This window comes from Electrophorus electricus, chromosome 18, assembly GCF_041902795.1.
Source record: "Electrophorus electricus isolate QZ-2024a chromosome 18, ASM4190279v1, whole genome shotgun sequence".
Taxonomy (NCBI): Eukaryota; Metazoa; Chordata; class Actinopteri; order Gymnotiformes; family Gymnotidae; genus Electrophorus; species Electrophorus electricus.
Genome location: NC_137514.1, coordinates 9,338,603 through 9,401,235, shown reverse-complemented (window position 1 = coordinate 9,401,235; position 62,633 = coordinate 9,338,603). Strand labels below are relative to the sequence as shown.

Below are 62,633 nucleotides of genomic sequence, written 5' to 3'. Positions count from 1 at the left end.
GGAACACTTCACACTATTACTGTACCATTACAGTCTTTTGCTACAAGAAAATTCTTTTTCCTCCTTCATGTCTGTTACTTGCTCCTACTTCTGAAATGATAAATGCCTTTTTTTTTCTCCTGCATTCCTGAGACTTGGACATAAAAGCTGGAACTGAATTGAATTTCATGGGTCAGTATCAAATGCTGACTCAATTCTCAAGGTTTCAGGATCCTCGCTTCTCTGTGCTCTGAAACACACTGTGACATCTCATCTAATTTCTGGGAATGTGTGGCCTCGCGTGGGATGGGTCAGGGTTTACAAAGCCACCTGAGATTGGGTGTATCTTTGTGTGTGTGTAATTTCCTCTTAAGACACGAGAAAATATCCTAGTAATAGCAATGGTATTCACCCTGATTTGGATGGGAGAGGATGATTTTTGGGGGCCACAGGTGCTTGGTGTTTGATCCTGGTGGAGCTAAAAGCATATCCACCTACATCCCCATCACCAGCTCCTCCCAGAGGTTGAATACTGTGCTAACTGATGCTCCATATGGTAACGTGCTCCACAGTCACAGATCTATCTCTGTAAAAACAACTGATTGCCAAATGCTCTACATTACTATTTGGGTTCCTGGTAAAGATGTACAGATGTGGTCATAAATAAGATGATGAATGTTTAGCCTCACACACCCACCCCCCCACACACAGACAAACACATCTGGCCAAACCCTTGACAATATCTCTGTGCAATCAAGCTTTACCATGGATACATGAACAATACACATGATACATTGAGCAAAAGAGCTGACATGCAAGATAATTTGATATTCATCAGGAGACAGATAGCTTTGCTCTATTCAACAGAAGAAATTCAAATTCAAGTCATTTTATGAAAATAACCAAAACTTAAAGGTTATGGTTCACGGTGAATGGCCCCTTCAGAATAAGAGTGCTTTTATTAGCTGCAGAGCTAACCACTATAAGCTTATAGAGTTTTTATCACTTATATGCAAATCATTCTGCCTGTATTGTGGGAAGACTGACTATTGCAATTACTCACTGAGGTGTCAGGACAGGATCATGCCACAGACAGCATTTTACAAGCAAATGTAGGGGAGAATATTGTTTAGAACTAGAAAAAGGAGATAGAGAAGCAGATGTCCAAATGCATCCATGCATCTGTATTTTTCAAATTCAGTGTCTGTACAGAGCAGCCTACATCATGTGCCTCACTCTTCACAGCTCGTGTTTTTGCAGGATCTGATCATGCATGCAGAAATGTGATGGGCAGATGTTCGAGTATGGCATATTGCACATTGGTGGGGGAGGGGGAGGTGTGGCTGGAGGAGATGTCAGTTAAAAAGATCCAGCCCTTAAAAACAGCCAATCAAAGTGTAAAAACAGTTGAGGCCTCCACCACCACGCTGAGTCTGAATTCACAGGAATTTGCGTCACAAAACAGCCTGTTTAGACAGAATTAACTCTCCCACACTCACTGTATGAAACAAGTTTCAATATAAAAACTAATTCATTCTTAGCTATTCCACATCTGATCGACCAAATATACATGTGCCATTACATGCTGAAAAAGATTTAGATTAGAATGAGATATTTGAAAATTTACTTAGAAATAGTTTTTTATCATGTAAATGGTAAATCAAACTTGATTTTGTCCATACTGCAGATAAGAGATGATCATTTACAGCATTTAGCTGACAAGCTTTTATTTAAAGCAACTTACAATTATAACTGAGCACAACTCAAACAATTGAGGGCCTTGCTCAGGGACCCAACAGTGGCAACCTGGCAATGGTGGGGCTTAAACCAGCAACCTTCCAATTACAAGTCAAGTACCTTAACCACTGAGCTACCACTGTCCTGATCATGTCTTTAGATGTCCGTACTGGCATTAGCGTTGTAAAATTTACTTTTGAGGCGGATTGCTAAAGGTAAAAATTCTTCGTCAAGGACATTTGTGGTTACATTGACCACCTGTTTTCATGAAAGGGCTTGTTATGGTGTCGTCTCATCCTGCATCTTATGAACATGCTATAATTATGATAACTTTTCCAGATGTCTTTTGGTAGTCCTCCCTATATATGCACAATGCACAGTATTTATAATTGTCTGATAGACTGCTGTAATGCTGCGAAAAGGTCGCGAGTTAAGGGATAAATCAGTGTGTATGTGTGTCATGGAAAATAAAAGGCACGTGTGAGTAGCACTTGTTAATTACATATGCTTAATGGAAGTCTCAGGGGTTTGTGCTGTACCAAACATAGGAGCCAAAGTATGTATCTGGCAAGTAGATTGACCTGGCAAACCACGTGCGCAAAGTACGAAAATTCGTTCATTGTTTCAGAAATAACAAACCAGGTAGGATGCTCTTGGATTCCCCCGCTTGAGCTGCCTCACCTGTCCATGCAACTTCACATCCTGTGGTATGCGAGAGCAGCGACATGGAAAACATTTGCAGATCTTTGCTTTTTTTACTGCATCTATGTGGACAGTTAATTAAAAAAGCAACTAAAACATACCATTTCAGAGATGAAATGTTTACATAGAAACAAACAAAAACACCTGCTAAGAATATGTTTAAGATTTAATGTGGCTACTGAGAGACCTTTGAACCTTTTTGTTGTAGGGAAATGAACTGGACCTGTGTGAATTAAATTATGTTAGCGACACTCTCTCCCTCTGTGTCTGAGGGGATTCTCTCTCTCTCTCTCTCTCTCTCTCTCTCTCTCTCTCTCTCTCTCTCTCTCTCTCTCTCTCTCTCTCTCTCTCTCTCTCTCTCTCTCTCTCTCTCTTTGCTTATAGCTGTGATTGCTCTTATAAAAGGCTGTGTGATTTGTGCATTTGGATAAACGGAGTTCTAGAGATGCTCTCAGCTGTGCATCAAAATTTCAACTATGGACTGTAACAAATATCACCTACAACTGAATCAACCAATATGAATCCTTCTTGAGTTTACACCTCTTTGTAGATACATATGGTCTTATTTAGGGAATATTTCAGTCCAGAGTGTAACATTTGCAAACCTCCTTTAGAAATAACATGAGATGAGCGCAAGTGCGTCAACAACTTAGGTTTGATAAGGACTCTCCGTAGATAATTATGATGTCATCTCAGATAAAACTTGAGGAAAGGGAGGAACAGTGACAGAGAGAAGGAGAGTAGATGACAAGGAGAAATGCAGGGCTGATATGAGCAATAGCAGAGGGGAACAGTGCCAGGCTCAGCAGGGTGTCATGGTTGGCCCCTCTCTGGCATGTCTGTTTCACCTAGCAACCTGTTGCATGCTTCATTGTTTTGGTTTTGTTTCCTTTTGTTTAGTCTCTGCCCCACATTGGTTCCACGTGTCCCTGTTTAGCCATCTATTTAAACCCAGTGTTTTACATTATGTTGCTGGTCATTTGTTCTAGCCTCCGTTTGTCCTAGACCTGTCGTGTTCACACAGCTGGTTCTAGTCTCTGTTTGTACATAGCCTCTGTGCTAAGCCTTTGTTCTAGTCTCTGTCATGTTCGTTGTTTCATGTTTATACCCTGTTCTCATTTGTGTTTTGGTTTTTTTAATGCCTTTGGTTTTAGTGTTTTGCTTTCTGTCTGTTATGTATTCTGGATCTGTACACATTGGTTCCCTGACCCTGGTCTGTCTTAACGACCCTGATATTGGATTTGCTCTCAAATTTCACTCTTCTCAGCATTTGCGTCTGCCTCACTAACACGCCGTTACACAGGGGCTTCAATGTGTCGGATGTGACAGGACATCGTCATCGCAGACGTGGCATGAAACAACCTATGCCCAGCCCAGTCTGGCATGACTATGTGGACAAGGATGAACAGGAAGGACAACACAAGCTTCATCCCTACACAAGCCCTATCTTCTCAATGGTTTTTATCTGCATGATGAACCTGCATTCCCCAGGGGCCTAACTCGGGCAGGTCCAAAACAACAAGACATTCACAGATGACAACATGAGGCTAAGGAAAAGATGAATACATTTGTCAAGGGTCCCGCTTGGCCTGCCGGTCACATGGTGGGAACCTGACCCCGAGACTGCAGCACTCCATCTCAATGGGACGCTGGTATGCTGCATTGGCAAGTGCCAACCACATTATAATCACACAAGAATTGGTGAATAGGGTGGTGGGACATCTAGGGTGCTGGCACAGTGGTGTACTGTACGGGTGGAGGGGGAAGGTGGGCAGAAGGGAGAGAGGGGTCTTTTTTTTGGATTGGGAAAATGCCAGTTCATTTACAATGGAATGTACAAAGTGAAAAGGGGGTGGGAGGGAAACTGCTGCATTGAGAGTTCACTACACTAAACTACTCCATTATACTAAACTACACCATTTCAGGCAATACTCCTGGCTAATACCTGGTGTCTTTGTAATTTTATACAGGGAATTTTCTAATTGCACTTATGAAATATTTGCACCACACTTTTCATGAATTTTTGTCAGTATAATAATCAACAATAAATATATATATATTTTTTTTAATGTTTATGCTGTTAACACCTAAATACCTACCAACTTAGATCATAATAGTGATGATAATGGCAGGCAACAGTGACTCTTCTCATCTCCATAACACCAGTATAATATAACTGTGAGTACCCAGCATACTGTAAGGAAAGATGAGATTAAATAGCTCTGCAGAGGTAAACATGAACCAGAAGGACTACAGGCGACCAACTCATAGTGACTTTATGGGGACATTTTATCATGCTTCCTTATTTAAATGTTTAAAGATGCCCCAAAATAAATGTTTGAAGTGTAATAGTAATTTGGACTATTACTCTACACATTAAACACTGGTCACTAGTAACTGGTAAAACTCAAAAATAGATTGCTTTAATTAGGGCCGCAATACTAACCATAATGGTAACTAGTTAACTAATGGTAAACTGGTAACTGCTAAAGTACTTTAAACGTACTTACTAAGGTAGGGAGGGGTAGAAGAGTCCAGAAAAGGTTTTATGTTTTTTATGGTTTGTCTGCTGGATCAAACTGCATGTCTAATTAAATTATCCTGTCCTCTATAACAAACCTGTTATAACAGAGGGAAGCCACTGATATGTAGCACTGAGAATCTAATGTAACCTTTATGTGAAGGTGTTTTTTCACTTCATAGCTTTTGAAATAAGTAGGTGTGAATTTAATTTCATTTTGGGATTAACCACTCCCCTATCTCCTGGGCTGGGACTAACCAATCCCCTATCTCCAGTGCTGGGGAATAATCACTCCCCTATCTATCTCCACAGCTGGGAAATAATCACTCCCATAGGTCCAGGGTTGGGGAGGATGGAGCGGAGCACAAGGAGCAAAGATGTATTATTTTATTCTATGTATTATTTTATATTCTTCAACAGTAAGTAGTGTGAAAGCATTCACCATGGCTCGAGTTCAGTTAGTTTTATGTCCCTGCAAAATAAGAGAAAATAAATAAAACATTTAAAACTAGCTTCTCATGAAGTCACTATTCAATTCAAACCTTCTATACCAGTATAAAGCCTGTTTTGGCATTCATATCCATCATAGGGATCATTGCTATAGTCAGGACAATTCCAACCACATGATGGTGGCGATGATAGGAAACAATGGGATTCCATTCCTCCTTAAACCCTTAATCCCTCATATTAACGTGCAAGAGTGCTAACAGCCTGTGGCTTGGCACACCTTATCAGCTTTGTTTTCTTACAGTCTAGTTATTCTAGGCCCAGAAAGGCACTGGCACAAACACCAAGCACCAGCTACTGGTAGATGAAGCAGTCATTCAAGACTGTAAAACCAGACAGACAAACCTGTGCACCTCCTGGATTAGCTTTCATCAAGAATTGGGCTGTGGAAGACGACCCTAGAGATGGCCAAATTCAAGCCAATGTTACGAGTCACTATCAAATGCAGAATTTACCAAGGAGATGCCCTGTCCCACTGCTGCTCTGCATAGGCCTAAAGCACTCTGACACTGTACACTAATTGAAAGGAGGGAGACACAGGACTAGTGAGCATCAGAGCCACTGTCCAAGATGAAACAACCTAGATACAGGCATACACCAGGAAAATGGCCCCAAGTGCTAAGCACCTCCTAAGTACCTCCGACAGCAGAAACCTGAGGAGGATGGGAATGGGGAGGACCAGGAACCATCATTGGAGGAGAAACCCCTGTATGGTATGTACCACCAGTGAAAAAGTGGGTGATACAGAGTAATCCTTCCAATGACTGGAAAAGGCTGGGTTGAAAGACAGCATGGAAGCAGAAATCATGACAGCACAGGAACAAGCTTTGAATAGAAGAGCAATAGAGGCTGGGATCTATCACACCAAGCAGGACCACAGATGTTGGCTGTGCAAAGATGCTCCTGAGACAATCCAGCACAAAACAGTGGGATGCAAGATGTTAGCAAGCAGAGCATTCCATAACCAAGTGGCTCGCATAATATACAGAAACATCTGTGCCGAGTACGGGCTGGAAGATCCAAGGTCAAAGTAGCTAAAATCCTGTGGGACTTCCAGATACAGACAGACAAAATGGTAATGTCTAAGCAACCAGACATAATAATGGTGGATAAACAGAGAGCCATAGTGGTAGATGTAGCAATCCCAAGCAATAGCAACTTCAGGAACAAGGAACACAAAAATGCTGAGTAATAACAAGGGCTGAGAGAAGAGTTTGAAAAGATGTGGAAGGTGAAGACAACAGTGGTTCCAATAGTAATCAGAGAACTAGGGCTTGTGACCTCTAAACTGTGAGAATGGCTCCAGAAGATCTCAGGAACAACATCTGAGACCTCAATCCAGAGGTGCAGTCCTGTGAACAGATATACTATACAAATAACTATGCAGGACCCTCAAGCTCCCAGGCCTCTTGTAGAGGACCTTATCTTGAAGGAAATAGCTTCAAAAGCAGCCAGATACCTCAGTGCACAAAACAGACTGGCTCAATTCACGTGACAAAGGTATGTAGATGTTGCTCTCTCTTTGGACAGAGGGGCAATATATTAGAGTGATAATCCATCCAAGCTTGATTTTTTTTTTGTTCTTTCTGTGGGCTGTACTGGGTGGAGATAAGGGGAAGAACTAAAATATGTCTCCATTTATTTTTGAGAGTTTGAAGGCTCATTTAACATTTTAAAAATGAATAGACCAAAATACTGCTTGTATTATTTTTTCTATTCATGGTATTTCTCATGAGATATTAATGTAGAACATACTTTTCAGATATATATACTATATGGATAGTCTGGGAACTTGTATAATTAGATGGAAAATTCAATTTATCATTCCCTCTCAAAAACTCTCTGACATTTTCTTAGACATACCTCTATGAAACTTTGTTAGTTTCCCTTGTCACTTAAGAGACTTAAATATTTGATTATGTCAGAATACAGTAACAAAATCAAGTTATATCTTCCTGACAAAAGTTTGATGTATATGTATAACTTTTTCAATCTTCACAAGTTCACACATTACTCCGCTGCTGTGCTCCTTTCATTGGGTTCCAGTAGCTACATGCATCAGATTTAAAACCTTGATCCTTGCCTACAAAGCCAAAAATGGACCAGCCCCTTCATACATGAGGTCAATGGTCAAAGCCTGATCCGTACCTCGAGAACTTAAAACTTCAAGTATGGCTCAGCTTGAATACCATGCTTCAAGTCTCATGGAAGACAAGCATTGAGACTATTTTCTGTCCTGGTTCCCAGATGGTGGAATGAACTTCCACTTTCTGTCTGGACAGCAGAGTCCCTTGCAGTCTTCAAATGCAGACTGAAGACTCATCTATTTGTGGAATATGTAAATGACAACTGACCATACTTCTATATTAACTAAGCTAGTACTTATTGTAGGGTATTGTTTTACACTGATGTTGTCTAACAAACTATAGTACTTACTGTTTGTAGTTTATTACACACAAACTATTGTTTCTAGTTTATTACACTTATCATTGTTAGACCTTATGTATTTTGGACTTCTAGGCATCTCAGTGATCCCAGTATTTCTACAGTATTCTAGATCATTGGTATATTGGACTCTAGCCTACTGTACTGGCTAGGATGCATTGTATAAGTATATGAAAAAGCACTTTTGTAAATCACTCTGGATAAGAGTGTCTGCTAAATGCCATAAATGTAATTGTAACACAAGTGTAAAACTACTATGCATCCAGTTTTTATGAAAATGTTCATCTTTTGCCTTTTTCTTTTGAAGCTAAGTATAAAACATACCAGAACAAGGTAGCTATTTAATTAGAAGTTTTGTTAAAAAAGAAATACATTGAAGACACATAGAAGAATGTTCCTCTAGTTCTGACAGTGGAAACAAGGCTACTCTCTCATTCCAGGACACCCCTGTCTCCAGATAAGATGTGGAGATCTGTAAGGTGTGATAGGAATGAATTATAAATCAACAGATTGCATAAGGAATGCTGCTACTGTCAGAGCTGACTCACACTTGGGAGCCAATCCATCAGTGCTAGCCCAGACTGATATCTTTCATTGGGCTGCTTTGTATGCTGTAGTCCATATGAAGAAGACACAACAGCACATAATCTTTATATCACAGTTAGACACTTTTTGATAACTTGGCTTTCATTGTCTGTGGAATAGCTTGTTTATACCATATAAGGTAACAGGAATACAAATACACTCAATCGTCCAGAAATATGTGGAAGATCATAGAATGCACAAATAAAATGAGGCAAAGGGATGATTCCAAAGAGTACAACTGTTTTTTTCCACAGGATCTTGGAATCTTGTTAGGACAGCATTGTGGACTCCATCAAATATTAAGAAATTTTTGTCTGGATGCCTCTGTCAGAATCTTCAATGTTTATAGCATCTTGGATCTTCCAGCACAAGCAAACCTCCAATTCCACACAAAAATGCCCCTCTGACCACAAAGATTAAGCTTTTGCAGTGGATGTGCCAATCAAATAAGACAAACTCCACTGAAAACCTGTAGAATGACCTAAAGAGGGGTATCCACATGTGAGGACCAAGGATTTTGTATGGAGAATTGAGGAACGAGGCATCACACCCAATTTATTCACTGTAACATTAACCTAATAAACAATGCCTTTTAATAATTCTTGAGAACACTAGAGAAGGATGAAAAGGTGAACCATTGTTTGGATTTCTACAGGAATATTTATTATGTAATCTGATATTCATTTACAGTAAGTTATAATGCTAAATAAACATAGAACACACACAATCTTTTCCATTGTCATATATTTATGGGTTAAATAATCAGTGTCAAATAAACATAGAACACAAAATCTTTTCCATTGCCATATATTTATGGGTTAAATGATCAGTGTCAAAGATTGAACATCTTTTTGGGGTCAGAGGACAGGAATTCTCTGGATTCAGATCCTGTCTTACTGACTGTGACCTTTCTGTAAATTATAATGTTTCTAACTCAAAAGAAAAGTATGATGTGTCACAAGACAATATAGAGCGTTTATTGTTTCGTATTGCACTTATGCTCATTTTAATATCCTTTTGACTCCTGTATGTAACAGTATCCTAGTTCAATGGTATCTTGGACTCTAACCTATTGTACTGGCTAGAATGCTGTAACGTGGAGCGATGGTGATGTGGGCACATATGCTTCGAAGAGCGAGATTTTGAAGACAAATCCAGAATCTGAGTCATAATCACAGTCCAGGGTCATAGAGCCAACACAGAGAGTCTGGGAAAACACTGTAAACAAAGGAACACACAGCAACAGAAAAGGCAAGCAGGCTATAATGAATAACACAACTTACATAAGCAAGGATATGAACAAATAACTAGGACAAGCGAACACAACAAAGGCTAGGTTAACAATATCCACAGGCAGAGAAACCACAACCATGGATTACAATAACCAGCAACAAGACTGAACAAACACATGGTTTAAATACATGTAGTAATGAGAGTTAACAAGACACAGGCGATACAAATAAAAGGCGGGGAAACTCAAATGAGGGCCGGAACAACAAGGATGCAAAGCAAAACAAAGACATGAGAAAGGGGAACCATGATCACTGGACACTAGGGAGGGACCAATCATGACAGATGCATCTCATGAGTAGATGACAAAGCACTTTTGTAAGTTGTTCTGGAAAAGAGTGTCTGCTAAATAGCATAAATATAAAGGTAAATAAATAAAGTATTAATACTGGCACCACCAAAGTGCACCAAGACAAATTTGTCTGCCAAGACAAATTATGTATACTAACTTGATATAACTGATGACCTTAAAGGAAATCAAAGGTTGAATGATGAGTAAGTTCCATATACATAATTCATATACAATAGAACTATTAAATGATGGAAAGGTCTCTAGAAATAAGCTGTCTAAATACTTTATAAATAAAAGTCCTCAGATGCTATAATTGCAGTTGTAAAAACTTCAGATGAGGCAGGAAAAACTAGTCCATGACTTTTTTTTATTATCACCTTTACGTTTGACTACTGTAATGATGTGCTATGTTAATGTTATAGTAGTTGCTTTAACAAGCTCTAGATACTCAGTTGTCCTGTTAGCCTGGCCTATCTGATAAGAACCCAAAAATTGATAAATTATGGTTGTTATATGTATAGTTGTACGTATAGTTTATTTCCCTGTTTGTCCTGCTTTATGTAAAATGTATTCATTTATAAATGTATGTTTTTTCCAAACAGCTATAACATGTTTTGTATGCAAATTTTGCTCATATATAGTGGATAAAACAGTGAACAAATATGCTATTGAAAGTTTAGAATTATTCTTGTGTGTATGAGCTACAAGTAAGACAAAATCACTGTAATGTTGCAACATTCTTTTTGTTATCACAGGTGCAAACTGCTACTTTAGAAGGTTAATTAGCTGCACTGGAATTACTATCTAACAAAGAACTGAACACAGCTGACAAATAAAAGAGTTAAGCAACCACCAGTTACACACATAGGATCCTCGTGGAGGGGGGTTTGCAGATCTGGGAAGTTTTTGACATACAGGGTTGTGGCAAGCCACGATGTTAATGCTGATGTCCCACTCTTCTCATACTATCCCTCAGGTCTGGCGGGGGGGAGGTCTCCCTTTTTAGTGGAGCTGTTATACCTAGGCCTGCTGCAGTCAATTTGCATTATGAATGCCATAGTTACACTGGCTTATTGTGTATTACAAAAATACCCATTAGTCTGATTTGTCTTTATGTTTAGTTGTACATGAGCTCATGTTCCGGCCTGCACCACCTACCTGCTACAGTGCTGCCTGGTATGACATCAGTGCAAAGCCTGCCCTGCTGTTCCTGTCATTTTTCCTCCAGTTGGTCCAGATCTGCACAATCACCTCATAACCATTCATATGTGCTGCTCCCCTGCTTACTACAAGTATCACCTACCTCCAGTCTTCCCCGATGCTTTGATCTCTCATATCCTCAACACTCCACTGCACAAAGTCCGAATCCATCACCAGCCTGATGTACTGTCAACCACCTCATCAACCCCAATCCCAAATTTTTATTGTCTTTATCTGTCTTGTACTCATACTGAGCTTGTTCCTGCCAAGCTCTCTAATCTCCAGCATCCTAAGTATGACTACAGACAGCAAACCCTACAGACCCATAAGGTTTCTCCTTCACACTGTCCATCCTTGCCAAATTCTTCCTTGCTGCTCTCTCCTCCTCAGATTGTTCATTAGGGGTCCAGACCTGTGAGTTTTAACTTTACTGCTACCTATAACCTGTAAACTTGCAAGATTTTTGCAAAGCTACTTTGTGATCATTTATTTTCTTAAAAACCCTATAAAAATAAACTTGTCTCACTAAGGTGTTGCTTAGCTGAACAATAGCTGATGCAGATATGTTCGCAGCCATATAGTTTACCACTGCAAAAATCCAATAAATACATTATGTGAGTCAAGCTGAGGACCATTATGGTTTACCACTCTCCAATACAAGCAAGCACTGAGGCTCTGCTTCTGCTATCTTCATCTACAGACACTTGCTTTCATTAGCTCTCTAACCAAAAATTGAGTCAAATATGCTAAGTGTGTGAACACTAACGTTCTCTTAAAAAACTCTAGACAGAAGACAATTCTATAAGTTGGTAGTGAGATAATAGAAACCACAACTGCGATAACAGTGGCACCAGACTTCTGGGAGCGAATCTGACTCTCTTTTCTTCATTGCACAGGATGTTAGAAGGTAACCCTATCTGTGTACAGAACAGTTTCACTTGTCCCCCAGCTACACCCCCACTCAACCAAAGTTTCCCGACCTTTTGTGTGAAGCTGTGGGACAGATGCCATTCTCCGACAGGTTTTCAGGTGAGGAGAATCCCAGTGCTCCTGCTCCATGTGCTCTTACACTTGTCCCATCAAGCCAGGATGAGGGAGGGGAGGGGAGGGGGCAGCGCAGAAAAGAGGACAAGAGCAGGAGAGGGAGGAGGAGGATGAAACACCACTCACAGTGAGGCACCGGGTCGGCTGTTTCCCCAGACTCACTGGCTTAAATCGACTGTCAGATGCTTGGGCGTACCGCACCCTCTTCCTCCACCCCTCCCTGGCCAAAGGTGCAGCATGTGAGTATGAACTTTATTTGTCAGGAGATGTATCCTAGGTTCTGTGATCTGAGAATGCACCGCAAATAAGTGAGGTGTTGAACATATGGTTCCACATCGTTGGGGCGGGGGTTTGGAGTGTGGGGAGTAGAAACAGTATCCACATGTTACTGTGGATAGTCTGAATGTGTGTTGGGTTCTGTGTGCATATGGCAATCTGAGCTGTGGTTGGGGAATGTCCAACAGGACAGATTTTGAGCATTGAAAAATGATTTAACCATTTCTTCTGAGTATGTTTTCTGCTCTAGCATCTTTATATGATTTAGGAGATGCCATTTTCATATATCAGTTCATTTTATACTTTTTAAAATCTCTATTAAGGACCAAAACAATTTTGAACATGCACCCTCTATTTACATATAAATACATAAAATAGTCATGACTTCAGTTAATAGATAACACTTTGCCCAGAATGTATGATCCTGTATATTTTGCATTTGAAGTTAATGCAATCAGCTTTTATTATATTTCCACTCTTGATAAATTAGCATGTTATAGGTTATATTTCCACGCTTAACAAATTAGCATGTTATAGGGAACCTAAAGGTTTCCCCAGGTTTTAAAGCACAGACTTTTTACTCTACATGATTGTTAACTGCAAGAATTGATGTGCTCCAGCATAACTGATGAGGTGCTGTGGTCAGGGGACACAGTATACAGTACACAGTTACACATTATACTCATCTGTTTATGGCTGCCTGACTTGTCAGAACTGCAGTTTTTTACAGTGCTAAGCACATGCTATGCTTTCAGCATAACCATTCTCCTTTTTTCGCTAATAATTTATGACAGGGTGTATGTTACCCTGCCTGGGATTCTATTAAGGTTGAGGTGTGAATACACCTGTGTACACACATGTATATGCCTACACAATTTATGGAGAAGGAACACATTCACTCAAAACACGTTCACTCCAAAAACCTTTCCCATTGACCTTGCACTCTACATTATATCAGTACATTGAACACTAAACTTAAATTCATCAAATGCCTATAGCACAGTTTCTTGTAATGTTAACAGTTAATATATGGGGACATGGAAATAATGTTAAAAATGAAAGGAGCTTGAAGATAAATGTATTTCACAGTAACCCTTGTAAACTCTTAACTATTAACTCTACTTTTTAGGAGTTCTGTAGATAAATTTGGTTGACAGTAGTTTACAATTACACTGCACTACAGCTTACACTGGCAGGAAGTGGAATATTTAAGTTAAATATATCTTTCACACCTTTCTTGGATACTACAAAAACTCAAGTCAGTAATATCATCTGCCCTTTAAGGTGCTTCTTCATGCCACATCTCCATCTCATGAAACTCACCATGTTTTAGGACTTATAGGTGAGATCAGAGTCACACCTATACCAGAATCAATATGAAGTAACAGACTGACCTTGCTCTCAGAGCTCAGCCAAGGTTGACAACAGTTTGTGCTGTTAAAGTAGATAGCAGCTCACCCATTTATCAGTACGGAACACTCAAGGGTAAAGCCTACCTTTCAGGCAGTGGACAGATGGGGAGCCTCAACATATTTTTAGCTTAAAAACAGCCATGGTGACAGCACCCACAGAATAAAAGCACAAACCTTTCAGGCTAGTGCAAGTCACCTGCCTATGCTGGAGGTTTTTGTGTTTGAAATTTACTGATCTAGAAGCTGATCTAATGTACTGGTCTAGAAGTATTGATCTAATGGAAAACTTCATTGACAGCTGAGTTTGAGAGTGAACATAGTCCAGGATTTAACCCACTGGGTGATTATTAAACTCTTTATGGGCTCAGACAGGAGTGCTAGACTAAGGAAAACAAAACCCAGGGTTTGGATTGACACCCTTTAGCTTCTGTCACTCTCTGATGCGATTACATAGCACCGTTGCCTAGCGCCGTTGCCGAGCGCTGTTGCCCCGGTTGGACACTGGGCCTTCTTCTCAGCACGATCTTGGCCTATGCATCAAGCGCTCTCCTTTGATCTATTCACAGCAGACCGGCCCTTCTCGTTCCAAAATGAAAGGCCCTCTTGTCCTCCTGCTATGGTTAGCCAGGCCTGGAAACCAATCTTCAGACCTTACTCGCTATGCCATGCCACTACCCCCATCAGTCAAGAGCAGGGTTTACAATGGAAAGTGGAAAGTAATTTGTTTAGTGAGACTTCTCCCTCTCTGGGGGGTGTCTTCAGGCCATTGAAGGCTTCTGGAGAGCTCTCCTGAGAGGGGGAGTCAGAGTGACGGGTCCAATTCAAGAACTGTTTGGCCAGGCTAACAGGACAGTGTGGCACCCATTCACTCGCTCCAATCAACTCCTTAGTGAGATTTCTTTGGTTTCACACACATTATTCTGGCTTACCATGTCAGGCCTTGATAGGCTTCACACATGCAGAGGAATTGGCCCTGCTGCCCATCAGTCCACAAGGGCACTGGCATTTATGTGCAGATACTCTAGAGTGGAAACAGGCCTTCGTTATCTAGAGATTTAAGGAATGTTTCTTAGGCTGACTTGGATGATCCCAACAGAAGTGGAGCCAAGTCTTTGGTGAAATTATCAAAATATCTCCCATAATTATTTTCATATAGATCATTTAATATATTAGACCTATTGGACTGTGTGCATATTATAATAGTTGTGGTAAGAGTATGAAATATACTGATTTCATTTCGCTTGGCAGGACAAGCTAAGCTTTTTTCCTATCATTCATATTTCACTCCGCCATTCGTATCTTATCTAGCCATAGACATCAGTTCCAAACAAACAAACCAAACAGCTGTTTCTAATTAAAACATACATATTCGTCAATCCCAGCTCCTCTGTCTTATCTACCAACCTTAGTGTGTAGGGCAGATCCCTGAAGTTCCTACATCTCTATGAGGAATCCAACAAAAACATGAAAGCTATTCTGTGGCCTGCCAATATCTGTCGCTGAACAATCAAGTTCCTAACCAGGTGTTTTGTCAGTGCCACCAACACATGGGTGCATTCTCCATCTGTAGCCAGGCCAAGGCCCACTAGACAGATGTCCTCTAAACAGATGGTCAGTTAAGCTTGTCTGTCTGCTGTCTGCTGGGGATCATGTGGACACACTGAGATTTATACAGGAAATGAAAATGATACAGCCAGTAAAATGCCTCTGTGGAGAAAGGGAGCAAGGGAGAGAGAGAGGGTGAGAGAGATGGAGACAAGGAGATGGAGAGTGAGACAGAAAGAGAGAGACAGAAAGACAGTGAGAGAGAGCGAGAGATACATATAGACATAGAGAGGTTACTCTAAGTATAGGGCTATTCAGATGGTGACATTTAGCAGATGCACTCACACATAATAAAATATATATCAGAAAAATGGACATCCGAAAAGTGAGAACCTCCAAGATCAAAATAAAGGTTTAGTTTATGCAGTTGCTACAGGAATACAAAATTAGGCAGATCCACTTTTAGGTGACCTGAGATGAGTAGGACTGTGATAAATGATGCACAAGTGCTAGAAACGTCGTTCTGGGTAATGATGAGAATTACCCAAATCATCCTCCCATTCTAATTTACAGTCAAGATCCACCAGGTGGCATTTTGTTTATTTCCCAAGGCTTCTCTCTTCAAAAAATGTATATTCATGCTCTATCCAGTTCATTAGTAATTCATGAAAACCTTAATCCTCCTGATTCAACAAGTAGCAAATAAGCCTCTCCCACTTTTTTCATTTTTTAATTATTTTTTTAATGATAATCCTAGTATGTAATTTAAGCATTTATGTAGCTATATAATGGATCCATTCTGTTTATTAATTAATTAATTTCTTTATGTATTAGGAACAGTTAGAGTACAATTTGCATGCAATCTCATGTTCCTTTTAAACCCAGTCAGAGCACCATTACACTCCAGGGCAACAAACTAATCTCATTGCTGCCATTATTTTAAGGCCTTTCATTTCAGGCTGTTGACATAGCTAGTATCTCCACATGTGTTCGCTGATCAGTTCTATGGAGACAGGGCCAAGGCATCTTCACAGGTTAGGTTGTTATAGCACATTCCAACTTAAAACTGGAATATGCAAAGGGGATTAAATCACCTTTGATTTGTGGGCCAGTTTCTTATTTGTGAATGATGGTCTTTGCATCATCTCCAATGTCCTCAAAGAATCGCTGTGTAACAGAATCACGAAACCTTATCATAGACAAGCTTGAAAGAGAGATTTGTGGCAGCCTATCAGAGGAAAGGGTGAAGGATGGGAGTAGCCGATGTGGACTCAGTGTGTGATCTGAAGCCACAAATGTGTAATCAGCTTTAGATTTCTCCTCTCTGCGGGGACGACTGTTCCTTTGTTTAAAAGTTGCAGTGAGGGCACTTTAGACTCTGGTCTAGCAGATCAGAGTCTAATGTCACATCACTTCTTGTACCACAATATTCAGGATAGAAGGCATGTGTAAGGAGTCACAAAACTCGGTTCACAAAACTGCAATGTGTTTCCCTGTTAAAAACTTTTCTAGGATGAAAAAGAAAAGAATGTGAAAACAACCTCATTGATGCTCATGCAGTTTACATCAAAAAACACAGACTTAAAGAATGACTTTTTGAGGGTTGAAAGAAAAAAAGCTCCTTAGATCACTGATTCTAAATACATTGAACTGCTGTTTCAAACACAGCTTATTAGATATTTGGAGTAAAGAACATTTCTCTGACACCATCAAACACAGCCTCTGTTCTGTTGGAAAGTGTCCTTTTATCTTATCCTCCCATTTCATCTCAACGACACGCATTTGAGACCGATTATCTAGTTCAGAGGGAACCAGCACCAAAAATCCATGTGCTATCAATGGCTTCTGATTAGACGATCAAAAACCTCTTCCTCTGAGACCAACCACTAACTCCCCAAAGAATGCCTCTAATGATGTGGTAATTCTCCCCTGCATGGGCCAGCCATCAAGTGATTGGCTTGTAAGCCTTAAGAGTGTTAAAGTGAGCTCTTAATGGCTGCCGCTTGTAGGCTTTTGTGCCGATGCCAGCATGTTCTTAACTGACCACTTGGTGTGAGGGGAAGATCATGTGGCACAGGACAAGGTGTACTTAGAGCTCTACCATCCTATACAGCTAAGCTCCAGACTTCAACTGGCACAAGCCTCTCCAATACTCAAATCCTCCTGAAGAACCTGATGAGCTAGAAGAGGCATGTTGGATCAGGGATGCACCAGGATGAAGACTGCATCATAGGGTTCAGGAAGGCATGACCCCGGCCAACACTGCTGCCTCCTGCACTTCAGCTCACAGGCATTTTCTATGCGAAGATCATAATTGCTCCATCATTCATTATTTTCTTGTGCCGTGTGGGTGCACACTGTGTCTCTCTCCAGTGTATAGTGAGCATTATGTATGTTACAGGGCCCTCACCGTCTCTGTATTGCATTTTGTGCTGTGGTGTCAGCCCAGTGGCTCACGATAACGTACTGCCGTTATATTAGCGGAACATTATGTTTTGGCCAGAGAGGGCAGTGATGGCAAGGTGTAATGAATCAAAAACATCTTAGCAAGGCCTGAGGATTAAACACTCCATTACCGGCACTCCGTGCCGGGAGAGAGCTGACACGGCCCACGGGGCAGAGTGAGCAAGTCTAACCTATCATCAGCACATTCACTATCCACCTGCCACTACGACAAAGCCAGGCCTTCTGGAGAGTGAGACTCCAGGGCACAGCAGAGTTAAAAAAGCAGCATTGCTCTTTCAGAGTACCTTTTTCTGCTTCTGACAGCTCTGGGAGAGCTGTTTCGAGTTGCAGGCCTACAGTGGCCATAGTGGTCTAATACCCCAAGAAATTGGTTGCTTTTAATTATGTGAACCAATGGTTCCTGAGGGTCTGCCAGTGAATGGAATTGTTGTACCTTAAGTAATAGGTAGTTCTTTGGAGAACTTTTCTTTAGATAGTAAAAACTGCAATCCATTAATATTAGAGGGAGTTCTGAAGAACATGTCAAACTTGACCTTTGGTTATTGGAGTGAGCTGAACTTCATAATTGGATTGCTGCTGTAGAGCTATGGCCTTAAAGGTCAATTAATTACTGCAACTGCAATTAATTATGGTGTTGTGTACTGTACAGTTTAATGCTGTAGTATTCATGCAGGTTGATCAAATATTCTGGTGGGATAAGAGGTAGTGTGTATTGGGTCTGCTGTGGAGTATGCAACTATACATAGTTTAACGTTTCACACACACACACACACACACACACAATGTACAATGTATATTCAGGGGCTTAGGACACAATCCTGAGGAGCTCCAGTGCTGAGGTTGAGGGTGGATGAGGCACAGTTGCCAACCTGTACTGATTGCGGTCCATCTGATAGGAAGTTGGAGATCCAGTCACCAAGGGATGAATGCAGTCCTAGATCCTCCAACTTAGTAGTGAGTCTGGAGGGGATGATGATCTTAAATTCTGAACTGTAGTCAACAAGCAGCATTTTAACATAATTACCTCTCCCTTTGTCCAGGTGGGTCAGTGTGGTGTGAAGCAAATGTGCAATTGCATCATCAGTGGAGTGGTTCTGGTGGTATGCAAAATGCAGTGAGTCAATGGTGGCTAGCAGTGAAGAGGTGATGAAGTTTCTGACTAACTTTTCATAGCACTTCATCACGAAGGCTTGAGGGCTACAGGGCGGTAGTCTTTGAGGTCAGAAGGTCGAGGTTTCTTTGGGACGGGGACCATGGTGGATCCCTTGAAGCCGTATGGGACGATACCAAGCATCAGGGAGAGGTTGAAGACAACGGTGAATGCCGGGGCTAGCTGGTCTGCGCAGGCTTTGAGGCCTCTACCAAAGATCCCGTCCGGTCCCGCCGTCTTCCTGGTATTCACTCTTTTGAACACTCTTCTCACGTCATTCTCCTTAATGATGAGAGGGCGCTGGCCTATAGTGGGCTCTGCGCATGCGCCGTTGGCTGCGCCGATAGCACCATTAGCACCATTAGCATTGTTAGCGCTAGCGCTGCTAGATGTAGCCTCAAAGCGAGCGAAGAATGTGTTTAGCTCGTCCACCAGAGACTCATCCACGCTTATCAGTCCGGAGGGTGGGTTCCTGTAGTCCATGATCATCCATAGTGTCTGCCATAGGGATCTAGAGCCACACTGCTAGAACTGTGACTCTAGTTTCCTCCCGTAGCGCAGCTTTGTCTCCCTCACCCCCTGTGCACTCCGTATACCGCAGACTTGCACTCGTCCATGTTCCCGCTGATGATTCCCGCGTTGTAGGCAGCAGTGTGAGAGTTCAGAGCGTTGCGGATAGTTTTGTCCCTCCAGGGTTTCTGGTTGGGAAACGTCTTGATGGTGGCTTTTGGGATCGTGTCATCCACCAGTTTCCCAATAAACCCTACTACTGCCTCCGTAAACTCCGTAAAAATGCCAGCCTTAATTCCAGGATCTTTACATCTATTCTTGGTAAACAATATTGGAATCACAACCCTTTGTATACCCAAGCCCCCTATTTCGAGGGACTATGTTGGATAATTTAACAGTCTTAAATTAAAATGTCAGGATTAGTAGTTGCAAATCTTTTGCTGACAATTATTACAATTTGCCCTCCATTTTCATCACTGGGCATTTTCTGATGGGCATTTTCTTTTCTCAGTGTTTGGAGGGGCATTTTGCTTTGAGTAAGTGATCAGTCAAAGACGTTCAACTCCTTATCCACACACTTTTAAGAAGCATTTTGTTCAATCTGGGTAGTTAGGATGCATTTGTTCATTTCAGAATTAATCTGGCTGTTGACACCAGCAGTCACATCACCAGACAGGGGAGCCAGCCAGGAATCCACACATGGGCTGCTGTGTGTTTCTCACATGAGGTGCTCTGATTTAGATTTGAGGTTGGATTACTTTGTTTTCCCCACTTATTTCAAACCTTTATTACAGATTTGTCTTCATCTAATCTGTCCACAAGGGTTTGGGCCAAAAGTCTTTAGGTTTTTTTAATGTATTTTTGTTTTGTTTTGTTTTGTAAACTCTGGATTACTGGTTTTCATCTTGTGGTAAACCCCGCCATTCGATGCTGGTGAGTTCTCTTTGTAATGGTGCGTATCTATGTCTATGTTGTGGTTGGTGTTCTTGATCTGATGAACAGTTCTTCTTAATGATTGAAAGTAGTTCTCTGTCCTCCATTACCGCTTGCTATTGCTAAGCTCCCAGGTACATTCTTGCTTCTTAAACATTTGATTTGGACAGATTTGATTTTGGCACAGTGTCTTTTTTTTACTTAAGAGGCTCTGCTTTACCTGTCTCTTGTCAGCTTTCCTGTACATGAATGAATGCTGCAGTGTCTCACAAAAACAACTGAGGAGCCAAATGTCAGATTATAAACCTGGAACTATATATATCCAAAGGAATGTGATTCCTGGTTTCACAAAATAGATTCAAACAACCTTGAATGAAAGCTGAGATTCTGCAGAGTCACTGAACATCTCAGAGCTGCATCATTTCATATCCAATGTGCTGGAGCTTAGAAACAGAACAACAAAAATTGTGTTGCTGTCAAATTATCCATGACCTAGCCCATGTGTCATACTGACCAAGTTCTCCTTTTACAAATAGCTGAGCTGGGATGCATCTGTTCATGATGAGGTGAGTCTGACACAGTGCTCGTTAATGTCAGAAGTGCTTTCTGTTCAACAAAAAACACTAGTCGAATACCATCAGTCACTGTATTACCAACATAGATTTAGATTTATGCTTATAAGGTAAAACTATGCTTAACATCCCCTGTATACATTCAACTCTTAATCGTAATTATACACAGGATAAGATGTTAAATATCCTGCGCCAACTCATTAGAGCTTCACATAGACTCCATTCCACTCACTGCATTGCCAGAAACCACATCACAAGCTCTTCACTGACACTGTTCATGTGTGCTTGGTGCCACCAGTTCCATATGGGCTTCATGGACTAAACCAATAGTAAACACAGTGTTAATCTCTCTATATTTACCCACTGTGCTGCCCCAGTGCAGCCAATCAGTTCATAACCTGTAAAATCCATATTGGCCTCCCTAGAAACTAAGGCCATACCCAGCCTCAGTGGCACCGTTAACGCGTACTCAGTGTCGCAGTTCCACATGGATTTTACCTACTACACCGCCAAGCTTAATAAATTACCTCTCAATAATGATTTGTTGTAAATCTGGTCATTTAATTTTATGCTAATCCATGTGACCATTAGGTTAGTGTATAAGAACTAGCAGGCCTCACAGTGTTCCTAGTAGATTCAGGTTGCCATGACCAGCACCAGGGACTGATTATCCTATATTCAGAAACATCATTCTTTTCCAGAGAAAAATGTAGGCCATCACAGGGGTTGATTTTACACCACTGTTCACATTTAAGACAAACCCTGTATCTTTACACACCACATGGAATAATTATAAGCCTAGGTTGTGTGATGTTTGATTTTCATATATAGTTTCTATGTGGAAAACAAGAGCTCAAAGCTTCCAGCAAGGCAGGCGAGCATGAGATGTAGCCACTCTCTTTGTCTGCTTGCTTTATTCTTTGTAATCAGTTGCTGTTACTGATTAAACAGAGCTGAATTCCAGATAATCAGTACCCCTTTCCACACAGCGCCAAGTGTAAGGACCGACACTTCTTAGCTGAAGTTACGCTCTCCCCTTGACATTTTAAAACATTTCCTGTGTTTCCTGTATTTGCTTTTTTGTGCACCACTCATAATCAGACTGATGTAGATTAAACCGAAAGCAGTCGTTGCCTGGTTTGGGCAATAAAATATCATCATATGAACGAAATTAAATAATTGTGTATTAAAGAAATTATTTTGGTGAAGGTTTGGTAAAGGTTTACATGTAAAATGTATTTAAATGTCCATTGTTGGTATATACCATTGGACTCATTAGTGATTTATAAAATATGTATCATTAAATGAAACAGACTGAATGAGCTATTTAAAAGGCTTCCAGAAATCTCTCATCAAAATGGTCACAATGTAACAAATGTAACCCAAACAATCTTGCTGTGTTTGTAAAGCCATGCAAGGAGTGCTCTTACACCCACACCTTTAACTCATTTGAAAATGGAATATATTGCAATATGCTGAAAGGCAGAGAGAGAAATAGAGAAAATGAGGAAAAGACAGACGAGAGTGAGAAAGGGAGGGAGACAGAGGGATGTAGAGAGAAAGAGACCCAGCTGTTTATGAATGTTATTCATCATGGATGACCCACATACCTGCACAATTTTTCAGTGAGAGGATGAATTCAGTCTTGACCTTGACCGATCCATTGTGTAAAGGCTTTTATTAAGATGCATGCAATGTGTCTAAATTCAGTGTGGTATAACCTAGCAGAAATGCATGCATTATTAAAAAATATCATAACACATGCTATACTAATCAGTAGGAAACACCACAGGACAGAGGGGCCAAGATATGACACGCACACACGCACACACATACACACACACACACACACACACACACACACACACACACACACACACACACACACAGATACAAACACATGCCTTGTCAGGATGAATAGTCATAAATGTGCCACATATGTATTATAAACTTGATAAAGTATGCAATATAAACCCTAAGCTTTACCTCAGTCCATAAAAATATATTTTTTAATGTCAACCATTGTTGTGTAAATGGAACTTTACATTCATTTTGTTGATCCTGGCAAGGCAGATTAATTTGGTTTTATTGGTTTTATTTGGTTTTCCTACATAATGAGATACATTCCTAAGAATGTACAGAAAACAAGCACACACAAATAAAACAAATAAAAATATATTCAGTATTTCCCAATTACCTTCCACTACACAGGTTGTTTGACATTGGCTGTTCTGAAGTTGCTTTCTCCCCAAGCCTGGGTGACATCTCGGTCCCTTGTTCGCTTCTGCCACACATGAGAGGCACACCGGGGCATTAAATGCCATTAGAGGCTTAATCCCTATGTGCCACTCACACTGGATTATGTGTGAATTATGCGTTAAGCAGAGCTGAAAGGCTGTGCACTAATTCGCCTGCAATGATCCTCTCGGTTGGAGAGGATTAGTTGACCTGGTGCGGAACGGAGCGCCACCGCCATTCTGTTTACCAGTGAGCAGCGCATGGCATACGCCCGATGACTGGACAGCTGACAGGTGGCGCCTGTACGTTGGGTTGACAGCTGCGGTCAGTGCGTCGCAGTGGGGCGAGGGATCGAGGCTTTACTTTGAACCTGTACGGAATCTTTTTTTTTTTTTTAGGATGGCTGTAGGGGAAGTATAATGAGCTGGATGTGGTGATGGAGTGAGTGGGACAAAAGCTGACCTATGGCCAGTGTGGTATGGAGATATACCCTGGATGATGGATTGGCTGGAGGAGGGAGTGACTGAATCATTAGTTGGCTTTTGAGCAAAGTGGCAGCACTGCATACAAACTTCTGGCACGAATTGCTACAACAGTTTGCTTTGAAAACATAACTAGAAAATGCGATTACATTTTGAACCAAGCATGGACACCAAACCAGTTTTCTAAACTGTGCAAAGGAAACTGTCAACCGAATATTTGTCACTTATAACTATGATGTAATTTTGCCACCATTAACCGATTTATGTTGTGGATTTTTGATGTGACTCTTTTTCCTGTGAGTCTTATGAGTTTATATGTGAACCTAGCCTCAGCTCTAACCTCCTTCTGCCTTTATGTTGTCCATACACCCTGGTGCCTGGCAGGGTCAGCAAACAGAACGCATGCCGGCACAGTGCAGAGTAGTGCACAAACCCAACAGGCTGCATTAGCGAATGATCAACTTAATTAAGTAATTTATGGGTTGTGCAACTGTAACCCTCCCATGCTGAAAGACACATCAAGACACTTTCCTAATGAATAATTAACATGGCACCACCTTAGAAACTGAGCAGAAGCTCTGTTCTGTGCTTGGGTCGCAGTTCACAAAGATGCCGTATATCTTGCAATAGGATATAATTCTTAAAGCAGCTCTTTAAAAAGCCATCTAAACTCACTTTAGTGGTCAAGGGTCATGATGACAAGAAAGGCACTCAGGATGTTACAGGAGAGACTGAGCAGACTGAGAGAGACAGACAGCCGCCTTCTGCAGCTAACTGCTGCATGAAAGTCCTTTCTGCACCACCATTGTGCTTGTAAACAAAACAAATTAATTACGGATGAAACATCATCACTTCTTAGTTTTCGAAAGTTGCAAACCAGAAACCAATTTTGCAGATACCAACATGGAATTCTAGTGAAAGAGAACAGGATGTGAATTGTAAAGATTCTAAAATTGGAAAAAAGACTGTGGCTTTGAACTCAACGACATTAAAAGTAATTTGGAATATGGCTTATTTGGTCAATCTTTCCAAAGATCGCACATGAGATCTGGACCTCTGTATTGGTAAAATGGAATTTCCTCCTGAACTGAACTGAACTTTCTGTTTCCATGGCATGGCTAAGGGAGGCATTTTTGGTGGCAAATGTTGGATGCTAACTCAGGGAAAGCACACCCACTCCTGACATCTTGTGGAAACAGCTTCCTAATGACTTTAAGGGGCTTGCCAAGAGAAAAACAGCAAAGTCCCCAAAATTCCAAGCATTCTGCAAAGCTTTAAGTACAGTTTGCCCCTTAAAAAACCTTTGAAAATTCAAGGCAAACTGATGTTAAGCCCCCCCCCCCCCCCCCCCCCAAAAAAACACAGGACAGAGACCAGTGGCATTTTTTTTCTTTTTTTTTCTTCTAAAAGCAACGTAATAAGCAGAATACATTAAAGGAACTCACGGTTATTTGCACGCAGTATTTGGCAATGCTCTCACTCTGACATCCAGCTACTTACTAAACTACACAGCCCTGAGCTGTATTAGCAGGCCTGGTCATGAGTCACACACCAGCTTCTTGGTAACATGCTAAATGCCCTTCAGAAGCTACAAGGGGTAATCATTTGTTTGCTTCCCACGACTGAAGGAATGTCATCTTTCAAGAGCCCCACACAGTGCTCCCATTGAAGAAGAAAAGAAGAAGAAAGGAAGAAGAAAAGCTCCGGCTGTGGAGGTCCGAGGGTAAGGCCCTACAGAGCAATTTCTGAAGCGCTCGGCTCTCGTGATGTGATAGTGTTCACACACTGTAATGAAAATCCCTGAATGCATGTCCTAAAGCTGACGCTTTAGGCGCACCAGAGGCCAGTTTATTTACCAGAGGTATTTCCGTGCAACGCCCCTGCAGTGCAGTGTGTGTTAGACACTGGCCCAGTTCAACAAAGGGAAATGAATTCCACACATGCAGAGCTGGTAGCCAGAAAGTTCTGACCCAGACTGAGCTAAATGGGTGTCACGGTGGCATGTGGGAATGGTTAAGGAGCAGATATGGTGGTCCTCAGCCTCCTCAATCAAGGGTTACTTCAGGCCACCATGACCTGTTGGTGACCCTTAGCATTCCTTTCATCTTCTTCGTAGAGTAGCTGTCTGACTGAAGCCGTTATTCACTAAAAGCATCACTTAGTGGTAGCTAATAAAAACTGACTTAGCTCAGTTGCGATGATGATGGAGTGCATTTGTCATTGTCTTCTCCTTACCAGCTAGGAGAGATATAGACTTGGTGATGACATGCAAAGACAGGGGACCCCAGTCACTGTGTGCCACACAGTAATGGCTAAGCAAAATCAACAGATCTGGAGAGACTGTTTTGTGCTGAGCAGATCAGCTTTGACTAGGGTTTTTGAGAGACTAAATAAAGGATGAGAACTTTTAAGAAACAGGTCTTCATTTACCTCTCGTCAGGGTTTTTGTTGATCTACGGAGGTTTGTTTACAGAACCAAGCAAGTGAAGGAGAAATCAAATTTAAAGGCAACAGATGACAAACTGAAATGACTGCAGTGACATAAAAGAGCTAGAGAGTAAGCAAGAGAGAGAAAGAGAAAATCTAGCCTGAAGGTGTGAGAGACATCATAAATCCTGCCACAGTAATCCAGCAGGCTGACACACCCACACCTTTTTAAATGTCCCCTCCCCTCAAACTTCCCATTGGTCACTGCCCTCAAGCCCCTCCCCATCCATTTGCCCACTGCATGAACGTGGAGGGGGGAGGGAGGTGTGTGTAAGTGAGCTGGAGGCAGACCGGCACAGCTCGTCCCCTCCTCCCGTGCAGATCTCGCTGAGGGAGGGAGGAGGGGCTGCAGGCGAAAACGAGCGGCGAAAGGCAAGTGACACGGGCAGATCTGGACACGCTTGTACTGCTACTCCTCCAGGCAGAGCACACGGATTGGAACACCCAGAGCTGAGTAGGGTGGAAGAGTCGGAGCACAGCACTCGCGCTTGGGACAGCAGGGGAGACCAGCCCCATCCTTACCTTCACTTTTCCTCCCCTTTCGCTCTGTTTGTGGACGATGGAATTTTAATCATGTGGAAGGTGAGTGGAATCCAAGCCGCAGAGGTGGCAGCGCTCCTGAGTGTGTGCTTGGCGTTAATGGCAGGGCATGTGCATGTGCTACCAAGCGTTTGACTGTAGAAAACGTGCCAGTGAGAAGGGCATTATATGGCTGCACAACTTTGACATACTTTTCATGTACTTATGTACCTCAGTGTATCACACCCTCATAATCTTGAATGAAACCGTGCGAAACTTAGTGCACAAGTCAATGAGTTAATTCCACTTCTCAGGATAACCATAAAATTCATGCGTGCCTCACAACCAAATGGTTAATCACCAAATACCTCAAGAGTGGTGGCATCACAGGGTCAGAAATGGACGTACATTAACTTCAATAAGGTGAGGAGTGCTGGTGAGGAGTGGGAAGGGGGTGCGGTTGGGCTCTGCTGAGGGGGGATGGGGGCATGTGGAGGCATGAGTGGTGGTGGTGTTGAAGGGTGGAGATGCTCCACATGGGTGGTGCCAGGCTCCTGTGCCTCACACATTTTGGGCTGGCCTCATTTGGGCTTTTGGACAAGATGCCACTGATGACTTTCCTGCCTGGCGCCGTGCATCAGTCCCGATATGGGAGAGTGAGAGCGAGCTCCAGTCAAAGTATGTCAGCATGCATGTGGGCCTTAACTACTTAAACTCTTTTCGGTTTCAGCACTGTGGATTGAAAGACACAACGGCAGCATTGCGCAGACTGACACAGGCTTTGGCTTGCAGCAGGGATAGAGAAGACAGTGCAGTACATTACTTCGTCAGAGTGTCGCATGCTGTCACATTGGTGATGGTGATGGGAGCTGACACAGATCAAGTCTCGATCAGATGAGCTTGTCTCCACTGCTGGATGTAAAGTTTTCACAGAGTGCCACCTATTGTTAGAGTGCAGTCTGACACATGCTGCCCCAGTCTTTCATATTATTTATTTGTTTGTTTATTTATTTTCCAACTGAAGGATCCAAAAAGGACCTAATGCAGATTTACCTTCAGAGAAGGTTCATGAGTAGTTTTTTGTCCCACCCTCATGTCTCCTACTGCTGCACATCCTGGAGCCAGATAAACAGCATGCAGCAGAACCTGAGGAATTGCCTGCTGACACAGAATGATAACCCCTGGTCGTGACTTTGACCCCACGGGGGGGGCTTTCACACTGGGGCTAATTTAGGTTGGGCTGTGCAACTAGTTCTTCGTGACTTTAATCGTCACAAATATGCCCATGAAAACTGGTTCAGTTTCCGAGGAAGCTTTGCTGTTGTCAAAAACAGAGTTGGGCAGAGAAAAAAAATCCAGTAATCTTGCCAGCAGTGAAAGCCAGTGCAGGAATATTCCAAGCTCTGTAAAGCTCAAGATGATCAAGAACCTCTAATTCTGCTTTGGACAATTTCCAGCAGGAAATGTGTCACATCTTACCCTCCCCAGCACACACAATTTTATCCTTCTTCCATCCTCATGCGTGCCTACTTTGGTCGTCTGATAGAGGCCCATGCCGTGTTGCTGCGGCAACCCTTACAGCAGGAAAAGAGTGAGTTGCCGAGTGGTATTTTTGGCCACTTCTTGGCCAATGAGAGAGCTGTTTGGAAAAATCTGTATCAAAGTGTTACTCACGGTCCAGTGAGTTGCTCTCAGGCAGACACTGTGTCTGTGTGGTGACACAAAAAGAAACTAAGGAGTCTGTTTGGTTTAGGATATTCTTAAAAGCAGGTGGTGTTGATGTGACTTGATAAGTCACTTATTTAAGTGGTTCGTTGGCAGCTCCACTGTCTCTATGCTAGTCTGCATTTCTACCACCAGGGGTGCTCCTAAATTTTTTCTCTTATAGAACCTACATGAATTGGTTGGATTATATATTAAATATGAATAGCAACTGAAGAGATAAGATGACATCAAGATAGCACACTTAAAATGAGACAACTTTGCCTCCTGGCTACAAAAGTAAATGTAAGCAGAAATTCTATACTTTGACTAATGTGGAAAAGAACTAGATGTTAGATGTAAAATAGCCCTGAAGGCAGATGACCACAGAACTCTGACTCATCCGGACAGTGTTATATCAGGTAGAGAGCCTGTTCTGCAGTCTGTCACTGAACATACGCATTTACTGGCATCTGTGGACCATTCTGCAGAGCTGAATCTGAAGCAGTTTCAGTCTTCAAATTAGGGCTTGGCTATGTGAGAATGACAGGTTTGTGTAACAGTAATGACAATGTTTAAAACTGAACTACACATACTGATTTACTGAGTTACATAACTGAGGCTGCATGTGTACTGAAGAATAGGCATTTGCTCACACAATTAATTGGTATTTCAAAACATTGTAACAAAAAAAAAAGCCTTCATGTTTTCAATAACAGAATGACTCTCTGTCTACTTCCATGTCAACAGAGAATTATTCCTGGATAATTCTATCAACTTTAAATTATGTTTTTCCAAAGACATTTTGGATAAGAGGACTCTGCAGAACTCCAAGTTAGAAAAGCAAGGCCTCCGATTCCTGTTCATCGATGTCATATCATCTTATATCAGTTATTCTGCTATTTGTTTCTTTGAGTCATGCTATCCAGCACTGGAATGCATTGTTTGTTTTTTTTCTGATGTCATTTTCTGCAAATTTTCTTTTTGAGATCAGACTTGTGGTTGTGTTTATGTTCAGGGCTTGAGAACTGTGGCTGGTTTATTTCTGCAACCATATATCAATAAATCTTTATTCCTGACCTTGTATGTTGGAGCCAAAAAGACACCATAATTTGTACTTAAGCATCTGTCACTGTGGTATGCTGGCTCCTGACACAGATGGGAATGAACATCTGATGGATATGTATCACTACACAACATGATGTCACAGAGCCCAGATGTCTGTCTGTGGCATGCGTGGTGAGTTGTAAGCAAGTTCTGGAATGCTAAATTCTTTATGTCCTGAGGTTTGCCCTTGGTTGTATTGCTTTAGGATTTGCCTTGTCATAGCAGGAAAGGCCTTTTTACACTGATTGGAGACTGCATCCAGGGTTGCGTCCTCTGAAAGGATGTTTAAAAGGGACTGATGAAATGTACATAGTTTTCCATTTACCCCAAATGGTTAGGGCATGCAGTTTGCATAGTAATTGTTGGGGGGTATTTGCTTCTATTGTTATTAACATTAGCCTCTATAGGACAATAAAGAGGGTATCTTCGGACACTAAACAAGCTTTGGCTGATGGGCTACATTTTAGATAAGTGGAAAATTTGTTGAAATTTCATTTTTGGCTGAGCTATCACTTGAAGGCCTGGGTTTGATTATAGCACGCAGATCATCTTAACAGGCAGGCCTACCACTAAGAACCTCTACTGGACTGAGCTTCACTGCTCGAGTGCTCTGTCTCCCATTAAAAACCTCTAACAGACTGAGCCTCACTGTTGGAGTGCTGGGTTTCCCACTAAAAACCTCTACTGGATGGAGCGACACTGCTGGAGTGCTGGGTTTCCCACTTTGTGCTGAGAATTTCTGGATGATGCTTTTCAGAAACAGACACTGCTCACTTCAGAGCACTTGTTTGACATGTGGCCTGTGACTTGGTTGAAGCTTGAGTCATTGGTTTGTTCTGGGTTTATGCCAGCTAATAACCGGTGCTCTCTTCTTCATTGTTAACCCACCAAGTCCAAGGAAGAGATAGCATGTGTGTAATTTGAGTGGTTGTGGCATTTGCAGTTTACAGACCATAATGGTATTTGCAGCTCACTCACATACATACATTTTAGCCACTGCCTGTAGATAACTGGTAGCCACTAATTCTAAGATGGCTGACTAGTGGAGGCCCCTAAGCTAAAGCTTCCTTCTGCCTGAAAGTAACAGATGGTTTCAATATCAAATGGCATTATGACTCTGCCACATAATATAGCAACAGCATCTGTGAGAAATAGCATCATTGAAACTTTTCACATCAGAATATTTGTTAAACATATCAAGCCAGTGATTCAGTATGATCCACAGTCACAGTCTGGTTTGATTAACTGGAGTTATTGGTATGTGCGAATGAAATGTGTAATGTTGGAGTACATTAGAGGTATGAAAGGTGGTTTCAGTTCATCATTGACCTCATGTGTAAACAGATGCTATGAGACATGGTGTCATTTCAGCACTTACCTTATTATGTGTAAATAGGCGCTATTAGACATAATATCATTAGCTTTGAATATCTGGCTAATGTCAGAACATCCTAATAATGGGTGTGCACACACTAGCATAAACACAGACACCATGCACACCTACAACAAATTTATATTCACATACACATAAACTCACGACCATAAGCATGCACCCAATGCACACACACCACACACTCAGACACAGATTCACACATCTACATATCCACACTGACCACACATAGCACACACACTCCAATTCAGCAATCCCTTAGTGTCTAAATATCCACCAATTCCTCAGCATCAAATCTCAATGTTCCTATTGATATGTAGGTCAAGCATGCGGAGCAGGTTTGGGTGTAGCTGCAAACGCTGAGGGGACTAGATCTGCCAGATTAGGTTTTCAGTCTAATCTGGTCTGCCTCACACCCAGCCTAAAATCAGCAGCCAGTCTGGTTGAGCACAACGAGCATGCTCAGTTGATGCTAATTCAGACATGAAAGGGCCTTGATTGGTCACAGGAGTGTGGGAGGATTACGGGATGTGGAGAAGAGGCTTCTGCCTGTGACGAGCTGGGGGGATTTGGGTTTTTGGGGGGAGATGACAAATATCCAAAATGGGTAAGTGACCCCAAATGGCAAACAAATGCAGAAAAAGGAGGAGAACCAGTTGATAATGGCCATCATTAGCGAAGACATCATATGATAGGGTCCTTCACAACTATTCTCAGTTCTTACCGTAGGACAGTTAGCAAAGATTTACAGCTAGAGATTCAAGGGGGAATGTGCTGTGACAGCAAAACAAACAATATGAAGGTGTCTAACTTCAGACAGATATGCTGCAAGTTGATTTGGGCTGTTAAGTCTTTGAGGTCTGATTACACATGCCCTTTGTTGGCATTAAGGTTAAGATCGTCTACTTTTTAATCCAGTAAGAGTTCATTTAACGTGTTTGCAGATATTAGGGGTGTTAAACATTATCCTGATTAAGGTGTTGCTATGTATGCTTAATTATTCCACATATTCCATTATACCACTGAGGTGACACTAGGACGTCACAAAGCCTCTGTCCCTGCACCAACCCTCCTGTGCTACCTACAGCCATTCCACAAAATGGCCATAAATATTTCATTTTCCAGGATGATTTGATTTTCTATGTTGCCATCTGTGTACAGCTGTACGCAGTTTCTTTTGTTACAAGTGGCCTGGCTTCATTTTGGAAGCGAAACCTCCGTACGTGTGAATGCGCGCTGATGTTAGGTCAGTGTCTTTGACCTACTTTGAGCGCTACACTCCGCTGTACGCCACAGCCGCTTACATCAAATAAACGAATCGGAAGGGCAGTTTCCTTCAGTTTCGAGACGAGACGCTCTGTGCTGTTTTTATTACATAAGTTCCCCAGGGTTGCGACGCGATGATTGTTTTGCTTACACACTTATATAACAGCATTTGCTTTGGCCCGTATCGGTTTTGTTTCATGCTAGCAAATTAATTTAGGTAACAACAAATACCCCTTTAAATTAATTAGCTGCATTCATATCTGTCACTGAAGTGGAACATTTTAAAATTATTTCAAGGAGTGAGTTTAATTAGCTAATTTAAAAGCAAATGCGTTTGAAATATTCCGTGTTTGTAGTTTATGTGTGATGCTTTATCAAAACTATTTGCATCTTGTATGCTTGTATTAAGGACTCCCCCTAGTGGTTACTTCATGAGCTTTCCAGCTAAATGCTATCATTTAAGCAGTTTGATAATTTATGTAATTATCTTTTTACTCCATAAAAAGATTATGGAGTATGCAGAAATAAAGACATTGTCTTACCTTTTGCTTACAGCGAAATACAGAGTCAAAAATGTGTCTCCGTATTTAAAGGCGGTTTTATACATTCTGATCGTTTTACACTCGCTTCCGTCCTACTCTTTAGCTATCACACTCATGACATTTCGTAAGGGGAAAGATTAAGTGCTGATTCTTTACTGAGCTGATCCAACCGTAAATGCATTGGGGAATCCAAATCTCTACTCTCTGGAATACAGGAAAGATTAATGACACAATGCAACTCTAGGGCACCAGAGATTAGACCAAAACTGAAGTGGTTTTACAGTTGATTAATCGGACCAGGTAAGATATGCAGCGCCGTTATGATTTCACTAAAAGAATTCCTGCTCTCCTGTCACAAGTCAGGCGCAGTAAAAACGCTATAAATAACACACCACCTGGCTGCTAATAGAAGAGGATAAATATTTTTCATGTAATTTCCTGCCAATTTTCACTTTTTCTCCCCACGCACTGCATCCCACTTTAATTAATAGATTGTAAGTGAGAATAAACTGCGACACATGGCTCTAGTGACCTGCTCTCCGCATAAAGACCTGCAGCAGATGCGGCTCCCTTCCTGCGTCGCCTCTAGAGCGGGAGCAGTGAACTCTGACTCAAGGTTTGGCCATCCATATCCCCGAATGTCCTTCAGAAGCCGCGATTCTCCCGCGGTAGCAGGCATGACCCGCGTCCAGCAGAGTGCGTAATTGTGTATGGTGTTCAGAGGATACGGTCAATTCCAGGCCATCTACAAAGTTCCCTCAAGGTTAATACTCCTTGGGGCTCATATTGTTTTGTTGCCTTTTTTTCCTCTGTGGAGCAAGACAACTGAGCATGTGTAGCGTCTCAGGAGAAAATTGTGGGGGTTTTTTTGTTTAGTTTTTAAAAATGTTTTTGTTGTCGTTTTGTATTGTTTTTCCTGGCTCATGTTAAATTGTTGCCTGTGTAAACGGTTTATCTCCAGGCTCGCCATGAACAAACAATGTTTTTTTGTTTGTTTGTTTGTTTTTTACTTGTAACTGTAATGCAGGGTTCAATTTAATTACAAGAAACTGCTCAGCACAAGTTTTGTATTACTGAACAAGGTCAGAACTTGTCTTGTCACCTGCATTTAATCTATGTTTCGTCTTAAATTACAAGCATATTTAGTGTACATGTTGCGTACAAGGTGAGGTAAGGTCACGTGTGCAATGCATCTTCGAATGCATCGAGCTTTGGTCTTCTCAACATTATGCAATGCTTAAAATAACTCACTAAATGACTCACCAAAACAGTGCCTACCGATTACAAAGTCAGTTTCTGTACCTCTCTTGATATTTCCAAATAATTATTTTGCTAATAGGGTAATGCATGGCTACCAGAGGCTTTTAGAAGCAAACAAAGTTCTAATAAGGTTCTTATAAACCAACAAATCAACAAATCTCTCTCTCTCTCTCTCTCTCTCTCTCTCTCTCTCTCTCTCTCTCTCTCTCTCTCTCTTTCTGTGTGTGTGTGTGTGTGATTTCAGGCTGATTCCTCAGCCACTGCACACCACCAGTTCAGCCCAACACCACTGTTCATGCTGGCAACCTTTCAATAAATTCCTATTTAACTGCAAAATCCCCAACACAGGAAAACCGTGTGTGTGTGTGTGTGTGTGAGTGTATGTGTGCCAACATACATTACTGCTGTTTTTTCTCTCTCCCACCAGCTCCCTCATTCACGCACAGTGGGCAACTCTTTCCTCCTCTCTCTAATCTTTACCTTGGGAGAAATCCCCCAGAGCCCCACTGCGTGTGAGTGGACTGGACTCAATGCTGACCACATGCTTCCGGCTCATTTCGCTCTGGCGCTCTGTCCTATCTCCCCTGTTCCCAGCCTGCCCCACCCCTGTGCTTGAGTTACAGCGTGCAGGAAACTGACTTTCCTGGAATTGTCAGGGTTAAAGCTCCCCCCCCCTTAGAGCACGTCAAAGCGAGAAACACACCATGGGAGACACCACTAGCGTCCTGCTTTCCAAAGCCAGGTTTCCAGAAGGGGGAGTCGGAGAAGGGTGGTAGGAGTGGGGGTTTGAAATGATGCAGATTTGTTCCGCTGCCCAAGATGACACTGTATGCACAAGGGTGCGTGATGAGCCTTTCTCTGCTTGCTCGATTCGGCTTGTTGGTCTTTATCGTCAGGAGAGATGTCTCCACTGTGCAGTCTGGGACAAAATCCATTGGTGGGTACTTGCGAAACAGTGTGAAGAGTGTGTATGTGCATGAGTTTATGAGTCTGCAAACGGATGTGCGTCCGCAGGACAGAGAGCAAATAATGTTGCCTGTGTGCCTTTAGTTGGTGGTGAATTATGAATGTACTGTAACTAAATATATTAAGACTGCATTTTGTACATGGACTGCACCCTTTGTCACCTCAGATAACCATGTTTTTATAGATGTACAAATACTTTTTTTATGTATTTTCAGAGTAGCTGAGATTCATTTCTTGGTATTATTAAAATAGAATTTAAAGTCATGGGAACAGTGTTTTAGATAAACATTTTCTCAAGTAGTGGATTGTAGAAGTGTTCATATTTAGTATAATTATGAAATGATTTTCATTTTCGTTTCATTTTAATTTTTCATGTAATTTTATATATTTTATTTAAATTCAATTTTTACATTTAAAATTTTATTTAAAAGTGTAATTGAAGATGTGATGTGTTAGATTCAATACAATGCATTTAGAGTCCTTGGTTTATCTTTTTTAAGAGAGTGCATCACCCTGGGCCAAAATCCTAAAGGGTGGGATTCCTCTGCTGGGATGTACGTCATTGACGGTAGCTTAGTCTCCATAAATAATGGCGTCTGCCTGCCGTCCACTGATATCACATCAAGATGCTTCTTATACACTACTACACTACTAATGAATGAAGTAATAGCAATGAATAAATGACAGCATCTCTTAATGATATTACACAAGAATAAACAGTCAAAAGTTCTCTTTCAAAAGGAAAGGTCTGAAGAAATCACCGTAAGCAGTGAAAAAGGGTAAGATGACTATAGAAGGCAACAGATGCCCATGAGACAAAGAACCTAATGTCACGCAGATAAAGAGAGGAAGTGTCACAGATAGACAAGATCTGTGTTTTGGCTTGTCTAGGAAATCCTTGAAATTTACTGTTATGCAGGCTGCATGTATGTTTGCTAGTAATGCCCTTTGATAATAAAAGCTTGTTTGCAAGTTCATCTTTGAAAAGTTTGTTGTTAATGAAAGAAAGCGAAAAAGATATAAAACTTTTCATAATACCAATGTTGCAGTTTGGCAGTCTGAAATGAGAAAAATGTACTTTAAACCCGCAGGATATGAATTAGTAAAACTGTATCTTACTGAAGTGGAAAAACTGAAAAACATGATATACGTTTGAAAGCATGTTTTTCTCGTTTGAATTGACATTGAAAAGTCAGACTGTAGAAGAGCCAGTGTAACACACTGAAGATTATAGGATGTACTATGACAGAGGGGGACAGTGGTACAGTGAAAGCCTTGTGTTGTTGATTTCCAACACATCATGCTGTGAAAATGATGTAGCAGGGGGCTGGTGTGTCAGCTATGTCTTTCTCTAGTTCTATCTGACAACCCCAAGCTGGTTTAATCTAATTCCTCCACATCTTCTCTATGTGCCCCCCTCCCCACAATTGTAGATAGCTCCCCAGCTTCCCTGGTTTCCGCTGATGCCCTCCCCGTGTCGTTCCTCCTGAAAGGATGGACGTATTGGAGTCGGAGCTGACCTGCCCGATCTGCCTGGAGTTGTTTGAGGACCCGCTGCTGCTGCCCTGTGCCCACAGCCTGTGCTTCAACTGTGCCCACCGCATCCTGGTCTCGCACTGCACCTCCAGCGAGCCCGCGGAGTCCCTCGGCGCTTTCCAGTGCCCTACCTGCCGCTATGTCATCGCGCTGAGCCCACACCGCGGCCTGGACGGACTCAAGCGCAACGTCACCCTGCAGAACATCATTGACCGTGTCCAGAGGGCATCATCTTCCGCCACACTCCTGCTGCCCACCGGAGTGCCTGACTCTCCGCCCCTATCAACAACGCCAACATCGACCACCGGCATGACGACGGCCGTGCCCTCCCCTGAGCCCATCCAGTGCCAGTTTTGCGAGCAGGATCCACCACAGGATGCCATAAAGACCTGCGTCACCTGTGAGGTGTCGTACTGTGAGGAGTGTCTGCGTGCCACGCACCCCAACAAGAAGCCCTTCACCGGGCACCGCCTGATGGAGCCGCTGCCTGACTCACATCTCCGTGGCCTGCAGTGCCTCGAACATGATGAAGAGAAGGTCAACATGTACTGTGTGACGGACGAACAGCTCATCTGCTCTCTCTGCAAACTGGTGGGCCGCCACCGTGACCACCAGGTGGCAGCGCTGAGTGAGCGCTACGAGAAGCTGAAGGTACATTCACCGCCACTTCAAATTGGGGCATTTGTATTTTTTAATGAGAATATTGGTTAGAATTCACGATTTTAATAGGGGTGCTGCTAACATGCCTTAGCCATGCCTTAGCCATGTCCACAGCTATGCCAGTACATTTGAGAGAATACAGCAGTCAGCACAAAAATGACTGCTGCACTGGGCCAGAATGGAGTCGTCCAAGGATGGAGAAGCACAGGACCCAAACCCCAGACAGAGCAAGATGAGAAAATGTATGCAATGACCAGATGGTCAGTATCTGCACAGGCAGAAAATCAGAGAGCAGGAGAATAATGTGGAGCTGAACTTTTTAGGGGCTCTTTCTTGAAATAAGAAGGAAAAATAAAATCTCTGTCAAAGTGAATGCAGCACAGTTTTAAGGCTTGAACCATCCACAGTTTTAAGGCTTCTGAACCATGCACCCTGACACATCTTGCCAGAATTGACCTTCTCCTGTGGCTGTTTTCCAATTTGTTCATTTTTAACTCACTATAGAATCAAAATCGCATTAGCGTGAAGTCAGTTACTCATCATTATGCACTCATATTAATCATGGTAGCAAGATACAAGGTGCATGAGCACAAAAGCCCCAGGGCTTAATTTTCCATTCTTGCTGCTCATGATAAAATGGCCCACCTCCCAGCCTCATTAGAAAAGGTGAAAAAAGAAAAGAAAACCAGGGAAAGCTGAAGCTCTTTGTGGTGTTTGAGGTTAAGGAGCTCTAATTGCTCTCCCCTCAGTGAGCACAATTAATTGAGCATAGCTGTGTAAGTGGGCAGCCCACCTGGGAAATGCTCCCCCCCCCCCCCCCAGATCTCTAAATAGAGCTGAGCCTGGCTGTTAAGCCTGCAGCCGGACTCCTAAGGCAGGAGTTGTTGTTGGAACAGTATCCTAGAGGCTTGACTTGAATTTTTTTTTTTTTCTTGAGTTGTTAGTCCCCAGGTAGCAGAAACATATTTATTACCCCCACTGTTACAATAGCTGATATTAGTTACTTTAATGTTGTCAAAGCATTATTGAGTTTTCAAGTAATAAGCCATTGCTAGGCTAATCTGGAGCTCAGTAAAGAAAAAAAAATTAAGGGAAATCCAATTTCCTGAGCTTATAATTGTAACTTTTAGCACCACCTTTCCCTGTGCAGTCAGCAATATATACAAACACAACTTCCACAGCTCGGCCTTGTTGAGATGTTATTACAATGTAGTTTGGAGAGGAAGGAAACCAAAAGGAAATGGCTGAAATAGCATGGTCTCTTCTAGGAGGTCTAAGTGTCTGGGCCAAAGGCTTCTGAGGCACTAATCCTGAAATAGCCATTAAATATTTTTTTTAGTTCAATAATAACCATCCAAAGTTGACAGCTGACAGAGGCAATAGTAATGCTGAAAGTGTGAAATGAAGGTGGGCTGCACCTTTGTTCCGGGCCTGAAACTCCATTGCAAATGAACAGGTTAAATATTTACCTGTTCTTGTAAGAACTACAGGGTAAAATATTTCAGCATTCCAACTGGCATTATACATGTGTGACCTTGATGATGAAGACAAGGGGGACACTGACTGAAGTGTGATGGTGATTGCACTCTGCCTGGATTACAGTTTTAGAATTAACCCTCCAAAAAAGGAATGGAAGCGTGCTTTAATAAAACATTACATCAACATTAATATAAACTTGACTTTTTAAGTAAGACGGAAAAATTGTCGTCAGCGATATAATGTCATATCGGAGGGTGGTGTGTGTTAGGCAGGAAAAGAGAAATTAACACAGTGGAAAAATAAAACTGGAGGACAGCTCTCTAACCATCTGGCTCAGCTCCAGTTCAAGTTTAGGATAAAAGCTTCCTTCCTAATGGACACACACACACACACACACACACACACTCACACACACACACACACACACACACACTCACACACAAACACACACACACACACACACACTCACACATACACACACACACTCTCTCACACACACAATGAAAATGTCTGTAATTCTGATCCTTCTATGTGAAGTCATCACTGTGAAAAAGGTAACAATGTGTAGATTATTTAAGGGCTCCTTAGGTCATGTTTTGCAGGTTTACAGCTTCACACACTGGTTCCTATCAGCTTTTTCTCTGTCTAAATAAACTCATGATTTCCTTTCATTATTGTTCATGATTGATCCTGCCTCTCTCTCTCTCTCTCTCTCTCTCTCTCTCTCTCTCTCTCTCTCTCTTTCTTTCACTCTCTCTCTCACTCTCTCTCTGTATGTCTGTCTCACTCTCTGTAAGCTATCTTAGATGCTGTGCATTGCTCAACACAGCTTCTCTCAATCTGTAAACACAATCACAGTGTTTATCCCAGTGAAAGACGGCTGGGTAGTATTAGAGGTCCAGACGGAGAATGTGAACCACATGGAACTCACTCTCAACAGGGAGGAAAGTGGACAGATGAAGTCATAAAGGAGAGCACCCCTGTGCCCCTTACCAAAAACAGCAAAACTGGGAACTGCATGGGAGGGGTGAGATAAGTACAAAAATGTTATCAGCTAAGGGAAACAGACATCACTCAGAGCAAGGTGGGACTGGGGCACTTTAATATGCTAATGTTATGTGGAGCTCACTCAAAGTGAAAAAGTGAAAAAAAAAGAGTGAGCTGTTACAGCTATAGAACAAAGCCAATGTTCACACCACAGATAAAGGCTACATTCACATTACAAACCACATTGTTCAGTTTGGATTTTTTTGCTCAGATTGGATTTACTTATCTTGATGGTTGACAATTGCAAGTGATCTATCTGTAATTTGAATGCATCTGTACTCTGAAACAGCATGCACAAATCACTGTGTCACAAACAACAAAAACCATATTTGTGAGATGACTCATGATATTTAAACTGCAAAATGGATATGCTAGTATCAGAGCACTGCATTTTGTTCTGGAGGAGGGCAAACTGTAAATGATCAGGTCAAGAAAGCAAAAGAAAAAAAGCCAGATGAATAGCTTTTGCTCTTTTCACAGCTGTTACTCTCCTATGTTGTTGTTTTGATGAAATAGGCAAAAAAACCCCACACAAATTCCAACCTGACTCATGGACATTCCCATATGAGATTTATTTGGTCTGGTGTTCTGGATATATACAACATGTGTATTACTAAATGTCCTGGTGACTGCATTTGTTTTAGGCCATTATCTATCTATCTATCTATCTATCTATCTATCTATCTATCTATCTATCTATCTATCTATCTATCTATCTATCTATCTATCTATCTATCTATCTATCTATCTATCTATCTATCTATCTATCTTAACTCCTAGGGGTTTGGATGGGCCATTTCACATGGCAACTTAAAGGCTCCGAGTAATGGTTAATTATTAACTTCTCTTGTAAAGTTGCTTTGTCAGATAAACAGGCAAATTTTTTTCACAACTTGACAAAGCTTATAATGTCTGGCCAGCTGAAAACTAATGTTCACTAAAAAATTGAAGTCATAATACATTTTGCCTTTGAAGTGCTACATTGTTGAAGAATTTTTACTTCACTAAAATAAATCTCCTTTCACCTTCACTGAATCCTACTACGTCACTGATCCCAAATGTCTACTTGTAATAATTTAGGTAAATTGTCTTCACATATCAACTTACAGTGCATGAAAAATGTATTATTATTAATATAGTGTAACACGGAGTGCAAACACGAGAAGAGCTAGATTTATTAGAAGGAAGTTCAAGAGCAGGTTCGGTAGAATAGTCCGGAGTCATAGCACACAAGATGAGAACAAGAAAACCTGATTAAAAGAAAGCAAAATATGCAGACTGAAGGGACAAATAGAGGGACAAGCTAACAGAGAGAGAAACGGGATACAGAAAAGAGGTGGGAAAAACTCACAGGCAACAAAGAAGAACATAGAGCACGTGCTGTATGAAATGATGACCAGCAACATAACAGGAAACACAGGATTTAAATATACTGCCTAACAAATGAAAAACAAGGAACAGGTGAAACTAATGACAGGTGGGAAAAACCAAACGTTGGGCATAACAAAAAGAATCAAAACAAAAGAGCACATGGAAACAAAAACCAGGAAGAAAAACGAAAAGAAAAGGCAAGGCAGGTGTTGCTGAGGGAACCGTGATGCCAGGGGTCATTCGTGAAATATAATTTAATATTTCATTTGGCAGAATAGTGTAAAAGGTACATATCTCCATTCTACCTACATTACAGAATTACTTTATTGATCACATTTGATTATTAGGGAATGATACAATGGATGTGTAGGAGCATACCAAGTAAGAACTGGTCCTGACTGTCCTTGATGACCTCAAAAATCAGAAGGAGAGTGTCTCAGCATGCTTTTGCAAAATGCATCACAATATCCTTCCCAATATGAATAACTATTTTTAGCATCACTGTTGATGTTATGGAATTCAGAGCAATCTCAGATCATCCTGGCATTAGGATTTGTCCATTAGTGGGTGTGCTCCTGGCCTCAGGCTGTTCATACTGGACAATAAGAAAATGGCCTGCAAAATAAAGGATACAGTTATTGTTTGTTTCTGGGCAAGAACAACCATCAGCCTTTGATATCTTCCATAAAGGCCACCATGTTTCATAGGGAGATGGGAAGTCAGAGGAGGGCTATTGCTCAATTTGTTGGTTGAGTGCATCATTTATTTATTTATGTACTGTGAGAGTCCCTATCCCTGTTCTAATGGATTCTGTTGAGCCTGTCAGGATCTGAGGTCACAGACAAATCCTCATGCCAGTATCGGGCAGAAAGACCATGCCCGGAGGTCAATGGTTCAAACTACAAAAAACTGAGTGACAAGCCTTTGTAAAGGGAAAGTGTGGGGCAATTTATTTGCCCACTGTCCTCCTGGAAAGGCAGTTCTAATTTTAGTTTGTTTCTTGGTTTTGCGCTTTGACATTTTTCTCTTAGGCTTTAAAGTATGGTAGGTCATTTGTTTTTCAATGTTTTAGGGAATGGCATGCCCATAAGATCTCCTTTCTTTACAGTGTATTACATTTGTTTTGTTTTTGCTCTGTTTTGCAGCAAACATTGGACTCTAACCTCAGCAATCTGATTAAGAGGAACAATGAATTAGAATCACTGATGGGGAAATTGATTCAGACCTGCCAAAATGTGGAGGTGAGTGTTTTCTGTTGTCCTATATCTGAATCTAACAATATAATATTGAATTTACAATATTTGATATATAATGGTATTTATATGGCAACAGAATAGAAATTAACAGGTGATGTAGTTATGTCCACTACAATATAACTAATATGACGAAATCTTCCCTGACTGAATTTGACCGATCTTTCCTTTTCAAATCTATTTTGTTTCTATTTCAATTCAAATCTAGTAATTATAATAAACCCAAGAATAGATACACATTTATTCAGTCTCTAATACTATATTGAAAATATACTGTTGATACTGTTAATATAATTTATAGCATATATTTGATATCTGCATGACCTAGAAATCTCTATCTTAGTCAGATTATTTCAGTGTGTGCATTTGTGCCTCACTCTAGTTTAAAATAGAAGCAAAAGAGAGGACTAAGACCATAACCTTATGATTAAAAACATTTACATATAAAGCTAACATGTAAAACACTAATCAGACAAGCAATGTGTAGATTTATTTAAGAAGTATTTATTTTATTACTTTAAAAAAATGTAAGTGTCAAACACACCGATAAGAGCAATAATTTAAAATTGCCAACATATGAGCGTAACATTCTCTACAACATGACCATTGGCCACTGAAATTCACATCTATGTATTCACCAACATTGAGCAACATTTCAAGATGTGCATTTTTATAAGCTCTCACTTAAAGTGCAATATATGTTGTTAGAATCTGTGACTTTCAAATGGATATAGTAAAACAACCCCTCCAATAGTCCTAGTCGTTGATTGCAAATTGTCGATTTAAACCTTCTGGAATATTAGCTTTGCGTTTGGTGTAGTGATGAGGAGTGAAGCCTTGTGCTGCTTTGTGTCTTACCTTCTTTATAGCAATGTTTGGTTCGCTTCTTATTTCAATACTGTGATAAGGTATTTGGCTTTGCTTATGATGACCAGCTATCCCAAAGTGTTACCTACTGCACAAACATTAGCATCTCAGCTTTTACAAAATTAGACAATGTTTAAATATGGTGATGCTAAAAAATAGTGCACAGAAGGTAGATGTGCATTTAGACCTTTCAATAGCAACCTTGATCTTTTTCTCTTTGCCTTTCCAAAGTGGCCTTTAGCCAAGCTGCTTGCCCTCTGGGTTAAATTAAATCGCTTATAGCTCTGATGAGTACCATCACATCAAAAAAAACTAAGAACATCTCTGTCAGTGGAGCCATGATCTAGAACTCGCTCATTGCTCTCACTGTGCTCAGCTCTGCGTGAGTGTATACACATATGAAAGCATGAGTTATAAGTGTTTGTATAACTAAGCAAAAGACTTCCTAGAGAAACAAGCAGAAGAGTTGCTTAGTGTCTGATGTTCTCACAGATATGTACTGCCTTTCTCTTCACACAAATAGGTTTTGTTCTGTTGGTACTGCATTTTGAGACCAGAATGTGAAAACCAGGTCATAACTGAACTGCATTTCAATATTTATTTAACAAGTCATTTTACTTTCCATCTGGGCCGTTTAAAGTGTTCCGTCTTCATTAGTATGGACCACAGGCACATGTGGGTTTCTGAGGGTTTCTGGGTCTGAGATGCTGGAAACATGAACAGCAGCACACAGAGATGTTACTGGCGACTCTGGGGCGTACAGGAGAAGGTCAGGGGACCTCATTAGTAGCGTTGAAAGACGGAGCTGCGGCTGAGTAAGTCTCTCATGCGGTAAAATCAGAGCAGACATTACGGAGGTCTCCTAAACCTCAGACAGTGCCCTGTCTCCCAGCTTTCCTCATCATTTTCCCACACCTTGCAGGGAGGCCATGATTAGGGTGATTGTGAATAGTGACTTATTCAGACCTGGCGTTTTTAGGTGATTTAAGGTTGTTTTAATTGAAAAAAAAAATGAAATAGGGCTAAAATAAGGCATTAATCAATTCTGCATAAGGAAGAGATCTTGGAGAATATTTACTTTCTACAAGGATCATTCATCTGCAATACCGGGAAAAAGCTTAAGCACTCATGACAGAATCTATAGACAACTTCTTATAATTGATCAGCTAAATGCCATAAATGAAATAAATGATCACCGTTTTTCATGGTAGAACAGAAATATTGAACTACTTTATAATATCCAAAATGTAAGGAGTATTAAAATAATATTCAGGATAATTCAAAATTGTTTTAGGAAAAATTCCAAAATTCCTCTTTTGCTTTAAGAACCTCAGCTAAGAACCTTTGTTTAACGAGTTTCAGCAGGAAAATATCCCATGGCTTTATAGACTTTTATCAGACTTGAGCTTCAGACACAAATCCCATGACTTGAGAATGACTTAAGACCTCCCTGGGTCATGGCTGCTGGTTTAGGCTTCAGAGGCTGTACCATACAAAGAAACTCACAAACACAATATTAATGTTGAGAAGAATGTAAGAAGTAGCATTATGAGAGGAAAATGTACAGGGTGATATATAAAGTACAGCAGGCCACAGACAGTGTGAGTTTGAGCCAAAAGACAACAACAAAAATAAATAAATAAATAAAACTTCCCTAAAAAGAAAGTGGCAAAAAAACACAAATATCCTTACCTGACCTCCCTGTTTTCAAAACAAGAATAAATAAAAAACAATATAAACAAAAGGCTCTTACCCCTCTAGTGTCAGTGTGGCCAAAGTACAAACAAGTCACTCTACTGAGATCCAGAAATGAAGCACTTCCATCTCATAACTCGGTCAAACAGTAAACTCGAACACAAGCAGCATCTGTCTCATCAGCTCGCGATAATTCTCAGTTGTCAAGCCACCGTGGGCCGCATGGCATCAAACACTGCAGGTCCACATGCTCACAGTTGTTATAGGCACATCCTCTGAATACTTGCCAATTGCAGCTTGCAATGGCTTAATTGCATCAGTTGTGCAATGAGGACCTACAAACAAACAGAGACTAAAGAGAAGATACCAAAACACAACAAATGAACCAAAAGGGGGCAGTGGCAGAGCCATACTACAGATATACATTATACTGCAGCGCAATAGTGCAGATGTATGGCTCACTTCACATCCATGGACATAAAACAGAAACCAAAAGCACAAATGTGTCAAGGACGTAACAATGGCCATCTCATTTAAACTCTCAGATATGATTTTGAAAGAAGTTCATCTGCATATATAAAACACCCATTGAATTATCACTGATTAGAGACAGATTAAAGCAGCAACCTGGTTTCAACCATGAAGACTAGTGTATCCATGACATCAGTGACATCTGCCTATATGCTTATCAGTGCTGTGTTTGCCAATTGCAGAATGGATTTCAGAGATTTCTTATTTCTTTTTTTTTCCAACAGGTGAACGCATTGCGACAGGAAGGCAAGCTAATGGAAGAGTGTGACCTCCTGATCAGTATAATTCAGGAGAGGAGACAGATCATCAGTGCCAAAATCAAAGAGGGCAAGGTGAAGACAATTTGTTTCCATATTCTTCCTTGTTTTTGTTGCCTAATATTACATAGTATAACTTAAATATCCACTTAGAACAATATATTTATTCACCATTCTCAATTTTATACTTCTAAAAAGTTTATGAGACATTTTTACTACTTTTTCTCTCTATATAGTATAGTACACAGTTTCAGAGAGAAACAAGTCATTTTAGACAGAAGTCCTTCATCAGCTATGCAAGCAAAGTGCTTTTCCATATATATATTTATTTTCTCCTGTATTACATTTCATATACAGTACTGTACAAGTTTTATGCAGGTGTGAAAAATGACCAAAAGGGAAATCTAAATATTTGGTGTGACCACCCTTTGCTTTCAAAGCAGCGTCAGTTCTTTTAGGTACACTTACACAACATCAGGGATTTTGAAGGACTATTGCCTGGTGTATGATTATCCAATTATATCAAACAGGTGATAATGATCATCATTTTCATATGTAGGTTGGAACAGAGTCTGAAACAGAAACAACTGTGTAGGAGGCTTAAAACTGCATAAGGAACAGCCACACTCTGCTGCAAAGGTTGTGGAAGGCAGTTTTATGTCACAGGTCATACATCACAACAAGACTGAAGGTACTTATACTGCATCAGCAAGGTCTCTTTCAGGCAAAGATATCAAAGCCGACTGGGGTTTCAAGGTGTGCTGTAGAAGCTCTTTTGAAGAAGCACAAAGAAACAGACAATGCTGAGGACCATAGACACAGGAAACTTGAAAGAGACATCAAGATGAAAGACATCATGCTTACTTCCCTTCGAAATTGACAGATGTCCAGAAGTGCCATCAGTTTGGAACTAGCAAAAGCCAGTGGGACCCAGATACACCCATCTACTGTTCAGAGAGGTCTGGCCAGAAGTGGTCTTCATGGAAGAATTGCGGCCAGAGTGTCATACCTTTTACATGGAAACAAGCGACTCAACTATGTATGAAGACATGGAAACTGCAGTGCAGAAAAATGTGATGAGTCAAGAATTAAAATATTTGGCTATAACAGAAGGCAGTTTGTTCACTGAAGGGCTGGGGAGCAGTACAATAATGAGTGTCTGAAAGCAACAGTGAAGCATGGTGGAGGTTCCTTGCAAAGTTGGGGCTTCATGTCAGCAAATGGAGTTTGGGATTTGGTCAGGATTAATGGTGTCCTCAATGCTGAGAAATACAGGCATTAGGGAGGCATCTCATTGGCTCGAAATGTATTCTGCAGCAGGACGATGACCCAAAACATACAGCCAATGTCATTAAGAACTATCTTCAGTGTAAAGAAAAAAAGGAGCCCTGGAAGTGATGGTATGACCCCCACAGAACCCTTATCTCAACATCATAGATTTTGTCTGGGATTACATAGAGAGACAGAAGGATTTGAGCAAGCCTACCTCCACATAAAATCTGTGGTTATTCTCAATGATGTTTGGAACAACCTCCCTGCTGAGTTCTTCAAATACTGTGTGCAACTGTACCTAGCAGAAATTAGGCCGTTTTGAAGGCAAAGGGTTGTCACATCAAATATTGATTTGATTTAGATCAATATGTGTTTATTCATCTTGCATTTTGTTAATTTTGTTAATTTCTATTTTAGAAAGCATTCTTACTCTGCAGCATTTGTTTTCCACACCTGCCTATTTCAACAGTACTGTGCATCTATAGCTTTAGTGATATGGGCTATATGTCACCAGGGATAGATCCTGTGTGGGGATTTATATGAGATGTAGGAATCTACAAAGGGAAAAAAACTATATAACTAACCAAACAAAAATTACATATGTAGTTATAATCATAGTTGCCAAGATGAAAAGTAAAAGTGGACAAAAGGTTAACCACTAAAGCACTGAAATCTCATGGCCCAGCCTAGCACTATAAATGTGATGCTACTAGCACCTTGACCTAAATCCCTCCAAATCTCTCTTCCTGCATGTAAACGACAGTTCACTTTTACCTTATGATGTCATATAGAAGTAAACTTCACTTTGATAACATATGGTACATGAATGTTTATGTCTACGTTCCATATATTTGGGCAGTAACTTTTTTACATCATTAGACTGCTGTCATTACTAGTTTACAACTCAACATTTGTTGCCCTCAGACAGTGCGAATGCGCAAACTGGCACACCAGATCGCCAACTGCAAGCAGTGCATCGAACGTTCCTCTGCCCTCATCACTCAGGCAGACCAGACACTGAAGGAGAGCGACCACGCCCGCTTCCTTCAGACGGCCAAGAACATCTCTGAGCGGTGAGCAAGCCAAGTGCCTGCAGGGCTGCTGGTCTGCTCACAACCTCACGGTGCTCCAAGTCTTGATAACTGTCCTAGAAAAAAAAGGACAGTCAGGCCAACATCAACCTTCATAGCCGGCTATTAAAGACAAATGATACCAGTTCCATTAAATTCTGCTAATGTTTCAGAGTCTCCATGGCAACAGCATCCTCTCAGATCCTGATACCTGAGATTAATCTGACGGACACGTTCGACACCTTTGCGCTGGACTTCACCAGAGAGAAGAAACTGCTCCAAAGTCTTGATTACCTTACAGGTAATTAGAAATACATTATTTACAATTACTTTGACTGTAATTACTGTACTTTAAATCAGGTTGTATCCATGGAATTGCACCAGGAAAATAGGTGAATAATATCAACATCGTAAAGATTTAAAATCTTGCAACATCTAAGTAGTTGCACTCCAAAAATAATTAAAATAGCTTTCTTGTACTTTTCATATTAGATCAGCCATTTTTAATTTACACTACAGGAAAATGTGGGGGACAGCTCTCTAAGTCAGTCTGAACAAATCTGGCTGCGTTGTGCCTTCACTAGTCACTGTATAGTCCAGTTCTAGAAAGTGAACTTGATATGTGTGGGTGTGTCTGTCTGTGTGTATCTTAGTGTGTGTGTGTGTGTGTGTGTGTGTGTGTGTGTGTGTGTGTTTGTGTATATGTTTGGGACAGGGTGGTTAAAGCCAAATCTGTTCCAGTATCTTCACAATATATATGACACATTGCCCAAGGACAGTCAAAGAGAAAAATGAATATATCCACTATTCATTTAATAGAGAATCAATAAAGAATCTTCTGGTCAGATTGCACCAAAGACATTATAACCTTTTCTTGAATTTCAGTTCAAATATTCCAATGTAGTATATGCACCAGTAATTACAGTAATGATCTGGAAATGATGCAGCAAACAAGGAGAAATCCTTTGTGTTAGACAATGGTTATTGTCATTGTTATTGCTTGTCATGTATGTACTGTTTTACTCCTCTCCTCTAGCGCCCAGTCCCCCAGGCATCCGAGAGGAGCTGTGCACTGCCTCCTATGACACCATCACTGTGCACTGGACATCAGATGATGAGTTCTCTGTGGTCTCCTATGAGCTGCAGTATGCCATCTTCACTGGGCAGTCCAATATTGTCAGTGAGTGCAATACAAAACCTTTGAAATTGTTATGAAGGAATAAATATCAACCTATATAACGTAAGGATTAATTCAGGATCAGCACTGAGGTATTCATCATAGTGTTACAGGGTGCAGTTCGTGACATGAGGTGACTCGCTGAGTAATTTACACTCAAGTGCACCCTTGAACAGCAAGAAAAAATGAATGATCACAGTTTTTTTTTGCCTTTATGCAAAGGATTTGATTTACCTTATCCAAGACAAATGCATATCCTAATACCTCAGAGAGCTAATCCCTAAAATATGTTACACTGATTGACCCTGGGATTGAGTAGTTAGTGGCATATTTATAGTGCATGGGCTCTGTGGAAGAGATATGGTTCATTAGGTGAAGCGATGACAGCTCGCTCAGTGCTTGAGGCATGAGCCCACATGAGCCCACGTGAACTGGAAGCTGTGAGGGTTAAGTGACAGTCTTAATGATGACATAGATGACAATCTAAAATAATGACATCGATGACATTGCTTAGATGACTCTAATAAGATATTCGATGTTAATAATTTAAGTGACTATGGGTATGTCAAAGGCACTACATAAGTCTAACTTTTTACTTTTATTAAAGTAACAGGAAAAAAAACAAAAAAAAACAAGATTTCTAATTAGCTCATGTGAAACTGTGTGAGTCTCACACAGCTCCTGCTAAAGGTCATGGATAAAAGCAATTTAAGCCACAACATCAGGAGGTGGCTGTGATGAGCCCTGACTGCAAAGAGTTCCATAAATCACCTACCATCCCTCTCAAACACAGGCACTATGAGTAGGCTATATTATCTTAGAGAGTGACTTTCACTGAAACATATCATAGTGTACGACATATCATACATATCATAGTGTCAAGTTCTAACATACTCGGCATGAGGACTTATTGGGTCGCCTAGTATAACACTCACTTTCTCGCTCTCCCAGGTCTGTGCAACTCTGCTGACAGCTGGATGATTGTCCCCAACATCAAGCAGAACCACTACACAGTCCATGGCCTGCAGAGTGGCACCAAGTACATCTTCATTGTCAAGGCCATCAACCAGGCAGGCAGTCGCAGCAGTGAACCTGGAACACTGAAGACCAACAGTAAGCCCCTGCAAAGGACACACAGCCCCCTGTGCATACAGGGAACACAAGCAGAGGCTTTGCCATTACAGTGACATTAATAATAAAAAGTGCTTTTATTCTTTTTCATTGATTTTAAATTTATTAGTGGTTTGACAGACCAGATAATTACACTTAATGACATAGCTTTTTTCACAGCAAGCCCTGCTTCGAAATGAAATACCACTGTATATTGTCTTGTTGATTCTGCAGGTCAGCCATTCAAGCTTGACCCCAAGTCTGCTCACAGGAAGGTAAAAGTGTCTCATGACAATCTGACAGTGGAGCGGGATGAGGTGTCCTCAAAGAAGAGCCATGGCCAGGAGCGCTTCAGTAGCCAGAGCAGCTACGGTGTCACGGGGAATGTCTACATCGACAGTGGCCGACACTACTGGGAGGCTCTGATTGGGAGCACTTGGTGAGTTTTACAAGATGTCAGATGGAAAATGACAGATTTGGGTTACTGGATACATTATGGTAGACACAACCAAGAATGTAGACAACCCCAACAGTTAGAAATCATTATGAAAGATTTGTCACTAATCGTTAATGTTTTGTCTCAGGTACGCAGTGGGCATAGCCTACAAGTCTGCACCCAAGCATGAGTGGATTGGGAAAAACCCTTCTTCATGGGTGCTCTGTCGGTGCAACAACTCCTGGGTGGTGCGCCACAATAGCAAAGAGATGGCCATTGAGCCTTCACCTCATCTACGGCGTGTCGGGGTGCTGCTAGACTACGATGCTGGCTCACTGGCTTTCTACGATGCCGTGGGCTCCCAGCACCTCCACACCTTCCACGTGTCCTTCACCCAGCCCGTGTGCCCTGTCTTTAACATATGGAACAAATGTCTCACGGTCCTCACTGGTCTCCCCATTCCAGACCATCTGGAGGGCATGGAGCCTATCGACTGATGTCAGGGCTCACTGCTGCAACCGCAACAAGGAAGTGGATGTCTTGAGCTACTTGGAACTGCTTTCACCAGCTCTGGCTATGCTAAGCTCTAATCTGTCCCAAGCCATCATATGCATGTTGGATCATGTTTGAGCACTACATTTTGCCCTCTCTTACAGAAAATGAATGAAAGTTGACTTGAAGGAAACACTGACAGAAATTCCTTATGAACAAAGAGGTAGAGGGTCTGATAATCTCAGAAGGTCCAAGGTGTTTTTGCTTATGGTATTGTAAAACAGCAAAAATATTTAAGATAAAAACAAGATTTTTATATTAGGTATATTGGAGGACGTTTGCACATTATTGCCAACACTTTATTTATCAAAAAGGGGAATATCACATCCTAAATCAGTCTCTCAATTTGGTGCAATTATGTAATAAGCCTTCTTAGTGCAATCCTACTTCATATTCTTAAGAACACGAGTTGCTTCACTAGATTAAGAGGCAATATAACTGATAGGCAGATATAAAATGGTTAGTAATGAACTATTTTTACATCCTGAAATATATCTAAATATATACAAATGTCATTTCATGTCACTTAATACTTTTTTTAAATAAAAAAAAAATCTATGTTATGTCATTTAATATTTTGTTAGTGAAACTGTCATCTCATTATGGTGAGAAATGAAATCACAATGTCACCCCGGTCAGCAATGACAGCCTATACCTGAATTCTTTTTTCAAAAACATCTTTTAGGTTCCTGAATATGCTAAAATGAAATCAATACATGTTTGTGAGATACTAAATTATTTGACATGTTTAGAAAGTACAGCACATTGTTTTGCATTGTATTGTTTTTTTTATCAGACCATTGATGTTCAAGATACTCATGCATTGCGGAATTTGCTGTCATTTGCTTTCTATAATGTCTGCTATCATTGGCAGTGTAGGTAGAGTAGTAGAGTAGAGTAGTAGTTCAAATTACATATCAGTGTGTGTATCCTGCTATACAGATATAAAATAGTCTACATGAGCTTAAGGCTGGAGAGCTACCGTCTACCATGCGGCCTTTACATGCAGCTACACTCATCATCCATCCAGAGAGATCTGGCCACCAATCCGAAACACTTGCTTGATAGTCTATTTTAATATTTATGTTGCTTCAATAGTTGTTTGTGAGGTTTTAAAAGATGGTAAATTAATATTTTGGCCAATAGGAGGTTGAAATATTCGATAATCTATGTGGTGAAGGTTAAGCCCTTATCTCTTCATATATAAACTATCCCTGATTCCTGAGGGTAAAATGCTGTCAAAATTCCCTATTTCAAACCCTATTTTGCAAAGAAAAAATGTTTCTAGAGCTTCTATCACTGCAATTTTTGTAGCATTTGTGAAAGATGAATTAAATGTATCAATCAATTGTTGGCATCATGCTTTCACTTCATAACAGAAAACAGGACAATTTTAGTACAAATTTAATATACACACACATAGTAAACACACTTTTTACTATTCTTATATAATGATTTTATTCACCAGGAACATGTCAGTGAAAACATCTATGTAGTTTTAGTGTATGAAGATCCTGGCTAGTCTTCAGTGGACTGTGAATTTGTAGAACGGCTTCTTATTTTTAAGACCACAAGTTTTCAAATAGGATTCAAGTTTGGAGACTAAGGTGGCTACTGTGTAAAAGGTTAATTCTGTGCTCCTGCAACCATTTTTGGGTGGATTCTGATGTATTTTTTGGATGGATTATTTTGTTGAAAAGTTCATATATTCAACTCTAAACATGCCAGCTGACAGATCAGGTATGGGCCAAAATATCTTGGTCCCTAATGTAATGAATGATGCTATCAGTTCTAACAAAAGCACAGCAAAACAGCCCCAGAGCATCAATGATCCCTCAGTCTACTGAGCACAATATGAGTCTGGTTTTCTCAGAGTTTCCTTGCATTTACCTCCATATCCAAAATGTTTCATTTTGATTTAATATGATTTTTAAAAAACAAAAACAAACAAACAAACAAACAACAACAATTGTTGGAAGATTGATGTCTGAATAAATTGTGCTACAATTTGTTGGTTTGCCATCAGTAAAGGTTTCTTTTGTGCAACCATTCCAAAGAGCTTGTTGACATGATGTTTGACATGGGGATAATTGCTTTTTGAAACATGCTAACCCCAAGATACCACAAAATTGTGAAGTTCTGAAACTGTGATACTTTCTGTGGTATCTTTCTTTGTCTTCCTCACCATCTTTCACACCATGTGTGGATGCAAAATGGAAACACCTCCTCTTCCTGGCAAACCTGCAAATGTTTCAGACCTTTGAAACATTTGCATTATCATCCTCACAGTGCTTAGAAGTATGTGTGGCTCCACATCTCTGTATAGAGAAATAATACCTGCTATTGAAGTCTTTATTTCAAACCAAACAAAATGCTGCAAGAGTCATTAATCTCCACGCACTTAGATTTGAACTAATTTTTATAACATGTGAAACACCATTTAAATACCTAGTTTTAGGTTTTTACCTGATCCTTACAGAATCGGTGTCAACATATTCACAAGAGCCTTATTCCCAGTACTTACTAAAAATAACCAGACAATTATAAACAATTGGCTGCCATACCCCAATCACTCCCTCTGGATCGACACATATTTGACTAAGGCAGCTGAAACTCATTAACTTTCTGCCTGATTCTTTAGAAGTTTAATAGCTTAATACATTTTTGGCACGATTTTTTGTAGAGTGCTATAACATGCATATAGGTGTTCATCAGCATCTAGTGATCCAATAAAAGCTTGTAGTCATCAGGAAAAACAACCAGCAGGATATAATAACATATCTCAGCCATAGGGTATCTGCTAATTGGTCATGTGTAAACATTTACATTCACGGCATTTAGTAGATGCAGAGCGTCTTACAAAAGTGCTTTGTCATTCATTCATAGAATACATCCTAACCAGTACAATAGGTTAGAATCCAACTTATCTTACTTGTTAGTTACATTATTCTTGTAGCTCCTATGCAAAGCTAAAGTAGCAATCTTTGAGCACTAAACATGTCTTGGCTTATTAACTACATTTGGGGTAAGTGGAAAATTTTGAAAATTCGATTTTTTTGCCAAACTAAGTGGGTAGATGGGTGTGTGTGTGGATGTGGGTAGGTAGATGGGTGTGGGTGGTGGCATTGGGCAGATAATTGAAACCCAGTGGAAACTGTTTTTACACAACTATTACTCTAGGTGGCACTGATACACCAAAGATGTCCATCCTAGTGTATAGAAATCATTTACCAAATCTGCCCCGACAGCATGCACAGAAATTACTAAACAGCATACATGAATAATAAACATGTCATTGTTTAATCCAGTACTGTGATCTAAAAAAACAGAAAACCCTGTGTGTCTAGGTAATTTTTAAACAACCCACTTTAATCTCCTTTATGGGGGTTGTCAGGATTCTCTTTCAATCATGTCTTGTATGGTTAATGAGACGTGCTATTAACCATGTCCTCCAGCAAGAGGAGCCTTGTGTTCACATTCACAAATACACTGCCAGTTAACAGATTTCCTCCAGGACAACATATCTAGAGCACCCTTGTTGTTTCAAAAGTCAGCTTCTCAAACAAGGATTTATGAATAATTCAAAGCTTCTTTTTAGATATATTTGTTCTTACATTTTGCTGAAGAGCCCTAGTTTTCTATGTAAGGATTTTTTTTGGTACACCGATGGCTACCCTGGGGAAGACTCTAAACAATTGTCTTGAACTTTTAGTTATTCCTTTTGGAATGTTGGATTTCTTATCTGTACATGCCTTGGGATTTGCTCTATACATTCTTATAGAATATTCCTTATTTGCTTTAAAAAATAGATTTAAAAAATGCACATTTATTCTTCAGAGCTTGGCAAGAGAAGAAACTCTTACAAGGCCCAAATCTGCTCTTGATTTGATCATTTAATGAAACTCTTACCAAAGAAACCTTCATATGTGGCCTGACAATGACTCTAGCCATCAGCAGTGACTGTGATCAGAATGCTTCTCTTCTGGTGGAGCACTAGATGCTCAGTTTTGTTTTTATTTATTTATTTTTTAAGCCCCAGTAAACCTGGCATGGGCACAACGGCATATTTCTGTCACATTGGCAAACCCGGTCTGGCCATGGCATTAGCTGGGATGGTGGACTACAGGTCCAATCTGACGCCAAAAGACTATGCCAGGACTAGAGAATCGAGTCCCCATGGGCAAACAGACAGGAAGCGACAGGAAGAACAGCGCACGTGTCTGGAGGCAGAGCACCGCCGCTTCTGTGCATCTCATTTTAATTTGTTGGCTGTGCCCTTTAACCTCTGAAGGTGGTATCTGGTTAAGCTTTCTGGGTGAACTACTGGCCTAAATAATGGCAGGCTTGATTTAAACAAACAGCAGGGAGTTGAGAGATACACTGGGTGCTTGGCGCAGAACGCTCGCTTAAGCTAAAGTGGTACAAGTGGCTAAATCATTGTTTTAGAATTTGATTTGGCAAAAATAAATAAGCATAGGCTTAAATCTTTGGCAATCTTATTATTACGTAGTCAAGAAGAAACCTAAAAATAAGATATAACCAAGCCAAAGAAATATTTAAGTCAAAAACTGAGCCTTGAAATCATTATACATTCACTGGAATGCATCTAACAAATAAAACATTTTGTAATTAACATGATATCAGTATTCAACAGTCATCTGTCATCAGTGCAACTATTGCGGCCATATTTGTACGTCAATATAGGCCATATAGTCCAATTTAAATTTCAAACTAAGATTTATGTCTTTCTGAGTTTTCACTTCTTTTAAACCATCTTGCAATATGGTATGTCCTACAACTAAAAGAATAAAAAATTAAGAAAGTAATACATTTTGGACACCACGCAGTAGATGTAAAACGAGTGTGAAATGGCGTAGCCATTAAAATAAGCCTTGGTTATGAATCCCTGAGACTAAATGAGCGATGACATTCTCTTCAACCCCTTTCATCTCTGAACAATGAGATGAGGTGCACGCCCTCGTGCGTAGCGTGCTGCTTTCACACATTTGCTAACTACGGTGACCTACTTTGGAAAGAGAGTTAAGTGGGACTGAAATGCACACAGCAGCAGTAAGCTCTTCATTACCCATTCCAGTTGCGTAGCTCAATGACCACAGGGAGATGTCATGTTCTGTAGATTAAATTATGCTGTGCAAAGCAAGTTTTTTTTCCCCCAGCGATCAGTAGGAGGCGCTCCACTAACCCTTCTGAAAAAGTGCCTTTAAGCAGATAAACAAAGCACCAGAACGTCTGAGTCATGTCTTCCTCCCTCATCCTCTGTTCAAAGTAAGATGTAAAACCTTTGAAAATAGGTTAGATCAATTCAGTTCTTCGACACTGGGTATGTCTGGAGAATATGAGATCAGGCCCATTTTGTTGTGTCTCTCTGATGGGTATGGAAATCAGTTATGTTGAACCAGCATTTTGGGGTGTTGTGGAGTTGACATGTTCTCAAAATTTACTTTATGAACCAAGTCAAAGAGAGAAAGGACACTCAGCATCCATGTACTTAGCAGAGCCAGAACATTCCATCTTCCCAGAACATTCCTGCATCAGTAGCAGCCAGAACCTCCTCCCAGCTTCCCCAGCGGATGCTGCTGTGCTCTAAACGTACCTGCCAGCTGCAGCAGCAGCTCCTGACCAGGGCTTTGAAAACCCTTCCCTATCTAGGGGACCCAGGTACACCCAGACTCCACCCACTGGCATCTACCAGAACCTTTCTTTCGCTGCTTCCCCACTGGGTCTCAGCAGATGACTTCACCTTTGATTTCAGGTCCCCAGGAGAGGTCCCCATGTGATATCCCCACGTGAGGGCCCTCTGCTGGTGATTTACGGTGGGCACACCTACTCACATGGCCCTTAACCCCAACGTTTCGACGTTGTGCCGTGTCATGGTCAGCACTTTTCAACTGATGCCTGACCTCGTTCCTCCTCACCCCCCCCCCCCCCACCCCCAGGGCAAAACAGCCTTCCAGTCTGCAAGAGAGAAGAGAGGAGAGGGGAAAAAAAACAACTACAAAGCAAGCAAGAGGAAGAATTGCTTAAGAATAGGTTAAAATAGACAGGTGAAGAGGAGGGGAAAGAGGAGAGGGAGTGTAAGCTGGGAAAACAGAAGGGGGGACTATAAGATGAGAGAAAGGCATGAGGATAGTAGGTGGAGGTAAAAATAACGAGATAAAGGGAAGGGGGTGTGTGTGTGAAGGAGGCATAGCAACAGGGGAAAAGAGCAGCTCACATGGAGAGACTTTAGAGGAGAAATCCGTGACTGCAAGACTCTGGGCAAAGGGAAGATAAAAGTGAAGAGAAGACGAGGGAGAGAGAAAAAGAGTGAGATGAATGTGTCAGGTGGGCGGGAAAGGAGAGCCTGGCCTTTCGTCAGGCTCAGAGGAGTGAATCTGTACAGGGTGCTATCTGAGTTGTCACACGTAACTCTCTGGAAAAGAAGTGGACAGCTTGTTATCTTGTTAGTGGCATTAGGGGGATGGAAAGGTGATAGTGGACCCCAGATGTAGTCACTTGGCCAGGTGATGTTCTCCCATTGATTAGAAATGCATCTACAGTAAGAACAAATCAATTAATACCAATAGGTAGTACTGGATTCTAGTACTGTGGGTCTACAGCTGTTATACTGTTATCTCTCTGTCATTCTGCATATAGAGTGACAATCATGGAAAATGACAGTGACATTTCAAAAACAACTGAGCACATTGTTCCAAAGCAGATCACAGACAGTGCTCATAATGTGGTGACGGTTGTATGCACATTCTACATCGAGGCCACTGCTCACGTTTGTCTGTGTGTGTGTGTGTGTGTGTGTGTGTGTGTGTGTGTGTGTGTATGTGTGTGTGTGTGTGTGTGTGTGTGTGTGTGTGTGTGTGTGTGTGTGCGTTTGGGTATGCGTGCATGTGTGTGTATGTATGTGTGTCCTGCTGCATGGTAGAGTCTGCCTCATTTCATGGCCAAGGTCATGTTAAAACAGCCTTTTGCAGACTTCAGCACTTGTAGGTCTTTGAAGAGGTGAAGTTGAGATAGACAGGAGAGCGCTTGTCAGCAAAAATGATGAAAGCACCGTTTCAGACACAGTTTCCTTATTGTTCAGTTCCAGTACAATGCATCCCACCATTTTGATTAAGATAGATTTTTATTTTATTTGTGCATTTATTTATTTGTTTGATTTTGTAATCTGTGTTTTGCTGCTTTTGCTGCTGTTTCCAGAACAGCTACAGCTTGCACCTTCCTGTCACAAGATGTTTGTCACATGTTCAACTAGAGCATGACTTCAATTGAGTAAATGGAGATGAATCCTGTAAGAAATGTGATAATGTGATGTCACCCACAGGAAGTTATGAATCTTGTTTTTAAAAATATGATTTAATCAATTAAATGCTTTAAAAAAGCACAATTGTAATTCACATTATAAAATGGTAAAATAATTAAGATTCATTCTTAATTAATTCATGAATTAAATAATAAAACGATAAAATGAATAATGATAAAATATAGCAAAAATACAAAGATATGTATTTTTGAACAAATGCTGCAATCTTGTTTGTTATTCATCATATGTTAAGTAATGTAATGTAATGTAATAAGTGATGGAGTTTGATTTTTGGAATGTTGGTTTTGAAGTCAAGCTAGATTTTTTTCCCTGAAATTCTTGTTGTGATTCTGCATTAAGATGACAATTTCTGTGACTCTATGGAAAGAACAGTGAAGCTATGTGCTAGTGGACAATTAACTAATTAAAAAGTAGAAGTGGTTGACCCAGTTTGGGCACAAATCCAAACGGCATCATATTATGAGACTATGGTGCCTCATGACATTTTGGCTCCACTAAAAAAGGAATGGCCGCCTCCATGTCTCCTCTTTTCCAGTCAGAATAACACATTTTTTCCAGTAAAGACTTATAGACCCTGGAAGCAGCTGAACTGGTTGTGAATTTGCGTAGGAAGACTGTAATTGGATGGGTCAGCTTGGAGTTCAAATTTATCATCCATTTACAGCCAGAAACCCCCCTGAGGCAATCTGGTTACAAAAAGAAAAATCAAATTAACTGCTTATATTTGGTGTGTCTGGGAATAGATGAGGTGACAGATGAGACAAGATAACAAGATATGCTTTATGAGACTTGGACTCATCTATTTGAAATGTGTAGAAAAGTGAAAACTTAGAATACTGCATAAATGTACAGATGTTCACAAATACGTAAATGAGCGAACTAACAACTAGTCTCCTCTTGGGGTATATTCAAAATAGAACATAATGTTTGGTACTTTTAATGGCATTGCTTGGTAGTATTATATTTGCCACAACTGTATTAGAAAAAATGCATTTACAAAGAATGGAGTGTGTACATGTACAAGGGTTTAGTGTTCTCCAGAGTAAATGCTAAAGGCCTGTAGCCAAAAACCCCTACAAAATAGAAAACACTGCAATGGAAGAAAACAGACTCCTCAGGTTTTTGGTTCTTCAAGCTATTTCTGAGTGGGTTTACATTTCCAAATTGCATCAGATGTCTATTTTTAAACTGATACTCTTGTCTTTCCCTATTCAGTTGTGCCTTACCTATGTTCACTGGTTGATGTTTATGAAAGAGACAGCTATAGCAGATTAGCAAATATCTTGGGGCCTTTTTGTATTGTGTGAGCTGTACTCTGATGATGTAGTGTACTTGAATGCTCTACAGGGGCATGAGGAGTTAGTGTATAACATAACATACAGCAAACACAATCTACCAAACAAGACCAAAAGCCTGGGGGAGGTTTGACATTCATCACTGACAGGTGTTGGGGAGGTCATCATTACTATGACCAACCCTTTAGATGCTGACCTGCATGAGTTGTGGTGAAGCTTGGTTTCCTTCTGCAAAGGCTATAGAGTCACCATTTGACAAACACTTGCATTTGCCCAATGCTTACTTGCATGTTATAGCGGCTTGGTATAAAGACATACTGGAAGTCTCACTCATGTCAGACAATAATTTTAAAGTGTTTCTGTTACGCTCTCTGATTAACTGTACTACGCTTAAAACGCAGAATTCTCTGATTTTACAAACTCACATTCTAATCAATTGTGGCCTTTCTAACAGCACACTAGTTATGCTTTGATTCATTTAACATAACACCAATAACTCATCTGATAAATTCTTAAAGACTCACTGACTCACTGACTCAGTGACAATGCAGCCAAAATTTGGTCAGGATCCTCTGCTGGCATAAGACAAAGGTTCCTTGGCTTTTTGACATGCATTTGTCAGTGGTGCTTAACTATTTGTCAAAGTATTATATCCACAAAGCAATTATGACTTCACACAGGAAGCCTCGACTGTACCAAGACAATTAAGAAGACAAAGAAATGTTCTTCTTGCTGTGAACTAAAAGCATACAAACAGAAGGGTGAGGCAAAAATAAGGAAATTGAAAGCAAATTTAAGTTGGAATGAGCAATTAAAGATGAAGGATCAGCAAGGCATGCAGCACATAAAAGAGGCTCTCAGTAATCTGTACAAGGAGCTCTTCTCCTCCAGGAGTTGGCCATGAGAGGGGGAAGGCATAATAAGAGTCAGACCCCTATATCCTCAATCCAATTACAGTTCAGCTGCATACAGCACGAAGTCAGCTGGGGGCAGGGCAGCTCTTTCCCTGAATCTGTGTGAACTGACTTACCTTTTTGTTCCTTTTTGGCTCTGTGTGTATGATTAGTTTAGCACTAGAATGTCTTTGTCTTTAGCACGGTGATGTTTTTGTGCAAAGAACATCATTTAAGAATACAAGAGGAAGACTCTGCTACACTATGGCTGTTTTATTATATGACTCTACTATATTATTTGTGCCATTAACAAGAAATACCAGATGATTTCTGTTACATGAAGCTTTGGTGATCCATTAGTCAATGCTTATACTGGTTCTAATGGAATCTAACCATCTGGCTTACACATTATTGTCACATTCTACATTACGGCATGGCCTTATCATCACCACAGTAATAAGAGTAATATTAATATTGTACTCAGAACTCCATCCCTAACTATGGTGTAAGAGCTTTCATTTTAAAGTCAAAGAGGTTTTCCTCTTTCAGAATGGTGACATGAAGAGAAACAACTTGCCTGATGTTGGAAAGGTGCCAAGAGAGAGAAAAATCAGAGAATGCTGCTTTTTAAACATATTACACTTTATCAGAGAGCGTAACAGTCATGGCATTAAAATCGTTGTCTGACATGCAAGTAAGTATTGGGCACATGACAGCACTTGTCAAATGGTGACTCTGTAGCCTTTGCAGAGGGAAACCAAGCTGTGTCCTTTATTCAAGTTGGTAACCATAATGTATGCCATAATATAGTGTTTGTACTTAATGCTCAGAAGCAGCGTTACATGGTCAAATGGTCTAACCATGCCTGGTTCACTTGTGAAGTTTCACCATGAGACATGTTGGTCAGAAACTAAAGGGTTGGTCATGGTAATGAACACCTCCCCCAAGACCCGTGATGAATGTCACTATCAGTGATGAATGTCAAACAATGGGGACATTTTCACCTAAAAACCAGAATTTTGAAGCAATTCTTGAAGACCTGGGGCTTGGCTAGGCCACCCTGAGCAAGGTCTGAACCTCAAGGATGTTACCTATAAGAACACATTTAGCCACTGAGTCAAAAAAAAAGACCATTTGAAAATTCTTCTATAGCCTATTACATTCAGCTTATTTTTAAATCCATGTTTTCACTTTTCAAGTATTTGAGGAGCTTGACATTAGCAAATACAAAAACACAGTAACCATTTCATTCACTTACAGAGGCTATTACTGTTTGCACAGAAAATACAGCTGAAGACTATTGGCCACTGGATGCATATGGGTCATGTTTCCCTTTAGAACCTCTGAACAGCTGCATTGTCAAAATCATATTGAAATGCCTCTTGGCAAGAACCCGAGTGTTAAACGGTTCCTTTATCAAGCCAGTGACTCAGGAATGGCAAACCAATCAGTCTCTTACCCCAAACAGTACCTCGTCTTTGAATAAATTATCAGTAGTTAAATGATTCTGTGTTAATGGATTTTATACAGCAGCAAAGGGAGTTAGGGTAAAAGATAATGTGTTGATGTGAATGTGTGAGTGTGAGGGAAAGAGATGGGGAGAGATGGAAAAGGTGATGAAGGAGACGCAGCTCCGTCTTTGAGCAGAACCAGAGTCTGTGAAGAACAC

General features: G+C 40.8%; 1 protein-coding gene across 4 annotated transcripts; it reads left to right on the top strand.

The window, feature by feature from the left end:
- The first annotated feature begins 26,663 nt into the window (after nt 1-26,663).
- LOC113578504 (E3 ubiquitin-protein ligase Midline-1) lies at nt 26,664-52,786 on the top strand. Of its 4 annotated transcripts, none has more exons than XM_027011789.3 (10): nt 26,664-26,955; nt 36,618-37,311; nt 42,363-42,458; nt 45,788-45,895; nt 48,017-48,165; nt 48,336-48,463; nt 49,199-49,342; nt 50,291-50,452; nt 50,684-50,888; nt 51,034-52,786. In XM_027011789.3, the coding sequence occupies exons 2-10, from the start codon at nt 36,619-36,621 to the stop codon at nt 51,380-51,382; spliced, it is 2,034 nt and encodes a 677-aa protein (XP_026867590.3). In that variant the 5' UTR covers nt 26,664-26,955; nt 36,618; the 3' UTR covers nt 51,383-52,786. The 4 variants fall into 4 exon arrangements, with proteins under 4 accessions (XP_026867590.3, XP_026867588.3, XP_081557352.1 ...); XM_027011787.3 differs by having other exon boundaries at nt 36,558-37,311; XM_081701226.1 differs by lacking the exon at nt 26,664-26,955 and adding an exon at nt 34,877-35,095.
- Nucleotides 52,787-62,633: the final 9,847 nt, after the last annotated feature.

Coding starts and splice junctions, on each gene's coding strand:
- LOC113578504 (XM_081701226.1), top strand. CDS start 34,950: ATGATGCAGATTTGTTCCGCTGCCCAAGATGACACTGTATGCACAAGG. Junction 35,096..36,617: donor GTCTGGGACAAAATCCATTG/GTGGGTACTTGC, acceptor TCCTCCTGAAAG/GATGGACGTATTGGAGTCGG. Junction 50,453..50,683: donor TGGAACACTGAAGACCAACA/GTAAGCCCCTGC, acceptor TTGATTCTGCAG/GTCAGCCATTCAAGCTTGAC.